General features: G+C 40.6%; 2 protein-coding genes across 2 annotated transcripts; both read right to left on the bottom strand.

Annotated features, from left to right (window-relative positions):
* Positions 1-28,732: 28,732 nt before the first annotated feature.
* MAL2 (mal, T cell differentiation protein 2) lies at positions 28,733-39,546 on the bottom strand. The gene is made up of 4 exons (XM_053981427.1): positions 39,371-39,546; positions 37,074-37,244; positions 32,929-33,087; positions 28,733-30,590 (listed from the first exon to the last, which is right to left on the bottom strand). The coding sequence occupies exons 1-4, from the start codon at positions 39,503-39,505 to the stop codon at positions 30,510-30,512; spliced, it is 546 nt and encodes a 181-aa protein (XP_053837402.1). The 5' UTR covers positions 39,506-39,546; the 3' UTR covers positions 28,733-30,509.
* Positions 39,547-52,037: 12,491 nt separating this feature from the next.
* Positions 52,038-71,791, bottom strand: COLEC10 (collectin subfamily member 10). The gene is given in 7 exon segments (XM_053981417.1): positions 52,038-55,328; positions 56,803-56,898; positions 57,849-57,902; positions 59,556-59,610; positions 59,612-59,628; positions 61,050-61,121; positions 71,535-71,791. Coding segments are annotated over 7 exon segments (834 nt in total). The 5' UTR covers positions 71,683-71,791; the 3' UTR covers positions 52,038-54,936.
* Positions 71,792-72,089: the final 298 nt, after the last annotated feature.

Below are 72,089 nucleotides of genomic sequence, written 5' to 3'. Positions count from 1 at the left end.
AGACAATTTGAATTGGATTAATGACAAGCAAGCTAGGAAGATGTAATCTTGCTGAAACTGTTATGCCCACATATAGGACAGCACTGGAAACCAAAGAGAAGGTATCAATATGTTGAGTGAAATCTTCAATACCTGAATAAATTACAGTGATAAAGCAGAGAACTGCAATATTAAACTTGCCATAGATAAGCAGCTGGAAGAGACTTCAGGAAAATAAAAAGCTTCAGGTAAAGATTCAAAGAAATTATGAAAGATTGGAGAAATCATCCAAATGATTGTTCAAAATTCACTGTAAACAGTACAGATTAGCACCAGGAACAACAAATTATCCGAGTCTAGGATAGGAACAACTGGATAGGTGGCTGATGTAAAAAAAAAAAAAAAAAGAATAAAAAGAATAGAGATTAAAAAAGAACATGACCCAAAAGTGTCACAATATTGAGAGAACTTAGATGCACAAATAAGAGTGTGGCCTCCAAGATACAACAACCCAGGTACTCTGTTCACAAGGGGCAGACAGTGTCTGGTTTTGGCTTTGTGTCTGGTCTGGCCTCTGAAGCAATGTATGGGTAACTGGAAGAAGTTTATAGGAGCAAGGATTGATCAGAGGGCTACAAACAAAGATGTATGGGGATAGGAAAACTTATTTGGGATTCATTACCTGGAGACAGACAAGGCTGAGCATGGAGGCAGGTTAACAGCCTTCAAAGTATGTAAGAGTTAGTTCCAAAGTGTAAGGTAGAATCTGTAGTGAATAGGGCAAGAAATGATTACCCTAAATCAGCATGAAAGGTTCTGGCTTAGCATTGATATAAACTTTTTAACAGGAATGATTGTGAAGTATTTGGGCAGATTGCCTGAGTAAACTGTGAAGCTGCAGTCAGTGGTGGTGTTTGGAAACAAGTCATAACAGGTATTTTTCTCCTTTTTTCATTCTTGTGCCCAGACAGACCCTGCCTTCCAGCTTGATCATATTTTTTAAGTTGTAACCACAGAAAGAAATTCTCTGCAATAAATTCTGTAACAGTTGTGGCTGGTTAGATGCAGAAATACAAGAGAAAGCAAAGTGGGGAAATACAGGGAAACCAAATGAGGGTAAATATTAGGCTGTTGCATATTTTTCTAACACTTTTAATGCGCAAAGACCAAAGTAGAGAGGATCTGTAACATCACTGCAGGGAAAGTCCAAGAAAAGAGAAGTTGAGAGAGATATATTTTTTTCTTGGGACTGAGGTGTAAGCCACTGATTGTAAGCAAATATGCTCTGTGGCAGAGAGACTTGAAAACATAAGAGGAATTTATTAAATATTGTACTTTCTGCTTTTTCTCAAGAGGACATGACACTACCTCCAGTACCAAGCCTCCAGCTGTCACACCTGCAGTCACAATGGCTGCCTCTCCCTCAGAACTCAAGCTCTGCTCTCAGCTTTTGCAGTCTCTGCTTCTTTCCCCAGTCTTGGCCAAAGTTAAATAACTTTGTTGTTGCCTGCTGAATAACTTCCTCCTCAATGCTGTAAATCTTACTCAAATGCTGTAGATCTTAGTGTTGGATGAAAGCAAAGATCAAAACCCAAATTCTTTTGAAGAATTTCATGCTAGGCTTGTCTGTACTCTGTATTGTGACAGATGACAGAGCCAATGCCCATTTGAGGGCATATTTATGAGAATTCTCACCACATCAACAGGCTAATTGAATTCAAAGGATGTTTCTGCTCACTGCTTCCTGTGATCCATCCACAAGCAGGAGTGATCAGGACAGGGACTATTTTTGTCTGTGTTTGTACAACTCTGAGAGTACATATATATATAGATTATATATTGTACATCACTAAGAACTTGAAAAGCCCAATACCTCAACTTGATCTCTAAGATAGGGTTTTCTCTCTTGTTTTATATATAATGTATTAAAACCTGTCTTGTGATATAACTAACAGATAAATCTTGTACCCATTTCTATCCTGTCAGACACCTCTCTAGTAACAGCTGTACTTATAGGTGTGCATGAATATTATGAGTAGCAGGTGCTGTTTTCCTGAAAAACCTATTTCTGGAAAGGTGCTGCCTTCAGTGCACAGTAACTTCTGCAGATATGTTTAATTCCACTTTGGTTATAGGACAATGACAAAGAAATCATGGCAGTGAAATAAACATCTTAGTGTTGTAGATAAGTGTAATCAAAGATGCTATATTTGTAGCTGCTTCCATATCACTACTTATTAAATATCAGACATAATCTTGTTTTGGGGATTAGCTTTTAATTTATTGCAATTTATCATTTTTAACCAGTTCTAACGAAAAAACCCAGTGCTAAACATTATATCAATCATTTAATCAAAATCACTCCCTACTATATGTTTATATTTTAGTTCTGGTATTTAATATCTAGATATGCTTAATCTGTAAAGAGAGTGGGACATGGTACATGCAATTTAAGGCCAATGCATGTGAGGTGCTTCTGGTGGGGCCTGGAAACAGCAGGTAATGCACAGGATGCAAACTCAGTTGCAAAGTACTGAAACCAAACTTTGTTTTACCAACTTTCTCTTGACAAGCTGTACAAAGCATAGAAATAATAACTACAGATATTTTCTTTTATCTATGTGACTAATTTTGGTTAGTTTAAACTTGACATCCCTGCTTTTTATTTCAAAGAAAGATCAGAAGATTGAAAGAAAAAATGAGTAAGTCTTGAATTAATATAAAACAATAGTGATTTATACTGTCCTGTGAATAGTTTTTTCCCAGCTCTGATTTTAACATTTTTTCCTGATGTTCTGACTAGCAAAATGCCACTACCAGTTTGAAGAGAGACAAACTCATTCCATTATGACACAGCAGCTATGACAACCTCTTTTATTGTTGCTTAATGGTATGTTCAAGAATGTCAAAACAGCTTCCAAATATTTCTGGTTTTGCTGTCTCAGGGACATGAAAACAGCAGCTTCACTTGTACTGAAATATTATTCAGAACAGCTTAATACTTTGAGAACATTTCTTGGCATCACTGTGCTTGCCCATATTTCTAGTCATAAATTGTCCACTAGTCTTTAAAAAGTTAGACTCTTTTAAGACAGACAAGTAAGCCATACTCAATAAAACAGAAAAACAGAAGTGCTGATTAATTGAATATGGAGACAAAATTCTTGGTGACTATTTAAATCTTCATTTCTCATTCACAAAAAATCAGAGAATTGTCCAGTTCATCATGACCTGTGGTTTCCATTTGAAATGACTGTGTATGATTGCCTGCTTTGATATAAAATGACTTCTGAATATTTTTTGGGGAAGTGGTGCCAAATCACAAAAATCACCATAGTAAATGACATGCTTATCAGCAAACCTCACAGTCAGAGGTAGGAATTTACTGGACACATTAGATGAAATAGAGTTTAAAAAGATTAGGCAAAATTGTTATATGCTTATTTGCACACGTTGGGAAAAAATATAATAAATCATTGGATCATAGAAAAACTCATGTTGGAAGGGAATTTAGGATGTCTCTATGCCAACCTCCTGCTCAAAGCAGGAGGGTCAGAGCAGATTGCTGAAGGCTTTGAGCAAGCCCGGTTGGGGCTGACTCGCCCACCCCCAGGACGGAGTCACACAGCCTCTGGGTCATCTGCTCCAGTGCCTGACTGCCCTCAGGGGGAAATTCCAGAGGAAATTCTGAACCTCTCCTCCTTCAGCTTCTGCCCAGAATCTCTCATCCACCCAGCAGGCACAGCACAGCCTCCTCATGGGCACTGGCTGGGGGCTGCTGTTGTCTCCCCCCAGAGCCTTCCCTTCTCCAGACTGACCCAGCCCAGATCCTTCAGTCCCTCTGCAAGGACGTGCTCCTGCATTTACCATCTCTGTCCCTCAACTGCACTCACTCCAGTGTGCCAATCTCTTGTGTTGGGCTGCCAAAATATACATCTCAAACTCATAAAATTATTTCTGTCTCCATCTTCCCCACTGTAGAAAAGCAGCTCCTGAGGTAACAATCTGGAACTTTCAAAAGGCAAATCAGGTTCCAGGTGGAATACCAGAGGTCTTGATTCTTGGTCTAAGGATTTTCTCTTATTCCCATACTGATGTTTCTTTTCCAGTTTTATACTCACACTGTTTCCCATTCCTCAGACTTGTATCACAAATCAGTTCAGATTGCTGTCTACCAGAAGTGCAAATATGCATTTTCATTTTTCTTTTCTTTAACCTTCACCTCTGTTTGCTGATCCAAATAGAAGTCTTGCTCTGCATCAACTAACCTAGAGAATGGCAAATACAGCAATGGCCAAACCACACTGGTTTGCTTCCAGATGATCTGAGGGCTTTAGGACCTTTATCCTGCTGCCAAAACTCACTTTTCAGTATCCTAATGCTGGCCTGACTTTTGCTGCTTTTATAGGTGGTGGAGGGTAGAAGGAAAGAGAATTAATTTGATCAAAATGTATTTAATCAGAACCACTTGAGGATGTTAAGAAAAAATCGGTAGATGTAACACTATCATGACAGTTTCAACATAAGAGCAATTCAAGTTTTTTCACTTCTTAGGTGCAGTGCCTCCAAAGTGTGCTCACTTCAGAGCACATTCTTCTTGGTGTTTCAAAGTCAGAAAAAATCCCCAAAACAAGTGTAAAGCTGCTAATTGTACTGGCTGCTCTATGCACTGAAGAGCACACTGGGTTTCTGTAGTTGCCCAGGCCAAACCTGACCCTGACCTGCTGAAGTTGCTGGGCACATGCTGCCCAGACTTGCATTTCACAGCCCATGGGAAAGGAGGACGTGGCTTCAATATCCCAACCTCTCATCAGGAAAGGGCAAGCAGATTGTGATGTGCATTGTGGGAATGGTTGCCAAGGAAATCTCTGAAATCAATGGGACTTGAAGGAACCCAAAATTTCATCTGTGGAGGAAGGGGCTGGGTACACCACAAGGCTCTGTCTCACAGCACTGACTGCTCCAGGCCATTTCTAGCCATCTTCATTTGGCCCTTTGGATTACAAAGATCCTCAAGAAAGATTGGCTTTGGCAAGTGGAGATAAAGGCAATACAGTTCTAGTCCACTGATTTCATTGTGGTCTTTTTAAGCTGCACAGGGACATTATTTTCTACTGATCTTATTTCCCAAATAGCCATGTGGAGGAAAAGCTGACTGAGAATAGTGTGGTGCTGGTCTGAGGGGTGAGAGCTGACCACTCTTTGGCAAGCTGAACCTGAACCTTTTCACATTCCTCTATGGCCACCATCATTAATAATTTGTAACTTGCTTTTTTTTTCTTTGAAGCACACCAGAAATATCATGGTGCATGGAAAGCTCAGTGCACGCCCCACAGCTGACTGAGGTAGCTGCAACCCCACTGTCCATAGCTCTAAAGTAAAGAAGTTTCTTTTCTTGAAACGAAGAGTAGTTTAATCTGCAAGGTATTCCTGATTTGGATGCATTTATAGTCATAGAAGTGGAAAAGAAATTATTTTAAAAGAGAAAGGGGAGTATTATTTCATACTGAGGTGCAAATTAGAAAAAGCTTTATATCTCTGCTAAAATTTAGTGATGATAATTGTGGCATGAGCAAGGGAAATGGCTCTTTCTTGTAAAGAGCAATGGAAGAACAACTTCGTGCATATGCCAGCAGTTTACTGATATATTTTTATTAGCATAGTGTTATAAATGCTAAAAACATATATTGTGCTATATAAATATAAATATAAATATAAATATAAATAAATAAATATAATATATATAAAATATATATATATATATAAAATATATTATATATATATATAAATGTAGAAAATATATAAATGCTATAAATATATATTTCCTACCCACCCCGAAATTGTCTATGACTAGAGATTTAAATCTGAACTTTCTTCTATTCACACAGAGGGTGTCAGAGGATCCTGAGCTTGCACTCCCCCACAAATCCCATTTTTATCTGCCACTGCTCTGGAGAGAGCCTGAGATGAAAAGTGTGCTGTGAAGAGGAGATTCAGGACTGCTATTCCCTGGATTTAAATTATGAATAATCATGATCCACATACCACCAACCATGTAGTAGCTTTTTTATTCTCACTAGAACATATGTTTATTCTGTGCCTTCTTATACTTGTGTTTTTTATATTCACATTTTCACTTGACCATACCACTTAGCAAATGATCCATGAACCCAGATGTCCCCAAAGCTGTGGATTGAAAAGAAGCAAGAGAGGGAGATGAGTGACAAAATTGTGTTTGCTTGCAGCTCTGGAGTGAGGCTGTCCTGGACTTCTGGTGTGGAGGAAGAGTGTGGGCACTTTGGTTTCCACGTCCTACAAGTGAGGTAGAGGTACAGACATGTGTACCCAGGTCTCATCCTGGCACGGAACAGAGTCATGGCCAGGTTGAACATAAGGCCTCCCATGTGAGTTGGAGTCCTGAGAATCTGAGAGCAGGAACCCTTGCCACCTGAGCTGAGATGATGTCTAGAGTTAGGAAATAAAGGGTATGTGATAGGCTGCAGAAAAATAATTTTCAGGTTCTATTTTGGGTGCATGCTCATCTCAGCTCTCAGTGAGGCACTGGAAGAGCAAGAGCATATTCTGAGCCTAGGAGACCTTTGCTTAAATCTAATCCAGAGACAGATCAGAACACTGTGCCCTTGACTCTGCTTCATGCACCTTTGGTGAGTATGGTTCTCAAGTGAGAAAATGAATGAACTTTGGAAGAAATGTCAGCAATCCTTGGGGAATACATGCCTAATAGTATATAAGAGGTTAGTGTTATTTGTATTTCAACAGTCTTTGATGGATTTCCCTTAGTTAGGTTAAGAAGTGAATATAGGTATTTCCCAGTTCCTTTTACCTGATTCCAGTGCCTTGTGGGTTATATAAAAGATAGGAGTACTATGTTCCAGGTCAGTAGCCAAATACTGCTCTGGTTCTAGTTATATTCCTCCATATTCTATCAGCAGGAAAATTTATCCCAGAAACTTGACAGAAAGAACTTGCTTAGTGTCTGGTATGCATCTTTCTTATCTCTTTTTTTTTTTTTTTTTTTTTGAAGAATGATATGCTATAGAGTGACACCACTTTGAACATGTTTTCCCATCACTGCTCTTCCAGCTCTAAAAACTGCTTTTGTTTGGATATTGTTATTATCTGCTAGACACTGATAGGAATGTGGAGTCACTCACTGAGAAAGGGAAACATGGTTCTCATTCAGAAGGAATGCAGCTTCAGCCATGCAGTTTACAGCTCAGTTGTATTTGAAGTTGAGCCGTGGGATCTTGTGGCAGTAAAAAATCATTGTGATTTATAGGAAAATATCACTCTGGCTGTCTCCTCTATAAAATCTTTTTACTACTCTTGTTGAATATAAATCAGAATAATTTGTCCAACAATATCATAGTTTTGGCAAAATGTTGCAAAGACAAAAAATAATCATGTTTGAATTGTCTTGGCTTTATTCTACAGAGAGATATTACTGGAATTTATTGCTTTGCCAAGATCAATATCCTTGTCCTTAAAAATAGATGTGTGCAACTGTATGTCTAAATTGATATCCAAACTAATTTAAGGATGTTCACCATAAAGTTTACCTTCAAATTGCAATCACAGTAGATGTAACTGCTTGAAATGAAGGTGACAGGATTTCAAAATCCCACTCTGACCATATTTGTAGCACTAGACTTCAAAGCCTTTGGGGTATTTTTTCTCTTTTCCAGGGTGAAATCTGATGTGTCTCAGCATATTTTGACTCTTACCAAACTTCACCCAGAAATTCTAGTAGGAGATCAGCCTCCCTTCCCACACTGTATATTAATTCAATTTCTAAAGAAAAATATTTATGTTGCAAGAAATAAATGATCAATTAATTGTTTGTCAGTCCAGTTTCTGCCTCTGCAGTGAAGCCAGTAGGGGAATGGACAAGAGTTAAAGGAAGGTGAAGGAGGCCAGGAGACAATAAGAGAGGTGATGAGAATTTAAGGCTAGACCTGAGCCACCTCTTTCAAAGCCAGTGCTAGCCAGGGCTTGCTGGCCAGCAGCATTTTAGCCATGTGTGGTTCATGGGTGTGTAACCATTGTGGATTCCTGAATTAGGCTGAGAACATACTCAGGCTACAGGCACTGCAGGGACAGTATCTCCAGTTTGCCCTGAAACCCAAGCAAAGGCCCAGCTCTGGCTCATTCCTGAGTGGAGCAGAAAGATTCATGGAGGCCCAGGGACACCTCTCACTGTTAGATGTTTGTGGAGTCCTCTGTGGATGGTAGATCTTGACCAAATTAACATAGTGGGGGGAAAGGGTTAAGTTCCCTTGCACCATACAAGAGACTGGGTTAGACAGAGATTGTAACCCTCCTTTCTGGCCTTTATGAATTTATGAGTTCACAAATCCTTCCCTGTACTAAAAAGACCTCTACTGCTGGTAGATGAGCATCTGTGCATGTCTTCTGTTTGAAATTAGCTGTAGAGCAGCTGGAACAGGCAGCACTCTCCTGACCCATAAATTATTCGGCGTACCCAGTTCAGAGTGGTGCCCTGGCCAGAGGTACCAGCCAGAGGTGCACAAACCACAGAAGAGCTTGGGCACGCAGTAAAGGGCAGAAGAGACTCATCTGTCCTATGCAGCCAAGTCCTTTTTTTTCTTAGAAGTCCACATCTCAAATAATATTGAGCAGTATTGAACAGGGGTATAGAGGGCAAAATAATCCACTCCTTGTTTCTGTATCAATGTAAAAAAATTTCTAAAATTGAAATATAAGGAGTAGCCCAAGGCTGGGCAGAACTCATTCTAAGGCTTTGTTCTTTGGTGGAAAATGTGTCATCTAGGCCAAACTAGCTGAAATAGTGATCCACAGGTAGCTCACAAATGAAGCAAAAAAGTTTTCTATATCAAGTAATAAATAAAAATGGACTGCAAGATGATTTAATCAGAAATGGGTACTGACTGTATAAGCCAGAGCTGATATGGACTTCAGCATATAATATATTTTAAAATACAAAGAAACAGCATATAATATATTTAATGTTCAGAAATGTGAATATATATTAGTAAAAAGCCTTGATGTACTTTCGTTCCCTTCTATTTTCTGTGTATGAAAAATGCAGATATAGCTCTGTGAAGAGTCACTATAGCATTCCTGAAGTATACTGGTCCATTTTGACCACTCAGCTGAGTATTCAGGATTAAGTGATACAGATTTCTGACCTCTGAATTAGAGGTATATTTTGTAATAATATTATATGTAATTGTGTTATATTATTATATTATATGTAATATGTATTATATTTCTGCCTCAGTCTTCCTATTTGTGCAGTGGAGGTAAAGCTATATACATTCTTTCTTCAAGGAAGCCCTGGTAGGATAAAAATATTTATTTAGGATTTTAAAAATGGAAAATATGATACAGGCACAAATTGAATTTATTTAAAATGTGCATTTCTTGCCTTACAAGCACAGTGAAAGTTGTTTCCCTTTGCCTCTATTATGAGAAGATTGCAACAGCCCAGAACATTCAGGAAAGCAATCACAGATGTTGACTACACCCACATATTTCTGAAGCTTTTGGTGATAAGCACACAGTCTGCCTACCACAGGAATAAGCATGTACTGGTTCACATAGAAAATGAAGATACAGCAATTTAAATCAAGTGCTGATGAATTGTGTCTATCCCCCTCTAGCTATTTTCTGCAATATTAAAAAAAAAATCATTATTTTTACTTCTTCCTATACAAAACAATAGGCTTTCATTTCTCTTTCTTCTATTATGCCAATGAGTCAAAGATGTCAATGTGATATCTTTCACAGTCACTTCAGTAGGATCAGATATCAAAAATCAAAGTGAGAAAGAAGCTGGAATAAAACTCATATTGAAATTTGAGTGTTACAGGGACGTTTAAGTGTTAAAACTACAAAAAACATGGAGGTTTATAGCTAGCTACTGTATTTTTCTGTGCACACAGTTTGTTAGCCAATACTTCTGGCAGAAGGAGAAGTAGGAATATGGAAAACTATTCTAATATGGAGAAATATAGAGGCTTCAGCAATCTATAAACTCTATTCAGGTTTTCTATGTCTCATTAATCCAGATTAAACAGAAGCAGTGTAAATAGATATAAACGAAAATATGTGCACATATGTAAATATTACATATGTAAATATGTGTACATATACATATGTAAGCATTCGTAGCTCCTGGAAGCCCAGGCTTGTTTCAAGACAGGCTAGCTTAGGTATAATGTTAACATAGGCATGAGAGGAACTGTTCCAAAATAACCTTCATCTGACCTTTTGGACCTAGGTAGATGTAACCGGAAAATCCATTTATAGCAGTCATTGGGAAAGGGAGGAACTCTAAGCTCTGTAATGTCTGTGAGTTCAAAATCTCAGAACACTCTCCAAAACTAAAGAAACAAGACTGGTGCGGGCACCTGTACATTTGTTATTTTATCTCAATATGTACATTTCTTTTGCTAGTCAAAGTAGTAATTTTGCTAAATTAACTTGTTTCTGATATTCCTCTACATTCCTCTACAAAGTTAGACATTGCTTCTGCAAATGGGTCACTCTTGGGATCTCCATCCTCAGAAGGAAGAGAGAGAAGATCTGCATTGCACCAGCAACCACAAAGTAGAGCCAGTGCCTGGTTGTGCTACTTGGAGAAGTTCAAAATATAAGGACTGCAGCTCTATGCCAAACACAGAATTAAAAATGCCCAAGGCAAACACAGGAGCAAAGAGGAGCTCAGGTGGAGCTGTGACTAACTACAAGAACCTTGCACCTGGTTATCCACTGGTAGAATGAGTGTCAAGGAGTTTTCCTAAGAAAGATTTCCCCACTTATTCTCTTCTGTGGGTGACTTTTCTGTCTGCTGTCAGCCATGTGGTGTCACTGCAGGGGGAAATGCATAGAGGAAGAGTGCACCAAAGGCTGATGCACCAAAGGCTGAAAGCAGAGTAAAGAGCCAGGACTGTTCCACTTTACCAAACCAAATGACTTATCTCAGAAAGAACTCTGAAATACTCCTGAGGGCAATTAATGTGGCCTTAAGGCCTCTTTTGCACAACAGAATAGATGTAACCAATGGGTCTGTGGCTACTCACAACCTTAAATGCTTCATATTTAAGGAAATGGTAGCCATAATAGTGAGAATGTAGAATCATAAGATGGTGTCATGGTGTCTGGTATTTGTAGAGTTTTAACAGAATTTGGTTTACTAGAGATGACACCAGGATCTTCCAGCTAACATTGAGTCAGATATGAAGACACAGATCAAATAGGGACCTATTTCTGCCCAAAGTGCTTAGAAGGAAGAGAAACCATTGTAATCCCCTGCCTCTGTCCAGGTTTAGAAATGGCTGATAAATATCTGTGAGCACCATATATTTTTTGCTTGACCTTCTGGTGGGCCACATAATTGCATTGCTTTTAGCTGTCCTGGCATTCCTTACAGGCGTGGGTAGGGAACACATAGGCTCTGCCATTAAAAATAGCCGTATGAGAAAGAAAACAGCATTTTGGAATCTGAACTGAAAGAAAAATACATGGATTTTGCCATAAGTTGACATAATTTGTGTGTCTTATTAATCTTCACAAAACAAGTTCCACAAATAGATTCACAACATGACTCTGCTGGTAGAGGGAGTCTGACATATAGCTGATAAGCATCCAATCTAGAGACCTGTGCTTTCAGTGCTTTCTTAATTACAGACTCAGTTTTTCATGCCTCCAATTAGATGAGCTGCAGCTGGGAGGAGTTCTCCCAGTGCTGAGGTCACGTCAGAGGGGAGACCATGACTTCAGCTGTACCTGCAGAAACCCCCCATGCACAGCCACACCTACGTCTGCTTTTCACTGCACACAGAATGGAATTGCAAAACACGTTACCTGCTGTGTTCAGAGGCCAGACACGAAAACAGGAGGCAGATTCTGCAAAGATGAAGACAGAAAACTGTAAATCCGGGTTCTGTCTTAAGGCAGGCTATGACATGGCCCATAACTTTATTTTCCCTGAGGATCTCAAACCAGGAACCATTTCATCAAGCTCTTATGGGTACATAGCAAGCTTATTCAGCTGTTGACCTTCCTTCATGGCCCAAAACCCTGGAAACAGGATTGAGACCATACCTGCTGTCACAGATCTTTTATCATCAAAGCAGGAGCTGAGAGGACTGAGAGGACTGGTTGTACCTCCCCTGCTCTCTCATTCATTGTGTACTGCTAGAATCTGGAGACACAGTACAGGCAAGTGTCTGTGTAATTTATCCTCCTTTATGTCCCTGCAGACTCAAAAGGAGCAGTCATTATATAATCCCCTGTTAAAATGCCATCTTAGAGATATTTGTTGAGAGTTCTCATGTGCTGCTGTGTCACTTGATTTAATTCTACCACCAATTCAAATGGAGTGTTGGGCTGCTTTCCTGTCTCTGTTTGAATTTTAAATCCTCTCTGGATCCTGCTGAAATAATCTCTGCCAGAGACAACTTATCACTAGGTATTACTGAAATGCTCCCAAGGAGCACATTTATTTCTTTCTTATTCTTGGCCTAGACCAGGTCACAAGAAATGGGAGGAATTTTAAAGAAAATTCACATAGGTGGATGCCAAAATACTCCTCCTTTTGCCCCAAAATCTCATCTTCCCTAGGTTTAGGGGTGCAAGCCAAGCATGGCTTGCTTTACCTGTATCCATGGTCTGTTTTCCAGAAAACATGAAGTGATGTGCTTTGTGTAGGTAAGATCATCTCCCTATTTGGGAACAGAACCGGGAGAGTTTTCAGGTGATGTGGAAGGCTGAATTGACTCTCCAGTCTCCCAAACATCCTGGTTAAAAGCAGATGGTTGTTACTGGAAATTTGCTTGATTAAGATGTTGGCACTAGGCTTCTGCAGACTTGAGGTTTTACATAGATTTAGCTATAGCTATAGCTATAAAATGAGTGTTATACCTGCTGCGTTTTTAAAGCCCTTCACATAACGACTTCCATTTTCCCGTCTCCTCTGCAAGTTAATGGTCAGGAAATCTGTGCAATACCTGAATTTAAGCACTTTTTTGTAGGCAGCTCTCCCAGTGGCTTTTAGCCAGCTCTGACCATTCAGCAGCCCTTCCTCTAGGGCAGGACCCCAGGGACAGCTGGCAATGGCTCCACCACAGCTTATTTCCCCTTCCAGCCACATCAAGCATCTGGCTTACAGTGTGGAGCTTGTGTACCTAGTGCTTAACCACATCCAGGATAAAGTGTTAAATATTTGTGATACATAGAGAATGAATATAAATGTAGGCAAGGAAGGACTGTTAGCAAACCTTCCTTTAGACTAGTGGAAAGAAAAGGGTAAGAGCAAGTGGGAGATTTTCCTAGAGCTGGTATCACAAAGCCAGCAAGTGTTTGACATAAATTAGTAATAAAGGACTCATTATAGATGCTGGAGACATTTAAAAAAAATGAATGTGGTAGATTCCAGTGTTTCAATTTTTTTAGAGTTAAATCCTGCAGGAATGCTTAGAGTTTTATCTCCTTCAGTATTTTAGCAGGATATACTATATGTGCAATGAACAAAGGTTTGTATTCCTTGTAAGGAGGTATTGAATTTTTTGAAAAAAAATATTCTCAGGAAAATAACTATGTGGTTTTATGAAAAACATGTTTTTCTTTACATGTAGTAAACCAGATTCATTAGAAGCAGTTGACATTACCTATTTTTCCCACTATATTTTTCAGTTCTTGAGACTCCAGATTTTGGCTATCAAAGGGCAGGAAAATGTGCCAAACTTCCACTGTTAAGGACAGCAGCTGGTCAAGTCCCCCTGCCTGGAGCAGTTGAGAAGCTCCAGTCCAAGTGTCTGATCCTTGCCCAGGGAGTTGCTGCCCCTTCCAGAACTCCATGGAAAGCAGTAGGAAACTCTGTGGTTGTAAAGGTTTGTCATCACTTCTGATCTTAGACTTGAATTTCAGATAATCTAAACCTGTGTCAGACTGCTGTTTAGGAAATTAGCATTATCTCCATAAGAAACTGAAAACAGTGATGCATACACCCTATTCAAAATGGCAGGGGAAAAGGAATTGCTAACTATTTTAAAGAAAAGTAATCATAAAAATATAGTAAGTAACCATAAAAATAGTCTTGATTTTTTTTCATGGTGTTCCTGTTCTTCCCCAATAAATAAACTAAGCCTTAATGCATATGTAATAGATTTTACTAGAATGCAAGTGTGCTTGGAAAAAGTATAAACCATTTACTGAAGGAAACTTGAACTTCCTGTGAAATGGAAACAATTTGAGAGCAAAATATTAAGATCATTCTTTTATTATATTAGTTGGCCCTAAACTACTTATTTATGGACAGTCAGAAAAGATGGGAAAGGTCTTAGACATATCCCAGCCACAGTATGTATATTTCCATTATTGATGCAAAACCCCAAGGTATTTTAAAGAGGATTGGTGCCTTCAGCTCACCTTCTGCTTTTAATAAAAATACAATTTTCATAGAAAAACTAATAATGGCTTCCTGTCATTCCTCCAGATTTGGATTTTGCTGTAGACTTTGGTATTAGAGTGGGCACAAGGTACAAGGTAAGGCTTCCTAATGATTGCTTTTATGCCTAGCCATATATATATGTATATACACACACACATAGAAAGTACCATATCCTCTTTAAAGGTTAAGAGAACATTCTACGAGTTATTGATGTGGTGGAGATACACTACATGCATTGTGTATATTCTCCAGGCCTATGAAAGTCATGGAAAGTTCCAGGCCTATGAAAAGGCTGTGGTGTTCCTTGGGGGGAACTGGATCAGGCTCTATATGATTAAAGAAATCGATTAAATATTTCCGTTGCCCTAACTCACTGGATGTCAGCAATACAGAGAATATTATTGAGTGATTTTCTTTGGTAAATTTCACTTCTTCATTGGACAGCTAACACAAAGCTTCTGAGTGTTGCAGTTACTGCAAGAGATTAAATGCTTATATCTGAAAAAAAAATCATCTGATAAAAATTCTGGAGAAAAATATTATCATCAGTGACAAAATCTGAACTTGACCAGAAAAAGGGAGGAAAATCCCTCAATTGTATAGATTTGGAAAAACTAAGATAAATACCCCTTGAAAAATATTCAAAGGACAATTAATAAGTTGAAAATAAGGTGAGTTGCAAAGCACTCTATGGGAGATAGCAGCACTTAGGAGTGGATGATTTCCATTACCATCTACACCCAAAGGTGCATCCAACAGCCCCTGGACTCTGCCGAGAGGAACTTACAGTGATGCATTTCGAGACAGTAGAAATATAATTGGTGTGTTGGAGACAGGCAGCCACTGGGACAGTCACTGGGACACTGAAAGTAAAGGGAAAAAGAGAGGAAGAGGTACAGGCTTTTGAGTCCAGCACTTGATGGAGGGCAAATTTTGGTGGGGGATAGTTTGCTGCTGTTCTTTATTTCAGCTGTGAGTTTAGTGAAAGGAAGCTTTTTTAAAAAACCCTATTGCAAATAAATACAACTTTTTTTTCTGAGTGCATACTTGAACCTTATTAACCATTTCTCATTCTAAGGGAAATGACCCTTGGTGGGTTCAAATATTGGCTAAGCACTCAGATTTTAAAAAAAAAACATTGTGTAAACTGCTTAGGAACATGAATAGGGTGGAGGATGAAACCTTACTGAAAAATAAACTGTAAATTATAGCCTCTTGTCATTAACCTATTTTCCTTGATGATTTTCTTCATCAAATCCACTAAAGGCAATAGCAAATGCCAAGGACTTCATCTGAGGTTATTGGACACTGTGTCCTGCTGCCACTTCTCTTGGAAGCCACTTGGTGTGGCTTCTCTGCCACATTACCCATGTATAAGACATCTGGCACTTTTCTCACCATCCCTCTAGAATATTGCTCTTGACCAAATAGCAAATCCTGGCCCTGTTCCACTTCCAGGTCAGACTCAGCCAGTAAGGGGGACACCCACGTGTGCTGTGATGATGCGGTGGGAGAGGTACCGCTCCTCTGCAGAATGGGCTCAGTTTGTGTGAAACTGCTCTGGTGTGTGAGCATATGGTCTCTGTAAGTCTTAAGTCTTGTCAGCCGAGCTAAGGAGCCATGAAATACAAGGTCATTTCAGCAAAAGCCGAATGGGGATGGAATAACGCTGGAACTGGGAGTTGGTTTTGTTCTGACTTGTGTGTAGAGCTGTTGGTCTAAGCCCCAGCATGAGCACTTGGCAAGGAAATTGTACAGAAATTACTTGCCAGAGGCTTGCAGTTTATGCCTGTATACATTTCTGTGGTGAAATTTCACACCTGCTGGCCAAGCCAACCTGTATGTGGCACTTCATGGGAAGGCTACTTCACAAAGGTGTGCCTGTAGCCTTCCTGAGACTCCAGTGCTGGAGCCTTTTCCATTGGCATCCCAGCTCTGCTTTCAATTCTGGGACATTCACTGCCTTGGAGCATCCCAGAGGCAAATTCATAATCAAAAATGTCTTTTTGGTATTCCACAGCAATGTGGTTTTGCATGGGTTTCCATCATAGCAGAAGTTGTGGTTTAACCCCAGGCAGCAGCCAAGCCCCAGACAGCCGCTCCTCACCCCCACCAGCAAGACTGGGTGGAGCCTTGGAAGGGTAAAAGCCAGAACATTCGTGGGTTGACATAAGTACAGTATAATAGGGAGAGCAAAAAAACCAGGTATACAAGCAAAGGAAAAGAAGGAATTCATTCACCCCTTCCCATGGGCAGGCAGGTGTTCAGCCATTCCCAGGGAAGCAGGTCTCCATCCTACATAACAGTGACTTGAGAAGACAAATGGCCTGACTCTGAAAATACCCCCTTCCTTCTTCTTGCCCCAGCTTTATGTTCTAAGTAGAATGCCATAAATTATGGAATAGCCCTCAGGTCAGTTGGGATCAGCTGTCCTGGCTTTGTGCCCTCCCAGCTGTGCTTGTGCACCCCCAGCCTCCTCTCTGGTGGAGTGAGGAGTAAAAAAGGCTTTGGATCTGTGTAAGCAATGCTCAGCAATAACAAAACCATCTCTGCAATATCAACCCAATGTTCTGCACAAATCCAAAACACAGCCCCATACCAGCCACTGTGAGGAAAATTAGCCCAGCCAAAAGCAGCACATAAGTGCTGAGCCTTAGAGCAGAAAAATTGTTAAGAAGCTCCCTTTGGAAATATATTTTTCTAATTCTCTTTTATTCTCATGGCTTCTGATTAAGCTAGATGAGGAGATGCTTTGGAAAAGCCAGAATGTATTAATGATTTGCATGTCTCTTTTCTGTCCCTAACAATGAAAATTTTCCCTTGAAATACCTAAAGGCTGACTGTACAAGGTGAATTTTGCTCAAACAAAAATCACAAAAGGATTGCTGCTGGGATTTGCACAAGAGCAATGAGGTTTCAGGGGGTAGAGCACAGCATTCTATGAAGAGAGCTTCTTCTCATCCCCATGAGGACCTGCAGCTGTAGGGGAACACATAGACATCCTCCAAGATAGTCCTTTGGGATTTCACAGTCTGACTCCTAGTGAAACAACAAATAGAGTCCTTCTGCAGAGCAAAAGGCAGGTCAGTATGTAGAACAGTAAGTCTTTACTAATGCAGTAAGGCGAATAAATAGTTTGCGCCTTGCTTAATAGTGCAAGACTTCTCACAGGAAGTCTTCCAACTCACTGCAGTCAGCTTCTGAGTTGTGGTCTTGTTTGCCTTGGAAGAATTGTTCCCAACAATGGCTGTCTGCAGGCACATCCCACGGATTGTCCCACGTGGTGATGTAATTCTCTGACAGTGAGTTCTGCAACTTCTTGAGGGAGTAATTTGCCTTATTTAGCACTGGTCTCTGCTCCAGGTCTTCCAGTGTAGCACAAAACGATATGAAATTCAAAAGCTAGACCAGATGCCAAAAGGAAGAGCAAAATAGGGTATTTCCTACTAAGCTGCACCTCAGCATCACTGCTGGGTGTGGGGACCAATGCCCTGTACAGAGCAATCTATGCAGAGTCCTTGCAGAGGCACGGGGTGATGAGGCTGAAGCATTGTGGTGATTGCAGCACCCTGTGCTGTGGGAACTACCCTTGAGATTAAAGTGAAATACTGCACAGGACTGTTCAAATTAAGAGCAGAAAGGGAAGCACAGGTAGCATGTACTGCCTTTTAGACATTTGATGGATGCTTCCTCATCTTTTGCACCCCTTTCCAGTGTATTTTGTCACATGGTACCTTTAAAACAAGTGACAATTAGCTATGGGCACCACAGTGTCTCCTGGCCATGCACTGGGACTCTTCACCTGTCTTCTCATTCTGAATCCAGTTAGGAGACTCCAGTTTAGGCACTGACCATCCATATTTATGTATGGCAAGAGTGGTCATAATTTTGGCCTCTGTGGAGTTGGCCCTTCATGACTTAAAAAGACAAGGGGATTTTTAGCCTTTCGTATCCTATACATGGTTTTAAAAATGAGCTCATGTGGCATGTTGCTACAGCTGATTGACTACATCTTCTTGTCAAAGGCATTTCCTTGTCTTTTCTGTTCCTCTGTGGATAAAAGTTGTAAAGGACTACTTGAAAGCTGAACTACATTCTGCTCACCAAGTGGCAGCACAGCTTTCTTTCAGCATCCTAGAAAAAAGCAGCAGTAAATCTCAAGCCAAGCGTCATATGAGGTAAGAGAATCTATCTGACATAATTTCTTTCTTAGAAACTTTCAGTGTTGAAAGTCTTTAGACTTTGGCCTGTCACCAAAATCCACAATCCCTACCACAAAATTAGAAGATATTTAAAAAAGAGGTCCCTTTCCAGGAATGACACAAACAGAAATGAATACAGTGAGAGGGAAAAATCCCACACTGTTCAGGATAGATTAGACAGAATTAGACCCTTTTTAAACTTATGGAGCATTAGGGGTTTGATCTTAAAGAAATTATTATTTTCCAATTAAAATTCTCAGACCTGAGTTATGCTCTTCCCACAACTTATTATATGCCAGAAGTTTTATTTTTCATATTTTTGCCTGGTTTCTTTGATATTGAACAAGATGAAACCAGAAGTCTGAAGAGGAGAAAAAAACTAAGACACTTATCTCTAAAGAAAGTCCTTTTCCCCTTTCTGCACGTAGCAAAATTTATTAATTTACCAAAATTGCTATAAATTTTTACCTAGACAAATTCTAGCAATGTTGACCATCATTTTGTTTGGTTGAATTCTACCATATGGTTTTAGGCTACTGAATATAAAAGAATCTGCTCCTGCAAAAAAACATGGTGCAGCTTCAGTTCACATTTCCAGCTTATTTGCTTGTGGTTTTCACAGAGAGAGCTGTTTTTCTATTCTTTGGTGAGGTTTATTAAACTGTGGGCAGAACATCAAAGGGGAGTGCTGGATTGAGCTGTAGAGTGAGCCACAAGGGACACACTAGTAACTGGAACAGTCTAGATTTTTTCAAATGTTAAAGAAAGGAAATATTTTAAATCCTTTTTTTCCTTTCTGCTGGATGTGCTGCTCAGTACACCCTGCCCTTGTCTTGAGAGAGAGAGAGCTGCCAGCTCTCTTCAGGACAGGTACCCTCCATGGGGCCAGCAGCCCAGGATGGGACATGCAGTAGCATCCCTGGGCTGGCAGCAACAACCAGAGTGGGGATGTCCAAAATTGCCATTGGAAGCAGACTCACCTGAGACTATATTTGGGGACAGATGCCAGCACACTGTGGGCTGTCAGAAGAGTGGAAAATCCATCCAGGCTGATAGTGGCTATGGGTACTAGTAATGACATAAGAGTCCAAGGATTTGACCATCTTCTACAGCTATTAAGATTTTAACCTGTAGCCTGTCAGGGATATTCTATAGCTCTTTGGTAATGGATGACAAGGATATGATGGGAACATGATTATCACCTGAAGTTTACTGATGGCTGTCACCATGTGAACACAACACCCCTTTATTCACTGTGATACAAACTCAGCACATGTGCATATGCTTGATGAGAGTGTGGTGTCTAAGGATCTCTTTGGCAGTGGGAGAGGTGAGTTTAAACCCCTTAGGTGAATGGACAATAAAAAGACCAGTCACTCAGGAGAGCTTTCATCACAGGAGGGTTATATGAAAAGGTGCAAAGGAAAGGACTTCCTCTTAGATCTTGTTTTTGGTGAAATTCTTCCCCCTCTAGCTACAGGCTTTGTTTATGTGTGTTACCAGCACAATAGCATGAGTTAGAAGGTCACTTGTCTCCCTTTGGACTTACATGACATTATTGCTAAAGCCAGCAGGCTGGAAAATAGAAAGCTTTCCAGGTCTGCCTCGCCTCCTGTTGAAAGACAATCCAGGAAGTCTCTGCTGAGTTATAACCCAGAGATATATGGCATCCTGTGGTTACTTGCTACCCTTTAACGGATATTTGTTATTGTGAACCTCTGAAGTTTGTCCTCTCCACCTGCCCCTATATGCTCATATCTCTCTCAGAGAGACATTGGTCTTATTGTCAGTTTTCCTCACCATCCTGGTGATTGCTAGGTAAAGAAAAACAAAGCATAAAAGTTCAAAAGGAACCTTATTAAAGACCAGGTTGGATGCTCAGCTGATGTGAGCTGGCACAGCTGAACAAGCCAAGACAGCTGCTCCACAGCAGCAGAAGAGCTCCTCAGCTTCAGATCCCCAGGAAGGTGGCACATATGCTCAGGGAAAAGGGGTACTTTAAAGTGGCAAATACTTCCCTCAGTCTGAAAAGCAAACCTCAGTCTCACTTCAGAAAAATGGCATTTAGATTGTAATTGAGAAAATTTGGTCATAAAAATACAAGCATTTTCCAGTGATGATCATATAGCTGGAATTTTGTCAAAAAAAGACAATGTTTCTTCAGTGTCAAGAGGGCTTCTTGGTGTGAAGGCTTTAAAGATGCTATGGCCAGAGTAGGAAGCATTGCCTATCATTAAAGAAACATAATACTTTCCTTTGAAAGGCTTTTTGAATTGCTTATGATTTCCCAGATTTTAAATCAATTCTCCATGCTGCTTGCTTATTTTCTGCTGAACTATCTGGGAAAGGTTTCATCAAAAGTCATTCAATCCTTTCAGAAAGAGTAACTGGGAAAAACTGCTTTGCCTATAGTGAGAAAATAATCCTGAATCCATATTGCCAAGCAGCTGGATGTTAACAAGGGAAAGGCAGGTACCTGACCACCTCTGAGGCCCCTCACCCAACACACAGAACTGTGGCATGTCCAGCAGCAGAGTGTAACTCCTTGATTACCTGAAGTCCCACAGCCCTGCTCAAGTCATTTGGAGCATGACATCCCTGTCTTGTGTCTTAACACAAGTGATGAGTTAGTTAAAGCCTGAAAACAGGGCAGATTAAAACATGACACAAGGACTGTGAGAAGAGGCGGGGATGAAACATCAGCAAGGCATGTGGGACCCAAAAACACTACACAGAGGAGACTGAGACTTTATTAAAAGAAAATAACAGAGATGGAGGAGAGGGGATGGCTGAACCAAGTGGGATGAGGAAGTGTGAGTTCATGTGTTTGCAAGCATGAGCATGTGTGTAAAGACAGCCCAGCCCTTGCAGAATCATAGAAGAAAGTAATGAACTGGGGAGAAAAAACAGGCCAGGAAGTATCTAGGAGATAACATGGAAATTTCATTAATCTTTTTTTTCAGTTACTTCATACATATAATTAGTTTTGACAAATAGCTTTGAGCTTGTCACTGTTGCAAAATGTTTTTGGAGAGAGTCTGAGGAGCAGTAAAGTAAGGTAGAACCTCCTCAGCTGACTTGGACATCTTTATTTTACTATTTACTGCTCCCAAAACTGTGTATAAGAGCATGACCTGATTTTACCTCTTGTTCTCCCATTGCCTTGTGAAGGACCAGGAGCGAACACTGTTATTCATTTGTACCAAAGCAAGCAGGACTGTTTATGTTAGGATATGCAAGTTCCACCTTTTCCAAGAAACTTTAATTTACCTGCCTTGATTTTCAACTATCAGCTGGCCAATGACCTCCGCATTTTGGTGATGGAGCAAGGACCGAGTGCAGGGGAGGCTGTATCTCACAGGGGAACCTTGCCAAGGGGAAGAAGTCTCAAGTTGCATATAAGACACAGCCTGTTGATCACATAATGAGCTCCTCACCCACTGCTCTGTTTCCAATAGTGGCAAAAAGAAATGTTGTTTGGGAAGACCATGTGAGGCTGGTTCTGTCCTTTTCCCTAATAAGCAGCATTCGTAACTGTTGTATTAGGCATAGTAGAGGCTATGCTCCTGCCTTATCCTTTTAGCAGAAAGACACATTTATTTGTCTAATCCCTTTTTAAACATGCTAACACTGCCTCCACAAGCTCCTGTGCTGGCAAGCTCCAGAGATTCACTACTCACTGTGTCAGCAAATATTTTCTTTTATTTCTTTTAAACCTATCTTTTGGTAGTTGCCTCAAATGTCCCCTAGATCCCATACAGGGTCCTTGTAAACAAAAGTTACATGTTTGGTTTAACGAACATGTTCATCATTTGGTAAATCATCATTACCTCACTCCACTGTCTCCTTCACTCCTGAGTGTAGTCCCAGTGTTTTCAGTCTTCATAAGGCAGCAGCTTCAACACCTCAGCTATTTTTGCTGCCCTTTACAAGAATGCACCACAGGGCTTTTTGGAGTTTTGGTTGGTTGGTTTTTATGTAGCAGTAACATTACACCCTCTCTCCCATTCCTAACAACTTTCTTATGAGTTCCAACATTTTATTGGAGTTTGTTTGCCATTGCATACTGAGCTTATGATTTCAGAGAACCATCAGTAATGGCTCAGAGGTCTTTTTCCTAATAACTCTCAGTTCCAGGTCTAATGTGGATAATTTTTTCCTAGATGCATTGCCCCAGATTTATCTATATTAAAGTTCATCTGCCACCTTTGAGCCAACTCAGTTTGGTGATGTCTTCATGGCCTGCCCAGAACTTGACTATCTAAAAAGAATCAGCCCCAAACAATGCAATGACAGTGACTCCATGGTATGAGCTCGTTCAGTTGTCATTTTATATTAGTTGACCTGTTTAACTTTTATAACTCCTTAGGAAAAAGAAAACTCTCCAAAACCTCCTTAAGGCTTGAAGGCTAGTTTCTATTTCTCAAACCTAGTGGAGCTACATGGATTTCAACCACAAATGATTTGTAGAAGGCAATAAATCCAGTTGTGTCCTGCAGGGAGAAGAGTGAAGAATACTGTCTGCAGCTACTTCTTACCATCACAAAAAGGGACTTTGCATTGTATTTGTGTCCTGGGATTGTTCTTGATAAATATGAAGTTTGTAATACAACCATAACAGAAGTATGAAGTCATGTACAATGCTAAGTTGTTGCTATGTCTCCTTATAATAAAAAGATGAAAAAGCAAGCCTGGTTCTTTCAGATGAATCACCTAAGTTACAGTGAGTAGTCCTAATTGCAGTCCTGGGAGCTTTGTTCGCTCAGGATGAGCCTGGCAGGCGCTCCGCGGTGATGCTGGCAGAGCTGTCCCCACGGGCGGCTCCCGGCGCTGCGGCTCCATCTGCCGGCAGCGCCGCCCGGGCACCGGCAGCGGCTTCTCCCCTTCGGGGGTCTCCTCTTCGCAAAGACTTACGGGAAACTCACAATGAATGGAGCTCTTCTCCTGCTATCCTTTCAGCCAGCCTGTAACTTGATTATAAGGTAGAAGCTTTTCCTCTCAGGAGCTTTATGTGACATTGTACCTCATATACCCTGCCCAGCACTGCTGACCCTAAACCATTCACAAGCTGTAAGTCAAGAATTCCAAAATAATGAGATTCTACAAGTGCTGGATTTTTATCTTGAAATCTTCACACTTTCTAAGCCTGCCATGGCCACAAAGGCTATTTGTCCCTTAAGAGCAGCAGCAACATATCCCAGCAGCAATTCACCCTAGCAGCAGGATCCTTAGTAGAAATACCAAATGACATAAGGCCAAGGAATTCCTAATTCCATTTGTTTCAAAGGTCAGCTCTACTTAGTGCTGAGGGGAAATTCTGCTCTTACTTCCATTAGTGAAATTCCTCACTGGCAACTAGACCTCAAAAAAGTTGCATTTGTGTAAGTAAAAGAACAATTTGGCTTCTTGTTCACCATTAAATTTCTCTCTGAGGTAACTCTGTCTTTTTCTAAGAATATTTGCTCCAGCTAAGACTCAGACTAGTTGTTTGAAAATGTCATTATTTTTATTTTAATTCATTTATTTTATTGATTTTTATTTTAGGTCGGTGGATAGATCTTGGACTTGGCCCAGGAACAGCTGTCACTGCTGTGGGTAGGTCAGGTGTATCTCAGATTAATCTGTACAAGTCCTCATATTTTCTGTCCTGCAGCTCATTCTAGGTCCATGGTGATTGTAGCCAAGGAATGAAGGTAGAAGAAAACTATTCCTGCCCTTCTCTCACCTCCTAGAGCTGGTAACATGTTGGAAAAGGGACCTGCAAACAAATCTCTTTCTCCTCTGCTCCTGAATTCTGAATTAAAGTATCTGGTGATGATTCACCTTGCCTCTTATTCCAACAACCCAAAGCTCTAAGCTGGCCCTACAGGTTCCCCAGGGCTTTAGATCCCAGGCCAAGGTATTAACAGTTTGAAAAACAGGTATATTCAGGAGCAAAGTGCTGGATTTCATGCCAGACTTTATAGAGGAAGCAATTGTAGTCAAGTACTGAGCTCTTAGGCACCTTTTCTATCCGGTAGACCTCCCACCCCATTTCCCCTTTTGCCGTAACTTTGTATTTTATCTTGGTGGAAACACCTCAAGACTGTCTATGCCCACGAGTGCTACTGAAGAGTGAATCATACTCCAATACACCACATTAGTTTTTTGAGCTGCCCAGCCTGTCTAGATCATGCCGCAGCTCTCTTTCTGCTTTCAAAAAATGGGTAAGAGGCAGGGAAAAGAGAAGATGCTGGTTTAGGTCTTACAGAGGATAGGGATGCACCCTAGCTGGGGTGTTCATCTGGACCCAGGAGTCTGGAAATACTTCCAGGCCATAAAGTTTTTGAGTAGTAAGACCTGTGATATCATTAATTACATTATTAAGTTATGCTAAAGTGTGTTTTGTACTTTCAAAGTAAAAATGGAAAAAGACGGCTGTGATCCCCGTGTGGGACAAAACATGAGTCAGCAAATCTTCCACACTTCTATTTTATATTGAAATAAACCACTTTTTGCCTCATTAGTTTGTTTGGTAAAGCTTATTGAACCCAAACCACCTGTAACAAAGGGATGTTAAAAGCCAGTCATTGGTGGGCACTGCAAGCAGAACTGCTCAAGCAGGCAATCAGATCACTGGGAAGTCCCAGCACCTCTGTACAGGGCAACACACTGTGGGAGGTCCCAGCTCTGCAGCAGGAGCGCAGAACCTCTAAGATCTCTTCCAAAGCCAAACTATTCTATGATGCTTTTGAAGTTATGCAGAGCTTTCCTCAGGTTTGTTCTGAGCTGCTGTTTCTTGTGTCACAGCACTGGTCCAATGACAGAAACCACACCTTGCTGAGACAACCAGGAAAAGGTGTTTTGGATGAGATTAAAATCTGTAGTAGGTCTTTTAAGATTACTAATAATGTTGCAACCATAATCAAACCCCGTAGAGTTCAATCCTTAAGAGCCTTTGTGTAGCCAGGCACAGTAACTCTGGACATAAGAATATGAATATACTGTCCACACTCTCCAGAATCTTTACTGACATTTGCAATTATCCCATGGCAAGAAGATGTTAAAACCACTCCTAGACACAACCTAGTTTGATCATTGTGTTCCCTTGAAAGGTAACGTGACAGGTTAATTGCCAAAACTTAGCTCAGGTTTCTGAACTGAAAGGTGCTGTGTCCTGGCAGGCTCCAGGCAGGTAGTATTTTGCTGGCACCAAAAATTTAAGGCTCAAACATATCATACAGCAGGAAGCATCAGAAACCTACAGATTCCTGAGATCCTCTCTTAAGATGCAGAGGGTAGATCAGCACCTCAAACAGGAACTCCATGTCTACTTACAATTGGATAACCAAAATTTGTTATAACACCCAGAAACTATGATGTTTGATCTAGGAATGATGATTTGGCATTTGAAACCTCCCTTTGACTCAAAATCCTCCACAAACAGTCATTCTACCTTTTAACCCCATGTAACTAACTGCCAGAGTAACACCACCATGACTGAGACAGGAGCGAGGTCAGGTCACACACAACCCCCACTACAGTGCTTGCATCCAGCCCACAGTGGGCAGCAGTAAAGGCTGCTGGGCAAGGCACAAAGAAACTCTCACTTGACAAACCAGGTTTCCTCTTCCTGCTCCAAAAATCTCCTGAGAGAGGCCTCTGGCAAGCAAATTGTTCTTCAGTGACTCTGCATGCAGGTTTTCCACCTGAGAAATGGGAACAGCACTTACCTTCTTTACAGGAGCACCTTGAGGTAGATTCTGACCTGGTCAGGTTATAAGGATGTTTAGATAAACACCAAAATTGAGCAAAAGAAGGTGGGAGACAAGAGAACAATCATGCTGAATTCAGCTTTGTAAAAAATAATTAAATACTTTCCATTTCTGTTTACTAATTTTAGTACGTAAGATTTGATTTTTCTTCTGTTTTTATTTTTTTTTTCAATTTCTTTCTGGTTTTCTTTATGTCTAAACAAAGACTACTGTGTTGTGACCAATTGTACAAATACAGCTAAGAAAAGACAACATGCTCTCACTTTCAAGTTTTTCTTTTTGTAAGACTGAAAAGAGCAATATTCTATTTGCATCTCAGTCTGAGAACTAATGGTTCACTGTTATCTTTGGACAAAAACCTGGGAAGCCTTTCTGTGCAAGTTGGCTCCTCCTGGCAGAGGAGTATGAAATGCATCAGGATGCTTTTGTTCAAAGACCAATTTCACAGTGTTTAGATAAAAATGGAACAAACAAGCTTTAAAGCTTTAAGCTCTCTTATTTTTTGAAATTCAGATGGTGAAATTATAAATGTCAAAATTTTTTACGGTTATAAAACAAATGCAAAACTACAACAATTAGAGCAAGTGCAACAGGAGTCAGCAGTGTCATCTGGTTCTGGAAGTGAAAGCGACAACACAAGTCTAGTGATTATCCAGTGGTTTTTCTTTTATTTTTACGAAGGGCACAGGTTTGTGTAGTCACTGGTTCTGCCTCTATCTTTTAAAAGCTGTGCTTTACAGCTGTGTTTTAAGGAAACACTTTACAGTAGCATAACTTTACTCACATCAGGAGTTATAACGAGTACACCCAGCCAGAGAAATCATGAGAAGCTGAACAGATTAATCCCGTGCAGATCAATAATCCTGCAGGACCTGTGTCACTTTGGATCATTTCCAGACATTTAGCAAGGCAGAAGCAGAGTCAGGACTTCAATGCTGTGCATATTTTCTGCCAAAATTCTAACAAAATTTCAGCTTTCTAACATGTGCACTTTCACTTCTCTTTAGAGAGAGAATAATTGCAATAACTGTTGCTTATCTCTGCACCCTCTGGAGGAAAGTCTCCTTTGAGGCTCCTTCTCTTTATTTACCAGCAGCTACCACACAGTGCTATCCAAAACACCATGAAATACTTTCTAAGAATAGGGACCTGCATGGTACCTTAGTGCTGCACTGCAGCTTCACATCAAGAAAAGATGTTTGATGAAAACACTATTAAGCATCTGTGGTCTTGTTCCTTTCACCTTAAATGAATGGAGATAAATTATCTCCCTATATCCCCCCCATGCCTTCCATTCTTAGGTGAGGTCTAAGCTTGTGTCCTTGAAGGTCATAGGCTTGGAGGAATTTTTTTACAAGGAAGAAAGATTTTTTAGAACCAGCTTGCACATTTTCCCTGGAATATCTATCAAAAGGATTACATATTTTACCCATATCAATATTTGCACACATCCAGCACGCACATACCATTTCTAAGTCACACCCACTTTTTTAGCTCCTAGTATAAAGCAATAAAAAATTAACTATTGACTTTTTTCCCTTTTTTTTTTTTGAAAGAACATAACTGCATATTCCGGTTTGACTGTCCATAGATCTTCCTCAAAGTACAGCAAAACTCTGTCCTTAGTAACACAAAAATTCTATTCTTTCACTCCATTTTAGCTGTGAAAGTTGTTCTTCATTACTGTCGTTTTTACCTTTATCTCTTCTCTGTCCTTTGTTTGTCTTTGATACTTAAGAGGGAAATTTCAGTCTTTCCTCACTATGCAAACAGTTTCCAGGCTACGCTAACCGCACTCTGCTATCTGGACTTCCATGAGGAGATTAAGAGACTTGAATAGCACTCACCAATCAAGGGTTTTACACCTCAGGTTTGAACTTGGAGGTTAAATAGAAATACCAACTAAGCTTGGATAGCTCTTTAATTGATTCCATGTGAAGGATTCATACTCTGTAGGTTTAAGTATGAAAAACATTAAGATCTGCCCTCCCTGATCTCAGCTGGCTGCAGAGACTGCAGCTGTGCAATGCACAGTCTGTGGTGTGCAGGGCACAGCCAGGTTGCAGGACACAGGAGAAACCAAAGCAAAGATCAGCATCTGTTTGAAACGTTGTAATGTTGAAACATTGACTTTACTCTTCTCACCAATATCCACACAGTGTAACATGGCAAAGTACCTGTGACACTAATTAAGAATATGTGAAATCAGCCCCTGTGCACCTGTGCCTTCTCATGGAATCTAGCCTCAATTTTGTATGTCTAGTATCAGGTGAGTCAGAGTACCAAGGTAGTTTTTTTGATACTTTCCAAAGACAAAATTAATAACCAGACTAGTGCCATAAATATATTAAGTAACTTTAATGCTGCTTAGCATAAGTCTTTGTTATATACTTTCATCCATATACTCCAGTGTAAATGTATTTTGTACAATACGTAGTATTTTTATAAGTATATGACTCTAGATAAAATGTTCACAAAAAGTTTCAATGCAATGAGAGAATTAGGGGAAAAAAATCAGGCAGAGTACAAAATCTTAGAAAAAAGATATATGACAACATCCCATTGTAGTAATTCAGGACGACCAAGTGGTTCCATAGACAAAAGGGTGCCACTCACTGCTGTGCCACCCACAAGAACCTGCCCTGGGTCAACAGGGCACTACTGAGGGTGGCTGCCCCTCAGAGATCCTTGTACCTGACAAGTTTGATAAAGTAACCTCCATGGCAGACACCCTTGTTGGCTCAAGGAGAGTGAGTAGGCCTGGGAATGAAGGAAATCCTGTCTTCCCTTACGCAACCACTGCTGGTCTCTGCAGAATAATCAGGTGCACTGGCAAGCTGTAGTGAACAAGTTGTTTTACAAATGACAGGGAGCCTTTATTGTCCCAGATTATCTTTTTGGCACTATTCACAAAAGCAAAAATCATTTACTAGCAAAATAACAAAAAGCTTCATTCACCATGTGCAAAACGACATGAGTCTCAGGGAGCAGAGCACAATGCTATAGTTTAGTTTTGCTAAATCAATTTCCTGTATATAACATTGCATGTCATCATACACCAGGATATTCAAGAGAGGCTCAATTAAACCTCATTAGTGCGAAAAGCAAACTCCATAGTGCGCAGACTGTTTTGCATCCCACTGCTTTCAGCAAGATGTTGTATAGGCATCTGTCCAAATAAGAACACCTTTACAACACTGCAGCTTTAGAATGCAACAAATAACACACTGCAAGAATTGAGGTCAGACATTATTCACTATTTGGTAACATTCCATTCAAATGATACTGACTCACATAATGCAGCACTTGAAGTAGCAAGAACAAAGCTGTACTCCAACAAAGTTAAACAGTGCAAAAATACCTGTTAAACAAAAATATACCATGTATATACACACAAAACACAAATGCACTGTTTTGTTTTGTAGTTAAATAGATCTGATTAAGCTGAATTCCTAAAACTAATAAACGACTGATTGGAAGTCCCAGTTTTCATCTAGTATGGAACACAGTAAGCTTTAAGGCTCAGGTGACCCTAACCAGAAATAGCTAGAGAGAGTATAAAAAGATTTCACTGATGTGTTTTTTAAAATATTTTCTCTGTACATCAAAGTTAATAACATATATATACTAAGTTGGAATTTCAAAGTCAGCTTGGGCTCTGATCATGCACAGAACACCCATGACTCTACCAGGAGCCTCAAGACTCTACCTGTGTGGAGTGCACTGTAACACTGCAAAGCGCTTAATCCTAAGGCTTAACAAGGGGGGAGCTTTTTAGCTGCCTATGCAGTTAACACCTTGGCTTAGTTTCCATTTTCTTCCTCTTCTGGTGTAGCATTGGAGTTCTGTTGTCTGCTAATAACATACCTCTTTACCTCTAAACTCTCTAATACCTTACTCTCTAATACCTTGCAATGTACACTGTAAAAGAAATTATCAGAAAGGGCAGAGATGGAAACTTTTTTTCCTGTTGAAGAAATCCTGGTTAGGGGTTACTTGCATTTAAAGCAGATTTTGAACAGAAAAAAAAAAGTCTTTTTAGAATTAAATTACAGTAAAACAGACAAGTAGCACATAATTTGATCTGAAGTGGAATACGTGGGCATTAACCTCTCTTCAGCTGTTATTTAGCCTCCATCTCCTTAATGCCAGGGCTGTGCTGCAACCATAACAAATAGCTGTTGCAAAGGCAAAAATCTAGAGGAGGAGCAGAGAAAAGAAAAAAGAAGAAAAAAGTAAATCACACATATTGTTCTACAATATTTTTCTATTCTAAATGAATACAGGAACAGAAGTGATTCAAAAAGGTACCTCCCCCAATCAAAATGCTTAATAAGGTAAAGATAGGTTTGGGATCCTCTGAAGTTTTCTTGGGAGCTTCTCTGTAATAACCACATTTTACTACTACCTCCTGTTACTACTTTTCACTTGCTTGCTTCAGCAGACATTTAGAAATAGAATATGAAATAGAAAGTAAATATGGGTATGTACACTGTGTATTTCAGTTGTCTTATCTAGAACTGATCAAACATCAATCTCAGATGTTTCCAACAATGCCTTTACCCCAGCAAACATCAAAGAAGACATCTCTCTAAACAGCATAAATATTTTACTTGCAGAAACACAGAAACAACTCCCATCTGGCCTCCTTGACCAGACATCCAGCCATTAGAACAACTTGCCAGGCAATGCCAGGGAAGTTGCTCCTGCTTAAGAACTGAATTGGACAGATTTGAACTGAAGGTCATGCCACAATGAAAGTGAATATGTAATGTACACTGGACGGAAGAAATGAGAAACTGAATTTCTGAAAAAAAAAACATTTCTCATATTTTCCTGTGATAACAATGAATTCTGTCTCTTTTAATATACCAATTCAATCATCCTTTGCTTTACATGCAAGTGTTAATTTTATTAATTAAAGTTTTGAATAAATGCTGCAACACAGAACCATCACCTGTTGAAATGAACATATATATATTTCTAATCATGATACATAAATGTCATCTTAAAAGACAGAATGCTAGCAACCTTTTTTCTTTTTGTCATGTGGCTGACAAGACTCTTTTAATGATGCATTTTAAAGATCCAAATTTTTTTTTCTGTATGTTTTGACTTCCTAAATATATACTTCTGCAAAAAATTCAAAGACTACATTTATCTCATTCACTGCTTTCCAGCTACTCTTAATTAAGATACTGGAGCAAGTTAGAAAAGAATCTTCTCCTCCTGTATCTTGACAGGGATTTGAGGGGCTTGAAGAACTGAATTCTCCCTTAAAAAATTAGTATGGAAGAACCACTAGAATCATTTCTTGGAGTGCCCAGTATTCTACTGCCAGACAAAATGACTGCAGTGACCATATATTCAGTGGGATCTGAACACACTAAACTAGGACTGAAGAGGTACACTTAGGGGTAGAATTTAAGATACTTGCTTAGTATAAAGAATCCCCCTTAGTTCAGGCACAGCTGGAATACCACCTCTCCTTGTTCCAGATGTGCTCGAGTGTGTTATTGGCAGGTGGGTGATGTGAGGAACTCTGGCTCTGGGACACTGACATGCCCACTTCACCTCTTCAGGGCCTGGCTTGCCAAAGGTAAAGGCTTCTCCTTTCTGTTCTGCTCTTGCAGACAGAGTGTGAACCTTATACCTCTAGTCCATCTGGTTTTTATCTTAAGGTGTACTGAAAGTGCTTACTGTGCAAAAGTTATGGTGCACAGAGTTTTAAGGACAACAGATAACCACAGAGGGTTTAGAAGCTTAATAAATATATACAGTTCTCTGGTATGAAAATCTCTGGTTAAAAAATTAAGAGCAGCTGTTTCAGTTTTTAAAATTAAGCCTGACACACCTCTACTCATTCCTGAAGAGTCCAGCCAGGATAAAAACTAAAGTCTGATACATTTTCTGATTCAGCTATGCACACCCACATCACCAAAAACATTGATTCAGTGATGATGTAACGACAGTGAGAAAAATGCAGTCTGGGCTTGGGTTACCAAGAAAAGCACTATAATAATTGCAATAAGAGTCAGCAGGGTCCTGATGCAGTAAGTACATATATGAGTCTCACAAAGATGTAGTCCTAATTTTTTTATCTCCATGGCATGTTCAGAATTATCTAAATGGTATAAAAAAAGCAACTGAAATTTTGAGCACAGGTGTAAATTTCAGACCTTATCCTTTGATAAAAGCTCAGTTGTTCTTTTTCTTCTAATAACCAAAACTGTTTTTAGAAAACACCTTGTCTAAAAATCATAAGCTGTAGTGATCATATATTTAAAACACTACAGTGAAGAGTATGAACTCTATACTATACTGAAGAGTAAGTTGCTATCCCATAAGCATTAGCTTATACCAATATTTTTTGCATGTTTCTGGTTAGACACTACTTGCTGCTGTCAAAGGCAATTCTTCCTCTCACAGCTCCTCTTTCTATTCCAGTTTGCTGTTAAATTTCCAAGTTGAATGGTTGGCTACAAGTGCTTGCTACAGACTTCTGTTCCCCTGATACAAATACATGAATACATACCGAGGCTGCTATGCTTATGTTGTATTCACGACCACTTAGAATCGTCTCCTGTGTGGTGGAGTTGAATTTGCGGGGAAAGTAATGCAGAGATGTAGTTGCTGCTTGCAGTAGAAATGCTCCAAAATAAAAGACAAAAGTAGCCCCATGGAAAATAAAATCCTAAAAAGCAAATAACAGAATCAGTCTGGGCTCCAATACACATCTAATTCTTCTCATCTCAGTATAAATGAAATCCAACACTGAAACATGAAACAAGAACTGATAGCACTAACTTGAGATAAGCAGTGTTAAATCCATCTGACAGCTTAACCTGGACATGTTTTCACAGTTTCTTGCAATTATAAGCAACTCACTAGCATTATTAGTGATAAAGGGTAGTCCTCCCTCTCCCCAAATCTTATATTCTTTCAAATTAAGAAGTACATGCTCATCTTTATATACACATGCTGACATTTTAGACCACCTTAAAGTTAGTGGAGTTTACAGAAATCTCCCTTCAGACAGATAAAAAAAAAGGTAAGTACAGGCCAACTTGATCACAATTCAAGCAGTACAATACAGTCTTGCAGTCCCATAAGTCCCTTCTGAGCTATAATCAAAGCTTCAAAAATCTTCCCTCCAGGCTTAAATTTTGCTTCTCTAAATGCCCAGAAACAACTCAGCTTTGACCCAACTGAAATGTTCAATGTCCCAACAAAATGAGATTCAAGAATTGAGGTATTTCTACAACTGTCTCTGACTTGGCTTTACCCAATAGTCAGTAACCCGACAGTTATTCATGATATTGTGGAATAAAATGTCCAAGACTTGTGTGGACAGGTTTTAGGATTTACTTCAAATATACTTCTCTCCTAGCCCTCTCCAGGCAATTCCCTCCTCTATGATGAATGCTAACTGAATGTAAGGTTTAAACACCTAACTTTAATTTCTGGGTTCTATTACTGACACACATAAAAAAGGTCTGGTGTCTTTGCAGGCCCTAGTTCAGAGCCCAGTGTTCCAGCAGCAAGATCTAAGGCATGTTCCAGTGCAGTCTAAAATGTCTAAAGTATTCTTCCAACATCTCCTTCTATTACTCAGTCTGAAAAGCTGACATTTGCATTGCACTCAATATTTGATCCATACAACATATACTTTGTGGCTATACCCGTGAAATTCTGCAAAAGCCACAGATACAATTTTTAAAATATATGCAAGTACATGTATGCTTTATGATACCTATGATACGCAGTCTAACTCCAGTACCAATGAGTTCTTTATCACCTTTAACTTCACTTGAGTGCAGTGAACCATCAGTATGCCTAGAGTGAGAACCCAGGATACTTTATGTGTCTCCAGCAGACAGCACTTGCCTGCACTAGAAATTACTGTGCAACATCCTTACCTCCTGCCTGCCTGAGAGCAGTGAGAATGTGCTGCACTACATTGTCCAGAGAAATGCATTTTCTAGTGTGAGATTTTCTTTTAATTGAAAGAATCTTCTTTTCAAACTCATTACTTGTTCCATATTTGATTGCAGCTAAAGCTACTTAAAGCACACCCTAGTCAGTTTTGATAAGTTATGATATAAGCTGCTACTACAGTTCCCCATTCCACTTAGATCAGGACTGACTGCATACAGGAGAGATATTTTTCAGGAGAGACTCTTTCATCTCCTTCATTCTCCCAACCCTCTAATTTCCTTCTCCTGGCAGCACTTATAGTGAAGCTCTGTAGTATCAGTAAGGTTTTACATTTACATGGTTATGGTTTCTGTGACCAAAATTCCCAAGACCTTATGAGGGATCTCTTTTTGGGTTTTATTAATTGTTATCATAGTGCCTTAACTCTCCCTTGCTCCCACACTTGTATAATCATCGAAACCTCACACAACATGCATGGAAAACACTATCAGAGCAGCATGATAATTTAGTTCACATCTCATTTTGTAAATGAGTGTGTTGTGAATCAGGCTGTAAAGGGCAGTACTTGTCATACCATCTGGTTTAACACACTGATGTACTGAGCAATGGAGCTCCATAAGGTCCATCTTTTCCAGTGTGTACCATCTTATTTTTTAAATATCTCTATTAGTATGAGCAGATATATTTACAGTGTAAGGCATTACTAAATCCAGGACTGCATTTATAGTAACAAAAATAGTTTTAGTGTTTCCAGTAATTAATTATTTATTTATAACAGAAGGTAAAAAAATCCCAACTTGTCAAGTGTTGCTAAAGAGTTTAATGTCAACAAGTTACAAAACATTTGGGTACCTGAAAATAGTGGTAAAGTGTCTTCTCTTATTTTTGTTGACAGGTGGAAGGGGCTGGGTTTCAGCTACCAAGTTAGAGATAAAATAATTCCCTCTGCCTTTATTTAAGATGTTGACTGAGTTATGACAGCTTTTTTGATAAAGTTACAGATGCAGTTTTTATAGAAGTCATGTATCCATTTCCTGATACACAAAATTTTCCAGCAATTTGTTATATACAAGGGACAAAATTAACTTTATAACAAACTGCCAGCATTAAGTAGCCAATGCGTAACACACATACACAATTGTTATAAGATGAAATTTGTATAGCATTTTCAATCTATAAAAGGCTTTGTCCTTACCCAGCAACTCTTAAATAGATGCATGATTGTAAACTGGCAAACAGTTTCAATGAAACCCAGGACACTATTAATTTACTTTAGTTATACTCAAGGGCTTTGTTGCATCATAATTTGTGAGGATGTTGCAGCATAAATCCCTGTAAAGGTCTATGATTGTAACTGATTATTAGCCTAATTACTGCCTGTATTGTGCTGGAAAGCTGATGCAGTATGTATGTTTATTCACTATCAAAGTGCTGAAGTTTGTTTCTTCATAGAATCCAGTCTGTTAGCACTGATGGGCTTTGATTTATCAGAGCTCCAAACTCATAGGCTTTATGATTTGCTTGAAAGAACTTTTATTTTAAGGGCCTATCCATAAATTACCTGAACAGATAAACAGCCACAGTTCCTGAAACTGAAGCATGCAATTCCAGCTATGATCAAGGGAAGTGTCAAGAGGAAAACTAAGCTGCCCAGGAGCAAAGTGAAGGTGATCAGCAGTTACAGGCAGACATACTTCAGTGGTTTAGATGTTGCAGTCCTTTTGGAAGATTATTTTTTTTGAAAATTAAAAATTCTGATCACAGTTACACCACCTCTTACTATTCACTTCCAGTTGTAAAAGAGAGTGTGATATAATCTCATGCTTAACTACTTGAGTACTAAAAACTCTAAGTAAAAAATAGTTAATGACAACAAAGGAGCATGTAAATTACTAGTCAATAATCTGATGTATCCAAAAACTAATGTGGTTGGCAAAAACTAATACAAAAAACTTCCTTTGTTAACAGGAAGCTATAGTCTTTGAGAACTACTGGCACAAACCATAACAATCAATTACAGCAAGATTCAGGCTCTGCCTTCAAAATTAAAGGCTCAGCAAAGAATACTTATATCTGTAGTCTCACCAAGCTCCCTCTAAGAAAGATGAAGACATTAAGTCTCCTAATAAGATGTTAAGATATATCATAGTGCAGGTTATGATGTCTTTTACCACCTAAGGCCTAACAGCCACTCACCACTGCTACCCTGGCTTTGAGGAATTGACCCAAAAATCACCAGTAGACTTTCTTAGGAACTAGGTGCTGAAGTCCAGTCTGTGCTATCTCAGACAACCACATCACACAGCATGTTCACAAATGCAGCCTTTCCTTTATAATATTTGATATATCTTTCTACATCTCATTATTCACGAGGTGTTACTACCACTTCTCTAATAGTCAAAAAGTATTTTCTGATTCCCAGTGCACAATAATTCCTGGCCATTTAAACCAATTTCTTGTCACGCCTTGTTAAGTTAGTCGTCTTCCTGCTGCTCAAACATTTTATGTGCTCAGAGAGGACAAGTGTACTCCTTCAAACAGCTTCAAAAGCTCCTTTAGCCTCCATCATAAAACAGTTTCCTCTGCCACCTCTGTAATCCCATTCTTTCTTTCTCCAGTTTTGAATTCCTGTTAGAAAAACTTTGTGCTAAAGCAGAAAGCCAGGTGTTAAGACTTAGGATCAACACTTCTCATTAAATAATTTTCAATTTATAAAATCCTTAAATAAAGGAAAAATCTTACCGCCTGGTTCCAGTTGACAGCAATTCTATTTGCATAACCGAAGAGGAACACAGAGAGGAAGACAATGGAGAAGAACCATGCTGTCACTGCCACAAACATTACCCATCCCTGCAGCAGTGGCAGTGGAATTTGGGTAGAGGCGACCAAAATCCAGACTATTGTTCCAAAAAGCTGCAAGGAAAGGAATAGAGAGAATAAACTGGACAACTTTTACTCAGTCCTTTCTGCCTAAGAACTGATATCACACATTACATGTCAGATGACTCTTAGGAATCAAGAGGAAACACTTCAAAAGTACTCAGAGAGCCCAAGTCCTCCTCTTAGAAATGATAGGAACTAAGTGGTGAAAAGACAAAGCCACTCTGAAATTCCTAAAAGCTCTTAAAATAGTCTTGAAAATGGGATTTACAAACCCAGGTGACTTGTGTGCTGCTGCTGAAAATTTTACCCTTACTGTAATTTTGAGCAAAATATAAGAAAGGTGAAAACACAGTTCACACACATACACACACACAAATCTCTCTCTATATACGCAAATTAGTACGAAAAGGATGTACTTCTACTACTTTGGATTCAATCTCATACTGGTTTGCTTTGTAGTCCTAATCAGATGAGATACAGAAAGGAGTTAAAAAGACACCCATTTTTTCAATGTGTTTGTAATACCAAGCTGAAAGAGGACAGAAAGCATTAAAGCAAAAAAACTAGAATACAGAATAAGGTGAGTTGTAAACTATGCTGTAAAGACTAGAAAAATATAGAGCTTTCCAGAATCATCATAACTTGGAGAAGAATTCAGCAGTGCCAATTTTCATTTCAGCAGATTCCTCACAGCAAATGAGTGGTAGGGACACTGTGCTAGGGATGGCCTGATGGAGAATTTACGTACTCTAAAGCTTCCCTGGCTTAATCAACTCTAGGCCGAAGGAACACTACTATTTCTTCCTGCAAATCCCACCTCTTAATAAAAAAGCATAAATAGATGACAATTATGATTCACTCCAAGTATGTTTGTTTATGACAGAAAGATTGAACTTCATAATCCAACCTGCTGAACAGTGTCAATGAAAACACATTTCCAAGCGCAAGTTACTTCTTTCCTGTTTGAATTCTACAGATTTACAAACCAGGAATTCAGAGGTTACATATTCAGAGAGCTTTCTTTTGTATCACGGTTGGATAAGAGATACCTTTCAAAAGATGCCTGCTAGAAAATTAGTTGGTTCCTCTCTGGCGTTACACTGCAGCAGCACACATGTAAAGATGCATTGCTACTCTCAGTTCAAAGCTCCCATGGGTTTATGTATTACTGTTCAAGTTGTTCTCTAGGATTCCTTTTTTAGCTGTGAAGAACCAAACTTTCTCTACTTTCATAAGACTGCAGGTGCAAGTCTGTTACTTGGTGACCAGAGAGTGATGGGCAGTGAGGAAGCAAAAGGGATAGCAGAAAGTGTCTGTTAAACAAAAAACAGAGACACATGAAATGTTTTCAGTATTTTCAACGTGCAGACTTGCAGGGTTCCTTAAAAATAAATTTCAAACTGTACTGTAGAGACTGCTAATCTCAGCACCCACTGTTGTGCTACTTCCCTCACACTACACCTGTCCTCTACAGCTTGCCTGTCAGATGTACAATTGGTTGGCCAACTGAATTAACCTTTTGTCCCTACTGCCTCTGGGCCTGATTTAGTGCCCAGACTTGTGTTTCGAGTTTCGACTTGCTCCTTGCTCAGGTACAATTTTACAGCTTGTGAGGTGGGATCCAGCCCACAAGATGGGACCCAAGCAGTATTCTGCTCTGACCATAAGAAAATAAAAAAAAATTAATAAAGTCAGATGAGTTCTACCAAGCTTTTTTGTTTTTCATCTCCCACTAATCAGTGGCACTACAGAGCGTCATATCCAACCTCAGCTCAAAGGTCCTCAGCCCTGTGTACACCAGCAAGGTCTAGCACACACATGACATTGAACACACTTGTAGGAGTTTGCAGAGGACGCGTAACACGCGCGCAGACAGAACCTGGTGTAACTCTCCGTGGTGCCTTTTTGAGTCGGGGGAAGAGCGTGGCTCAAATCCCTCGACAGCTCAAACAGCCCCGCGAAACCCATCTGTGTGCGGGGCCGCCCGCGCCGCGGCCCCGGCCCGAGGGGAGCGAACCGGGCGGCCGGAGGCGCGGGGCCGCTGCCGCAGAGCCCCGGCCCGGCCGCGGCCCCCACACCTGCCCCGCTCACAAAATGGCAGGTGAGCAGCGCGGGCAGGCCCGCGGCCGCTCCCCACCCCGGCCCCTCGCACTCACGATCTCCAGGAAGATGACGGCCCCCGAGAAGGTGCGCAGGATCTCCAGGCCGGAGGGCAGCGTGACCCGCGGAGGCGGGAAGTAGGGAGCGGGGTTGGGAGGCGGCGGCATGGACGAGGCTCCTCTGGGCAACATGTTGCTGCGGCGGCGGCTGCTGTGCCGAGCGCGGCCAGGTGGGCGAGGAGGCGGTGGCGAGGGCGGGCGCAGGTGCGGGCGGGCCGGTCCGCGCCTCCCCCTGCCCGGCCCGGCGCCGGCACCGCCCCGCAGCCGCCGCGCCTCGCCCGGGGCTGGGCGCGGCCCCGCCGTGCCGGGCAGCGGAGCTGGAGCTGGAGCCGGAGCTGGAGCCGGAGCCGGAGCCGGAGCCGGGCCGTGTCCGGCCGCTGCCTCTCGGCTTCCCCAGCAGCGCGGCGCTCCGCATTCACGAGTCCTGAATCAGGCCAGCCGGACTCGGGGCGTGATTTCCTAATGCTGGTTTGCAAAAGGTTGTTATTTACCTTCTGGTTACGGATATTCGGGCTTCGAAATTGAGTGGTTGCACTTTTTGTTTTATTTAAAGGCGCCTACTACGTTATCCATTCAAAATATTGAAAACATTTCATATGTATCTTCTTTTTGCTCAGTCTGGCTCAACTGTGCACCACTGCTTAAAAGTAGTAGAAAATGTTTGTAAAACTTCGGGGTAGAGAAACATTCATCAGACCACTTATAATCCATTTATTTTCTTCTGCTTCTTTGTACAAGCATCTTCTCCAGATGAAGGATATGCCATCCAGCAGCACTTTGCTTATTTCTCCTGTTGTGCCTTAGGCTGAGATGTCCTGCCTCTGGAATGACCAAGACTGAGTTTCACCCAGTGTTGTCCCATTCAGTGTTTATCCTCCGCACATACAGCTGCGATTTTCGAGATAACATTTTAAGAAGGTTTCATGCAAGTGTGTATACTGCTCTGGAAGTTGAACTAGCTTGGGTATGAAGACTATATTCCTTTTTTTTTTTTTTTTGATGCATGATGTTTCTCGGATATGCTTTTGTGATGACAAGAAATGCCACATCCTGAGATGCCTGTCTTCCCTACCCCAATCCAAGACCTAGGTGGAGAGCAGTTGGCTCCACAAAACAGGACTCATCTGTGTTTCTGCCATACCATTCTGTACATAAGTAGATTTGTGATGCTTTTGAAATGCATTAATAACTGCTTGGCTTTGAAATCATGGCTTCCAGAGGAGGAAGAAGCAAAAGCTTGCATTCTTTCTTGTGCTCTGTCTTCGTCCCTATGGCTCTTGTAGCTGGGTGCCTCTTGAACTCTTAAGTAGGAGATGTGGGATTGAATCCCCATTAGGCTGAAGAAGGCACTAAGCCCAGCCTCCCCTCTTTTCTGAGTGCTTTACCCCATCACCTATCCAATGATATAATATTTTTTTCCTCTAGACCTATTTTAAAAGTGAACCTTGTGTCCCATCCTTTTATCTGTAGGAAAAGACGTAAGGCTCTGGAAGTGCATGCCTACAGGACCTGGTTTGGGTGTGTTTTGGAAAGGAATGGGTTCATACTTGTGCCTAAGTGATTAGGTGTAGGACGTTTGCTCTTGGGATTGTGAACTGGAGACCATATGTCAAATTAATGTTACAGTGTGGCCCTAAATCTGTTAAAACAGCCCTGCAGAGGTAGAAGTCTGAGAGGGTGGAAAACAGGGTTGGTTTATGATTCAGAACAAGAATTGTGATTGTCCTTATCTTACACAAAGGAAGTACAAATAATACTTGGTCATAAACATTTCCAGTGTTATTATCCAGCTGCATAGTTAATCTGTGTGAACTCCAGCAGTACTGGATTTTACTAATGATTACATACCATGTGCAGTCACTTTTTCTTGCTTGTAAATCCCATTTCTTTTTACTTGCGCATTCCTTATAACACTTATTTTATTGAAATTTAGTCAGTTTTAACAAAAAAATCCAAATTTCACTTTCACAACTAGTTATAGATCTACTGAGTAGATTTTTGGCTGTGTTTTTCCCTGAAGCCTAATTCTGTGCTTTTTCCTAAAGCCTTAAATTAAAGTGGCTGTTTAAATTATTTTTGCTGTGTTCAGGCAAGATGTGCTACAGTGCCATGTGGGATTGCTTTTATACTGATTCACGTACTGTTTGACTCTTTAAAGAACTGGATTTTTTAAGAGATTACTGTGAGGATTGCATTTTTAAGTTTCCATGCAAAAGCACATGTTTGTGTTCAACTGCTTTTTAATAGCATTTTTGTGTAACTAATTGCATCTTGGCATGTTACAAGGTGAACTAATGATGCAGCTTCCAGTCCACCAAAGTCAACAAGTAGGCAGAAGTATATTGTGTAGAAGTATAGTGTGTTGGAAAGTCTGTCTATACAACCACAAGGACTAAAAACTGCTGTTAAATGGCTGTAAAAAGCTCTATTCCCTTCATGTTCTTATGCTTATGGCAGACTAATGTAAAGGAGGAATTGTCACAGAACTACTAAACCAGTTGCTATCAATTTTAGATTATGAAAAATAATTGATTATTTAATTCCACATGTAATGATTTGCATATTATATGTGGAAATTAAAATTTATTTTTTGTTATGCTTTAATTCTTCTCCTCCAGGTGACCAACCATTAGAAAAATGCAGTAACTTATGGAAATCTATAGTCAGCGATAATAAAAGATAAATCAGTATTTTTGAAAAAATGTGTACATCATACTGGATATGAAAATTACACAGCAGTCCTATGCAACAAGATTCAGACTACCTTTTGTGAGGTATGGCACGATACTTCTGGAAGAACTGAATATTACTAAGGATACTAGAATAACAGGTGAAAGTAATGTCAGTTTCAGAATTCATGGTCCTTAACACCATATCTGAGTATGTTATCAGAAGCACTTCAGGAAGAGATGTTATCTCGTGTCCTATGTTACAGTGTGCACCAGGGTGGTCTGCCAAAGTGGTCAAAGAGATGGAAAATACAAACCAAATCATTGATAGTAACCCTATTTTCCTGTGGCTCTGTTTATGCACAAGCAGATTTCCCCAAGCCAGAGTGGAGCTAAGCAAGGTTTTCCAGACAGGATCTGCTTCTTTCTTCCAGTTACTTTCTTGCTCTGGAGAAAGTTGCCCCCTATAGTCATCTGTGTTTCTTTTAGATTTGCAAAGCTGCTGTTTCTTAAGATGGAATACAAACTCTCCTAATCCTATAGTTAGTTACATATCAAAAATAGAAAGCCTGGAGCTGATCATGCAACACAGGCTTTTTGTTATGGATGAAATAATTTAACATGCTCCTGGATATTGCATGCAGGATTCTTATCTCACACTGGTACAAACTCTGGGGTCATTCCCCTTTAGCCAGTGAAATTAAATTGGCATAAAACTGGTTTGCATAAGATGAATGATAAGGAAAGCCTGTAGCATCATTTGTTGTAGTGTATTTACTCAGTGGTAACAGAACTTCAGGGTCATGGTTGGACCTATGCATATTATGAATTAGTATGCAAATACCACCACATTGTTGAGGTTTCTTGGGAGGCAGTGCAACAGTTTTAATTTTTTTTAACAAGCAGGGCCAACTTGTGAATGCATGCTGCCCCTTCTTGCAGCATTACACTAAGGGAAAAACAACTGTTGAAATTTCTCACTTCATCCAGTTAAACTGAGCATGGGATGTGTGCTGAGGAGAGGAAGTGAAGATAAATGTGCCACCTGTTTGGTCCATCAGTGCCAGGGATGGCTGGTTACCAAACCAGTCCCTGGAGCAGCTTCAAGCAGTGTCAGAGCTGCTCTCAGCAGCATTTTCTGGCTGGCCCATAAGGCTATGGTGGTACTTTGGACATGGCCTCTTTCTGCAGAAGTGTCTTCTGTGCCCAGAGCTGTGGGGTGAAAAGCATTGGCCTGTCTGCTTTGGCTCTCAGGGTACCCTTTGAAGCAGGGAATCCTTTGCTGGCTGGTTAGGGGTGCTTGAGGATCCCTTCACACAGGCACCATGCAGCTGGAGGCTGGCACAGAGCCAGGGACCTTCCTGCAGTAAACTGGTGTTAGGGAGGTCAGGCTGAGGTTCCTCACCTGTTCTCATAACATTGTTTCCATGTTCCTAAGCTTACCAGCACTTCATTTGTGACTTTATGGCGCTACTGTTCTCTAGCAATGCAGTATAAAAGCCAAGGGCCAATTTTCCTTTGATTTACTTTAAGAAATTCCTTTTAGATGTGGGAGGGTGCTGCAAAGGTAAAAATGCAGAATCTCATCATAGCATAGAGGAAGATCCTGACCTGAGATGGTGCAGGAGTCAAGGTGGGTAGAGAGGGACATGGCAGAGCAAAGCCAAGTTACCTAATGGGAAAATGTCTCAAGAAGTCAGTGTTCTGTTCTTGGCACAGGTGAGCCAGCAGGAAAAATGGTTTCCATGGATTGTCCTCAGAAGAGAGTGTGAAAGTCTCAGAGGTACAAACTGGGAGCATGATATTGTTGGAGATGAGGGATGAGTAAATAGCATTGGTTGTTTAGGACAGAATTGCCCAGGGAAAACAGTGGATAGACTGCACAGCAGCAATAATTTTTTTTTCATGTCCCCTTCCAGCTTCATGGTATAAAAGAGGAGCAGTTCAGCTGGTTGCAGGGGGACTGAAGGAGGATGTGCCAAGGGGCTGAAGGAGGATGTGCCAAGTGCTGCCTTTGCAGATGCAGCCCAGACCCGTGCCATTGGTACTGCTGGTAGCACAGGCCTCTGCTCACTCTGTCAGCACTCAAGACTTGATGTAATAAACTTTGCTCATAATGTGTTGGCTTCTGATCTTACCAGTAGGGCAGCAGTAGGTATCCATTGTTTTCATGAACTATCAGTGCTTTCAGGAAGTCACTTTTTTCCTCAGTTGCAGTTTGTTTGCCTTTTGGGGACTGTTTGTTTTATTGAGCAAAATCCTGGCTAAAAGTCCAATAGAAGGCAAAGGATAACTAGGCAAAAGACAATGGTGTCTTTATTTTGTGATGACTAAATTCAGGAAGGAGAAGCATGGAGACATTAAAATATGATTGTATAAAAAAACACTGTAATGGTTTGAAATGGCATAAAAATGCTGCTGCAAAAGGACTGAGTTTATAGATTTCAAAGCACTCTGACTTTATTTATTTGTAATAAAAAGGATTTATTTGTGTTACAACATATACACATAATTAGAACTTACCTGATGACTGGTAGTAGGGTGGTGAAGAGCCCTTTGTATGTAAGTATAGGCATCATTAAGGGAATCATAAGTAACTTCTATATTGTTAGTTAGTTTCAGTTTGCTTAAAACAGCAGGGTCTTATTCTAATTAAATCTGTTGTTACTTACAGTAACTACTGGAGTTCTAAGGCTGAGGGAGCTCTTCAGCTACTGAATCACTGGCAGACCTATAATCCTTTTACTGACTATGCATCATTTCAAAACTGTCTCCAAGCATCCAAGTGCCTCTGGTGTTCACAAAATTAATTAATTTCAGTACTAACAGAACAGTTTAAAAATAAACACAAAACTTATGAGTCAGATACACTGCCACATTCTAGTTTCTTTATGGAATGTACAGTACATGGACATTTTTACTCTTTTAAATGATAGATGGAAAACCATTATTGGGATTTTTCTTTACGATAAGAAATGCTGATACAGCTTCTAGAAACCTTTGGGTGGTCTGAGCCAGGCTTCTGCACCTTTAGACACTCTGTTGCTGTTCCCATATTAATTAAAGGGGAAAATGAAATTATCAATTATTTGTTTGTACTAAAAGAATATTGATTTAATTATAAAATTCAAATTGTTCATAAAGAGTTGTTTTACTGTTCTTATGTATAGGTGATTTTAGTGATATTGGTACCTGGAGGTAATTTTCTTGAGTGACGTTTACAACATTTTATATCCTGGAGGACTCCAAGGGTCTCAATTGACATGAATGATTCAAGATATATCAGCACTGGTCTCTCTTGGTTTTGGTTTTTTTTTTACTTAGAGTAAGCACAAATACAGGCTCTCTAACCTTGAACTTTAGATTTTGAGTTTGCCCATCCTCTGCAATGGTAAACTTCTGTAGGACAGTCAGGTATTTTCAGGAGCTGGATGCCCCTTACAGAACATGAACCTTCCTTCTAATGCTTGATTTTCTTATGTCAGATTGAGAAGTGCTGCCTGCTTATGTGCTCAGATCCTCCAAAAGCCAGTCCTGATAGTGATGGCAAGTTCCAAACAGTAACCCTTTCTGAGCCATCAAGTCCTGAAGCTACATCAGAAATTAACATAACACATGAGAACAATATCTTTATTTGAGGGAATTACTGTGAATATATTTCCAAAGGCCTATCTCAGCTATTTAGTTCCTATTGAACCTCACCTCAGATTCTTTCACAATGTTTTTGTAAGTATAAGTATTTGATCAAGTAGGTTTTGATTCACAGGAAAGCAAACAGGTTTGGGGTTTTTTTTCTTTTCTTTCTTTCATAAATCTAAACCAGTTAAACTGCATTCCTGTTGGCCTGACGTCCTTCATGAAGAAATAAGTGTTACACACAGTATGTATGCAATTTCTGGATAGAAAACAATCTGTGGTTCTACTGGTAGGTTTAGCTTACACATCATCAAGGAAGGTGAGGTGGTTTGTGCTATCCTCATGTTGAGTCAAACTCTGCTAAGATGTGGTACAGACTATGAAAAATAAGTTTAAAACTACCTCACTTTCCCTCCACGATTTTTAGTGTGACAGCCACGTGAATATTTTATTTCATTCACAGCTGTTGATGATTTCTTGTATTCAAGAAATGTGTCTGCCTTTGCGCTTTGTTTCCTGACATCTTTCAGGATGGACGTGCTTGTGCACATGCTTCATCTATGTAGAGAGTGTTTTCATCCACTACAGTGAATAACTCCTGACAGTGGACTTGCACATTGTTCTCAGATGTGCTGGATGAGGGGAGAGAAAGGGATGGTGAATTGGCTACCAGGTAAGTTTTATAATTTATTTACAAGGCAGTAATTAAAGAATAAAACCAAACAAATTTTAAGTAGACTACCTACACCTTTAAACAAAGTTATTTTTCTACCCTGGAATTTTGAATGGGACCTTAGGTTCACATATCCTTCGGAGTGTTTACAGTCTGTAGCAGTGCATTTCAAAAACTTGAATAGCCTTGCCTTTTGCTGCCTACCAGTAGTTTTGTGGTGCTATTTAAGTAGCTTAAATTTTAATCCACAGGTATTTGGAAGAAGGATGAATCAGTGGTCAAAAAACACAGCTCATTAATTTTACATAATAGCAAAACTATAAATAGGTCAGCATTCTGTGCATTACTTTACTAATAGGCTAGTACAATTGCTGTGTAGTTAGTGTTTATGGGGTACTTTGAAGATGTAATTTGTTGTACAGGACTAATATGTTCATACATCTCTACATCTAGCTATACTCAAAAAGAAATGCTTAACCTCACATGAAGTCTTTTTGGGTTTCTGGTGCACATTGAAAGAAAGTAGGGTGGGATTCAGCTGATCAAGTGCCTGTGTGTATCTGGCTAGACCCTCCACTACAAACAGGAAAGCAATGGCATCGTTTGATGAACAATTTGTTTTGCATTTTAGTATGTATTTGGATATAGATCATAGGAATCGCTTGTGTCTGCTTTGTCCTTGGTTTTGCAGAAAATGTATTTCTGCTTCTTCAGGTCCTGAGAAAGTTCTCTCTCTCCTGCAAACATGGACTTGCAGAAAGCTCTGGTATTTCTGAGCTATTGAATTGAAATTTCTTGTTGGACCTACTGACAATGTTTTAGATTTTCTCTGATGAACTTTAAAAGCTTTTTGAGACCTAGAAATTAGCTCACAGTGGGAAATAAATCCATCAGCTCACATGGTAAGCATCTGCTAACTCTGTATTCACATTTTTCTGCAATGTTTCACTTAATCTTCTACTGACTAACTGATATCATTGTGACTCCTTCCACCCTCCACATAGTAGAGTGTTCCATGCAGTCTGTGAATGTTGTGGGAAAGTGGTATAAGGATTTCTATTGTATGAAGTTGGGAAAATTAGCATCTCTTGCTAGACAATTTACTTCTGAGAAGTTAACAAGACAGCAAAACTTGCAGCATCTAGTAAGAGAAAAAAAAATGAACAGGGGGTTCATCACTGAAATCTGCTTTCAAAAAATATTATTTACACTTTTTAGAACTCTTTAGGTTTGAACTGTGTCTACATCAATGAAACCAAAGTAATGATAGACATCCGGCTACTTTTTGAAAATTATGTTTGTTTTGCAAAACATGTAAGTAAAGAAAAGTGTGACAAAAAAGAGGACATATAATGAAATACCATCATTTGAGGTTGTGGCTCTGCAGATGCATACATGATGTACCGCCTCATACTAATGAGAAGCTACAGTTCCTTGACTCCCCCAGCATCTGCAGGTCTGCACTTGATTAAGCACAGGAGCTCAGTGGGATTTAAGCACAGATATGGCACTAGGGATGCTGAGGTACAGCACTAAGGGCCTTAGGGATTCAGAACTCAAAATGCAGACGTTCACACACACTGCCCAGGTACTGACAGCTCTGTGTGGTCAGCCACTGTGCTTCAGTCGGCTGCTGCTGCTGTCTGCAGAAAGGAGTGATGTGACTTCCTGGTCCCACCCACCTAAAAATCAATTGAAACTTTTCCACCCTATGTTGAAAGATCTGCATGGAGCAACCTTTCCAGGCCAGGAGTGGGTGGGGCCCGAAGCTTTAGCTGGGCACACTGCACACAGCAGGTAGGTAAAAATTCTTTTGCAATTTGCTGTTCTCCCTTGCTACAAAAGTATAAAAGAAACACAGATTAAGCTACTACTTTGATCTTGCTCATTCTTTTTTCCCCATGTTGAGTAGTTTATGGCTTTAATAAATAAGAAAAGAAGGAGGGAAAAAAAAAGAAATAGTAATTTATGGCTTCTGTACACATGAAAACCTATTAAATCAAGACAATCTAGAGCAATGCTTTCCAAATAACCATGTCAATCCCTCTCTCTGACACATTTACTGTTTTTGTCATCACACATGGTGTCAAATTGCATCTCAATAACCATTTCAGCCAGCTGAACTACAGTTGCAATGTACTTTTTAAGACTGTATGTAAAACTACATAGCGATGCCTACATATTCTTGTGGCTGTGGTCAAATATCTGGCAATCTATTGCTCTAGGTGCTTTTTTTTTAAAAAAAAAAAAAAAGAGTTAGTAAAAGGAGTAAAATAAGTAGAAAGAAATAAATCGATCAGCTGAATGCCCATGTGAGACTGTTTGAAATGCTTGAGGAAAATGTATTCTAATGGGATATGTTGATTCTGTGATCATTTTTATTAGAGTTAGTTTCTAAAACATTGTATTTACCATTGATATCTGTGCCTTATGTATGTTATGAGCCTCAGGAGAACAGGATGATAACGCTTGTGCTGAGTGACATTCCTCAGAATATGGAAGATCATAAAATCCTGGTTGTCCAAGAGCAGGAAGCATGCTGAAATAGTCTTGCTATCTTAGGCAGTGTTCTTGTTTTCACTGCACACCTACAAGTAGCTTTGTCAGGAGGTTGGTGTGGCTGAACAGGGAGCTTGATGGAGCTCCAATGTGAAAAGGTAGTATAGAAGAGATGGAAGCAGGGACAGGCTACAATGGGATAATTTGGAATAATTAGAAATATTACCTGAGTTTGTAGGAGTAGCAGTAGACACTGATAAAATGGAGGTACTCTAATGTTCATTTCCTATCTCTACCACCAAACTATCCCATGCATCATCTGTGCTTAGGGAAAGGGTCCAAAAAGAACTACCAGCAGTGGATGAGTGTTTAGCTGGGGGTTACTTGAGAGAGTTTGACCAGAAAACACCATGGGAGCAGACAGACCACATCCAAGGTGCCAAAAAAAACCCAAGACTAGATGTCTCTGCAAGACCACTCTATCACATCAGAATAGTTATGGAAATCACGGAAGTTTCCTTAATAACTGGTAATAGGTAAATGTTGCACCGTTTCCTCAGGAAGGCCAAAGACAATCCGGGGAGCTATAAACTGATCAGCCCTGCATTGGCCCCTGTGCAACTTAAAGGATTGGATCTTCTTGGAATGCATTTCTGGGCATATGAAAGAGAAGGTGATCAGAAACAATCAGCATGGATCTACCAAATGTAAATCATGTCTGACTGCCTGATTGTATTTAAGATTCTATGACTGGATTTGTGGATGAGGGAAGAGAAGTGGTAATCATTTACCTCAAATTTAGCAAGGCTTTTGACATTGTCTCCAACAAAATTCTTGTACCCCAGTTGGGATGGATGTTATGGTCTGTATTGCTAAAAATTCATTGATTTGGCTCAGAGGAGAATGGCTGAATGAATTGTTCTCTACCCAGACAGCATTTTCCTGTTTACCTAGTAGAATCCACAGGAATCTAGAGACTGGAAAAGTCCTGTTTAACATCTTTACCAGGTGCTTCAAGGAGGTCATAAAATCCACTTTCCTCAGATTTGCAGATGATACCAAATTGGAAGGAACAGTGAATATGCTGTGGGAAGTGCTACCATACAGAAGAACCTAGGCAGGCTGGAGGAATGGGCTAAGAGGAACCTTATGAAATTCAGCAAGGACAAATGCAAAGTTCCTGTCACCTGGGAATGCTGAGCCCTTCCATCAATACATGCTGAGGGTGACTGGCTTTACTGCAAGGGCTCTGCAGTACAAGGGCTCTCTGGAGAGTCCTGGCAGACAGCACACGGCCTGTGCATCAGGAGTGTGCCCTGTCAGCAAAGAAGGTAATGGCATCCTGATTGTGCTGGAGAGAGCACAGCCAGGAGCTTGTGGGAAGGGATTATGCTCCTGCTCAGCACCTGTCAGACCACATCTAGGCACTGTGTCCTTTTGAGACCCTCCAGGAAAGGCAATGAGAAATTGGAGCCAAGTTTAGCTGAGACTCCCCAGAATGGCTGGAGTCAGAGCCATGTGAGGAGGAGATAAAGGAACTAGATTTATGCAGCCTGGAGAAGAGGTGGCTTCAGGTGAACCTGAGAGCAGCCTGCCAGCACCTATGAGGGTATCTTCAAGAAGACAAAGCCAGTGGTAAGTTAAGTAGTGGAAGGACAAGAAACAGCAAGCATAAATTGAAACAAGAACATTCAGCCTGGGAATAATGGAAAGAAAAACATGTGAAAAAGTTATACTGGGATTGGGTAAAATGGTTTAGGTGTCATACATTAACGGACCGTAAATCGTGAATAGTCAGGCACCATTTCCTATGTTCCTGGCTCCATACACCTAATGTATGAAAGATACTTTACCCACCACAGTGAATTTCCATTGGCTAGCAGTGGAAACCTTAGATGTAGCCCAAATTCTTAATTATAGCAAGCATATTTCTTCTGTAAAACATGGCAATAATATTTCAGTTAGTTAAGGCTCAAGTCTGTGTCCACAAGGCATGGGGCAGGCACCTGCCTGCCAGGTTTCCTCTGTGGTATGGGCTTTTTTATTTGGCCTGGCCTAGGAGTTCAGCTTCTTGGCAGAATTTATTAACTGGGACTAGTGCTGCAGGAATGGGCTGCACAAGCACCTACTCACACTTATTCCTGGCTGGCTGGAACATTGGATATCTCCTGTGCTCCTCTGCTGTCCCTCTTCTCTAGTTAGCAAAGGAACTGCAATCCCAAGTCTGCTTGTTTCAGCTGGCATAGCTCTCCCCAGTGTTCCAATAATACATAGTGGGTAAAAGGCTTGGGTTTGTTTATTTTTTTTTTTTTTCTATTTAAGTAATGATGAAGCTGGTGTGGTAGTAGAGTATGAGGATGGAAGAACTGGGCAGTCCCAGCCTTTCCATTGTAGAAATCCAGCGCAAGTTCCTCACTCACTTCATCATTCAGCCATGGAGCCAGAGGCTGTGATAGTCATTCCTTCCTGTACATGGAGCATAGTCCAGGATTACTCATAATTCATAGTCACCAAAAAAAACCCTAAAGTTTCAATTTAGACATGTATTTCCTGATTTTGAATGTCTTGGAGAGCAGCTGGTCTAATCTAAGGCAGAGCTTGATCCTGCAGCAAAGTATTGCTCCACTTTCACCTTCTCCCAGCTCTGAGTTTTCTCCTAAAGAACAGGAAAATGGTCCATCTGTGATGGATGTAGCATTAAGGACACCTCTAAATTTTGTCAGCCAGTGGTCTCAGTATGGCCCAAGAGTTTCAGAATATGGACCTCCAGTTGGGTAAGCATGTTTTGGTGGTTTCTTGGGTCAGAAGTAAAGAGGAAGTGTGGAGAAGTGATTGTGCCTACCCACAGGGATATTACTATGCCACTTCTGCATGATTGGTAGGAACTGACTTGCTATGAATGAGGCCAGCAGCCTTGGACTTGAACTTCTAAAAGCATTATTTTTTTCTCAAGAAGCTTTTTCTTGAATTAATCATTAATTCTTTATCATTACTCATTAATGCTTCTAAAACCAAAGTGTTCAGCTTAATGAGTTTATTACAGTGGATCCTAAAAAGTGTAATTTTGCCTAGTTTTGAGGAAAATAAATTCCCAGAGAGGGAACAATTCAGGCTGAGTTACATCATGCAAAGTGAACTTGCTTGCCCAAATATTCTCATAGCATAGAAGGGGAGCAATGAAAAGAAATGTGGTCCTACCCCTTTATTCACAGGTCTAAATAGTTTCCTGGAGGGTGTGTAGCAACACAGATAATTTACTGCTGGTAGCAACAGGAGATTTCCTGGAGGAACAAGTGTCAGAGAAACCAGATTACAAGAGTGGTTCTGAGTCACCGAGTCACCTGGGATGCTCCTGTGTTGGTCAATGCTGAGAGGTGAACTTAGAGTCAAACAAGCAGGCAAATGGTTCGGAGAATTTTCCTGTTCAGGGTGAGGTTGAGGACATATGATTGTTTTGTTGCCTTTGCAGAAGGGAGACTTGGAGCTGATCCTCCACATGATGGCAGCTGATGGCAGGTCCAGCTCTTTGTATACCCAGAGGAGGACTGTGTGCACCTGGTGCTCGTGACCTGCAGGGAATGTTGCTGTGTGGTGCTGAGCATCTAGCATTCTCCTTAGCTTCCAGATATCTTTCCTTAATTTTTAGTGTTAGGTGGAAAGGAAAACCTACAGACTTGCATTGTAATGACCCTCAGGTTTCTCTTCAACTCCTTGCTGTGAGGAAAGGCAAACCATGACTAAGCACTTGCTGTGTCTGAAGAAAAAAAGCTCTGTCAGTATTCTCAAAGATATGAAAATGTGATTCTTTGTGGGCATTCTGACATGGACATCTAAGTAGCTAGGCAGTGACAGCAGAGCCTTCATGTTCAGTGCTCATCATTTTTAGTGAGTCCCTCTGAACTGCATGACTAAGTTGTTCAACCACACCTGGAATCTGGGTTCTTGGGGATGAAACCTGTTCTGTAGTTTCTTCCTGTGTTACAAAGGCATGGGTGATTTTAACATTAAACATCAAACATCACTGGTTTCTGAAGTAGGGAGTTAATATGTTCCTAGAATCACTTGTTAAACCAGCAATGCACATGGTATAGCTTATATTACATGTACCTGTTGATAGCCTACAGGAGTGGTGTTGCTTCCTTTACACTGTTCTCTTTGTGCTAGACTTCTGTATGCTTATCACAGATTTTGGGGACTTCAGACACTAGAACTACTGCATCTGTTTTTAGGTTGCCTACAAGCTGTGCAGGCTTGTGTGCCTATGTACAATTAATTCCTCATATTTCAGGCCAGCCTGATGGCCTGGAAACAGAGATAAGTGAGATCTCTCTGCGTAGAATCATAGAATGGTTTGGGTAGGAAGGAGCCTTAAATATCATCTAGTTCAAACCCCCATACTGTGAGCAGGGCCTCTTTCCACTAGACCAGGTTGCTCAGTGCTCCATCCAGCCTGGCCTTGAACACTTCCAGGGACGGGGCATTCACAATTTCTCTGGGCTCACCATCCTCACAGTATGGAATTTATTTCTAATAACTAACCTAAATCTACTCTCCTTCAGTTAAACTCATTCCCCCTTGTTCTGTCACTACATGTCCTTGTAAGAAGTCTCTCTCCATCTTTCTTGTAGGCTCCCTTCAGGTACTGGAAGGCTGCAATTAGGTCACCCCAAAGCCTTTTTTTTTTCCCAGGCTGAACAAAACCAAATCTCTCAGCCTTTCCTCACAGGAGAAGTGCTTCTTCCTGCTAATCATCTTGGTGGCCTCCTCTAGACTTGCTCCAACAGGTCCATCGCCTTTCTCTGACCTTAGAGCTGACAGAGCACTGCAGGTAGGGCCTCACCAGAGCAAAGTAGAGGGACAGAATCACAGGGCTTTGGATGCAGCCCAGGACTGGTTTGGCTTTCTGGTCTGTGAGTGCACATTGCTGGTTCATGTCCAGCCTCCCATCCACCAGCATCCCCAAATCCTGCTGGGCAGGGCTGCTCTCAATCTGTTCATCTGTCACCTGGACTGATTCCAAGGGTTGCCCCAGCTCAAATGCAGCGCATTGCACTTGGTCTTGTTAAACCTCATAATGTTCCCATGGGCCACTTCCCTCATGGCATCCAGATCCCTCTGAATGGCATCCCATCCTTCAGGTGTGTCAACTGCACCACCCAGCTTGGTTCCATCTGTAAATATGCTGAGGGTGCACTTCATGCCCTTGTCTATATCATTAATGAAAATATTAAATAGTGCTGGTCCCACTGCAGAACCCTGAGGGACATCCCTTGTCACTAATGTCCATTGGGACTCTGAGCCATTGACCCTCTGGATCATCCATCCCTCTGGATGCGACCATCTAACCAATTGTTTATCCACCTAACAGTCCACCCATTGAATCCATCTCTCCAATTTAAAAAGAATTTTATTGTAGGGGACCGTGTCAAAAGCTTTACAGAAGACCAGATAAGTGCCTATCAGGCAATATAATTGCACAGACAAATAAAGGAGAGTATAACAACTTCTAAGTTTGAAGTTCGTCCTACTTTGCATGCAAGATTTAACCAAATTACCTCCAGAGATACCTTCCACCTCAAATTATGATTCTAACAAAAGAAGGATTTTTTCCAAGAGATGCTTAAAACCTTTACTCTGAGCTGACTCTGAAGTCATAAGGGAAATTACTGGGACTCCCTGTGCAAGTCAGAGATTAATGAAGGTCATGTTCTTTCTATCTGTGGACTTTGCAAACCACATCAGTACTTTATATACCAATCATCTTACTATTTCTGGAACTGGTGAAATTATATTCACTTCAGCATGCTCTAAATTTCCCCCCAAAATTACACATAGAAATACCAACCCTAAAATGCATGTAGAAATGAAATAAAGATTCACAACTGGCTGGATGCCCCCTGCAGACCTGTGCTGACTTTACAGTCAATGATGACTAAACAGTAGTTACTCTTGCTTAGCCAAGTGATGTGAAGGCTGGATTGAGCCCTGACCCTGGTTTCCTATCCCTGATTTGCTCTCTCTACCATAAATGAATGAGGATGAGTTATTGTATGTACAGCAGGTGCCAGGCACATTCTCTGGCACTTCTATTTCTTCTTCTTGAGGAATTCACAGACGAAGTAGATGGTGACTTGGCACTCAGAGTCGTTCCACTCTCCTGTGCTGAGCATTTCCACACAGTCCTCGTGACCAGCTGGGTCATGTGGCTCCCCTTGCTTCCAGTTACTGTAGTTCTGCAGTGGGCTGTTGTCTGCGTACACAAACTGTCCTTCTCTTTCCATGTCATTCAGCCCAATGAAGGCGCGGAACAGGCCGCTGCTGGAGATGTAGTCAGCAATCAAGGCATTGGTTGCCTCATCTTTAGGCATGGCCAGTGATCCTCCTCTGTCCCTGCAGTGGATCAAGGCTTCTCTGTAATTCTTCTCTTCTTTCACAATGTAATAGAATTTCTCATCTGTCTCCCTGATACCTGCTATAACTTTGAAGAAGAAAAATTGCTTAATGGCATGTCAACAGATGCAGAAGGTTATTCTATTCCAATATGACAATGAGATGATTTTTACATTAGAATTAATAAAAGGGAAGGAGGAAAAGTATTCCCACTACTGTATTTATGATGAATGATAAGGACATGATCAGAGATTGATGTGACTAATGGGTTTGTCAAGCACTTAGCGCACATTAGGACAAGAACTATGCAGTCCTGATTGGCGTGTCTCCTGTGACAGTTGAGTTTTGTTTCCTGGATGTCTAGTATTAATCAACTTAAGGCATGCTAAATTGTCAAATGGCAATGTCTAATTCTGGATCACCCTATTGCTTTGTATGTTCTTGAATATAGATTGTGAAAGAGAGCCCAGGGGTAGAAACACAGGGGTATAGATAGCTTTTCAGGCCCTTTCCATGTAGATGAAAATGAATGTGACTGCTAAGATAAGACATTTTAGATATGGCCTGATATTCAGAGCTGCTGTAGCACTGTGGCATTGACTTGAAAGAAAACTGTGGTTGCTCAGCAACTTTAAATGCAGACCTCTCAACCAGTGAGTTTATAGCCTAGTGAATTAAGTAGTGCCAAGGAGCATGCCTGGGTTGCTGGAAATTGATTGTCTCTGCTAATGGATTGCTGGAGTGGTCCTGAGCAGAGTTTGGCCCAGAAAAATTAACACTCTCACAAACAATTCAAGAGTTACCCCAGGCACAGCTTAGAATGTAGTAGAGGGAAACTCTTTGATAATACATCATTCAGTTTCATAATATTTTTTAAATAGATGGCTGTTGTTCTGTGCTGGATGCCCACAGTGACAAAGAACAGTCTCAAATTCATTTAATTTACTGATACAACACTAGTCCTGGAAGCAGTGGTAGAGCTGTCTCAAAATCACTTTTATGCCAGGAATCTCCCTTCCTTTCAGTGGGGCAATTTGCACTGCCCACCTAACAGCACTGCCTGCAAACGTGCCTTCTTATAACCCATATCCTCGAGTGCTGGTCCCTCATTACAGGAGAATTGTGCATGCACTGAGGGGAACACTAAGAGTACTGAGTCTGCAGCCTTCCTGGGCAGCAGAAAGATCAAGAGGTTCTTATTGCTCTTCCTGCCTCTCTGAAGCCAACTGGCACAAACTTCTGCCTTATATTGCCTGATTGGCCACCAAACCTGAGCAGAATGACAGTGCAGAGGTGGTTAGCAAATCATTCTTTTGCTTTTCATGATGTGTTCTCTTGTGCTGTTGATAACTTCTGTATTTTTTTTGCTTTAGTCATCTGGTCCTTTTATCCTTATATATGTAAGACTGTCTCTTCTTTTAGGTTTTCAGAGTGACTGAAACAGAGGACCCTTTCTCTGGGTCATCTGTGGAGACTTCCATAGAACAACAATGATAGAAGAATAGCAATGATAACTGTTATTGGAGTCAAACAAATCCCATCAAATACATAAGGATCCTTACCATTCTTCACAAACTTGATGGATGTGTTAAGACGAGCAACATTGATATTCAGTTGTCCAACAAATCTGCGGTACCTTCCACAGTCACAGACCGTGCCTGATGCAACACAAAGGATAGAGGATTTACCTATTTAGAAGCATTTGGGTGTGTGTGTGCATGGAGAGTCACCTGTAGCCCTTCTGAAGACCTGGGCTCCACTTATGGAGAGCCAGTCTCACCTTACCCCACTGGCTACACTTCTGTTGATCAAAGTGTTTAATGTTTTGACTCTGTACATTCCCTTGCTAACTGGCTTAAGCAAGTTAATACCAACCCAAATAATTAATATCTTTCAAGCACTGAAGTCTCAGTTAATCTTTTTTTTTTTAAACTGGAATTTGGCTTGCTAGAGGTTTTGTTTGTTCTTTTATTTTTCTCAGAAACAAAATAAGTTGCTGATGGTTTCCCATTAAGCACCAAATGGTCATTTTATATGCAATCTCTTAAAAATAAACACAAGTATACAAGTTCAAGGTGGGTAGCCATTCAAGGTTACTAGGTTTCTAGTTCAGAATCAAATTTTCCTCCTGTAAGCAAATGCATTGCATTAATTTGACAACAGATTATCTTTCTGTCTAAAATCACTTACTTTTTCATCCCAATGCACCTATTAGAAAACTGTTAAAGGGCTTAATTCCTTTGATACTAAGAAACTTTCTTCTAGTATCCAGTTTAAATGCATACGGCTGGCCTGTGTGTTAGTTTTCATGATACCAAATATTGCCCATGAACTTGGGTGGCTTCATATTTTGTGTATGCTGGTGTATTCATAGGAATCAGTCATCTCCCTACACTCTCCTTTGTTTTGTTGAACAAAAACATTTTCAGTTTCTTCCTTACATTTCATCTATTCTCCTTGGGCCTCAATTACATTTCATCTATTCTACTTGGGCATTTCAATCTATTTTCCTTGGGCCTCAACATTTCATGGAATTCCATACAAACCAACCCTGAAATCAAAGATCCATCAGATTTGACCATTCAGCACAGAAGGATGCATAGCATACCTGCTTTTCCTTTTTTTCCTGAAACCCCTGGTAAGCCTTTGGCTCCTTTGTCACCTGAATAAAGAGGGAAATATATTCTCAGATCTCAGACAGTGCATATATCAGGGAAGCATATTCAAAAACCTGTTTAATAATATATTAACAGTGTGCTTTTGATAGGAAGCTCTGATGGACTGTACTGGAAGACATGCCAAGTTAAACAAACCACAATTAATTCTGGTGCATGGAAATGAGAACCCTTTAATAGCTAACTCACTGATAACACAGGCATCTTGTGTGCTGCTGGTTCCTGGTACCACTTACTTTAAATATAAACTGCAAAATGATCCTGAGAGGCTGAAAGCACTCAAGAAATCTTGAAAAGGTGAAGTCAGGGTTCTCTCAGGGGCTGCAGGACAGAGCCCTTCCCCAGGTTCAGTAGCTCCATGGTGAGATGAGGCAGCAGATGTGCTCTAAGCCACTGAATTAATGAATGCAAGAGATTGCATGTGTGGGCACCTACATGGAGGGAGGTCATTAAGGAGCAGCATTTCAGTTCAGTTTATGGAAATGTGATTTATTTGCATCCAACTGCTTTCCCTCTCTTTTGTAAATTATAAAAATGATAAAAATACTTCTCCAAATGCTCTGCTACTGTATAACTGGAGGTGACATGTTCTTTAAAAAATCTCAATTGTGATTTGGATCAGGAACAGCTGGACTTTATCTGAAATTCATGTCAGCTCTTTTATGAATAAAACCTTCAGAGGTCAAAACATAATAATACTTTCTCTGCCTCATTGATGACTGTGTTTTTATGTACTTTTTACTTTATATGGTTATGTTTTTTTAAAGAATCTAGATGTTATCTGTCATTTTAATTAGCAGTGCTTGACACTTGCAAGCTGGAATTCAGGCTTGCTTCATTAAGAACTCCAATGTTTAGTCATAGATTTAAACACTGACTTTTGCTTCCACAAATAAAGAAAATGAGAAAAAAACTGTAAGAGAAATAAACTGTGCATTCAGGTTGAGAGCTTGATTTAAAGGCTCAGAATATTGGTTTACTTTCAGATAAAGAAAAGCAACTTGTGAGATTGTTAATTTTTGTCTCTTTTGGGGATTTAAGACATTTTAGGAGATAACTCTGAGTTTTCAGTTTTCTAGGTACTTCTGAAAATTAATCCCTCAGGTCAAAATATTTTCTTCTTGTCTGATACTGATGCTGACGTGACCCACAGCACTGCAGGTGACAAGGTGTGGCATCCTCAGCAGCAGCAGGACATTGACTTAGGCCTTCAGCATCCAAATCAAAGGCACAAACTTGTCTCAGAGTGTTCAGAGGATTTACTTCACAGGAACTGGATTTCTCCCATTCTCTTTTACCACAAAATCATAGAATAGTTTGGGGTGAAAGTGACCTTTAAAGGTCATCTAGTCAAGCCCCCATGCAATGAGCAGAATCACTTTCAACTAGATCCACCAAAGAGGATTGATGTCATAAGTCATAAAAGAAATTATTTTAGCCAAATTAGTTGGATATATTGCATGAAGAAAATAAAACTAGAGTACTTCAGTTCACTCTCATCACCAATCTTTATGCATAACTTTATTTGGAGAGCATTGGTCGTACCATTATCTAATGTTGCTCCATATCTGGAGGTCTCATAAAGCACATATTTACCTTGAGGGGAAAAACCCCAAGAATGTTCCCAGACCAGAGCTTACCCTTTCCACCAATTGGGCCAATTTTACCAAGCATTCCCTGGTCACCAACATCGCCCCACCAGTCCTTTGTTTCCTAAGAGAAGAAACGAAGAGGAAATGAGTATGGATGGTTGCTGTAATTTCTTTTCTGAGGCACTATTTAGGTCTCTACTGCTGCTGTTTTTCCTGAGTGTGGCCAGTCTCCTGTGTAACAAAAGTGAAGTGAGCACAGCCCTGAGGATATTTGGAAGAGTACAGCCAGATCTCTGCTCCTTTAGGGTACGACAGTAGGACATTGCACAGAACCTTAATAAAATTGCCTGTTCGAACATCGTATTGTCTTAGAGAAAATAGAAACTAAAACTGCTAGTGATGTACTTTACAGTCAAACCCGGCTGATGTCTTTTAGTTTTCTCTACCCCAGGCAAAACACTTTCCTAAGTCCTTACGGCTTTGCTGGGGAGTCCCTTCTCAAAGCAGGACTGCAAATAGGGAGCTACTTAATTTTGCTGTATGTGTTTTCCCAGTCTTCGAGAGCATCAAAAAATCAGGTGTCCTTTTTAATTGATTAATAAATAGTGTTAGTTCTGAAATAGCTGTCTAATGATGACAGGCCAATCTAGGGAATCTCAGTTTGCAAAAGGACTTTAACATCAATAGGATGCTTTGTAAATGATATGATTCCCTGAATTCCTTGTATCTTAGCTGATGTTAATTTTAAGGTAAGAATTGAAATCATTAGAATGCATTTAAAAACAGAAGTTGTTTTTTTATTACAATAATAATAACAGAGTGATTTTAAAGTTTCTATATAAAAGTAAAAACTTTACTGATTAGTCTGAAGCTATAGTCAAGGGAAGGATATATATATATATATACTATATATATACAAGATGCATATCTTGGATATGCATTGTCATTTAAACTCTAAAGATAAATTAAGCTTTCAAATTAGAATATGCAAACAAGGCTGATACGGTCACATCTGGTGCCTCCAAATGATATGCCCAGGTCACACTGTGGATATGGGACATATTTAATTGAGCCAAGTCCTGAAACATCTGCAACTACTTGTTCTCATTCTTGGATGCTGTTTGATTAGAGGAACTTTTTATTTGTGTGTGTATGGCTTTGTTTTGCTTTGTCTGCAGATAATACAGACAACTGAAACCAAATTTTATTGAGCACCCTGATGTATTGCTAGGCAATTAATGCTCAAAATTCAATTTCAACTAAAGGCTAATTTCAGTAAGAGTAATTTTTCTGATTATGTATATGATCTAGGTTTTCTGAATCACACTCATGACAGCCATATATATTTGTCTTAAGTATCAGTAGCAATTGAACCAAGCTGTCTTAAGTATTGTTATGTTTACCAATTAATGTTTGACGGGATTGTGAAATCCACTGGTAGAAACAGGAATGAAAAGCATTAAACACCAATTATATGCATCAGTACAGTTGTGTATAATGATACTGATATCCCAGCAATAGCCAAAAAGCCATCATAAATACCTTTTGGTCCTTTTGGTCCAACCTTTCCTTGTTTGCCTAGTTCTCCTCTATCTCCTTTTTCACCTTCATCCCCTTCCAAAAAAAAACAGTAAAACATCTTGGTCATTTCTCTCAGTGCAGTAAGTATAACTATTCATACAGAAAGAAAAGTTCATGGGTTTTGTTTTGTTTTGTTTTTTTCCCCTACTGACTTCTTTTTATTTCACATTGAAGGCACAGTAGCCATGGGATAAATTTTCAGAAAAGAGATCAGGAATCTGACCATCATTATGAAAAATTAAAACTTTCCCTTTCAGAGAGACTGTTGCAACATGAAGATTATACGACAGCAATTCCTACTCCTACACTTTAAGCATTATTAGCTATAAAGCAGATAAATAAACGAATCTTTTGGTATTGGGAAACTTGAGCACACAGGGGCAAACTGCCAAGGGAGGCAACAGGTGTTTATTAATTGTTCCTAGTGATGCCATTCCTAATGACTCTGTGTTCAGGGTATGCAGATGCGTTCGGAATGAGAGGGGGAATGCAAATATGTTGAAATAGATCTTGACATAGGCCTTGGCACTTAATATGACACAATTCTTGCCTTCATTTTTTGACCGATGGCATTTGTATGTTAATACAAGAAACTTGTTTTGCAATTACTCCAATGCTTGATTTTGAAAGGTCATACACAGAGTATCTGTAAGAGGCAAAATCATTGCAGTTGTTATGGTAAGTGCAGAGATTTCCTCTAAATGCAATTGAGACCCTATTACACAGGTTCCTGTATAGTTCTCTGTTGGAAGACAGTCTCTCACTGTGCAGCGTATAGTGTAAAGGGTGCAAGGCAGCAATGAGTCAGAAGGAAATGTTACTTCCTTCCACAAGTAGCCTACAATGCTGGGCAGGCAAAGCAGGCAGGCGGGAAGGAGGGAAGGAAGGAAGGAGGGAAGGAAGGAAGGAGGGAAGAAGGAAGGAGGGGAAGGAAGTGGAAGGAGGGAAGGAAGGAAGGAGGGAAGGAAGGAAGGAGGGAAGAAGGAAGGAGGGAAGGAAGGAAGGAGGGAAGGAAGGAAGGAGGGAAGGAAGGAAGGAGGGAAGGGACACACAACTCGCCTGCACCAAAGGGCCATCACTGAACATGGGCAGCCTTCCAGAGCCTCTCCCATTGTTCCCTGCCCGTGCTGGCAATGAGCCTTGCTGTGCAGTGGGAAGCAGTGCCACAGCCTCTTGGCTCAGCCAGGATCTCACGTGGTAGTGGCAGCCAGTTGTGTCTGTGCCTGCTGCCCAGAAGGGGAGAAGGCTGTCGTTCCGTGTATGGAGAGCCAAGAGAGGGAAGTGTGTCTGGATGTCAGCCAGAGAGGTGAGGACAGAACAGCAGTATGTGACAAGACCAATAACCTGTTCTCACCAAGGGTGGTGCCTGCAGCCCCAGCAGAAATTGTTCAGGGAACTGAGGTGTACTGAGGGTGACTATGACCCAGCCAGCCACTTCCAGTCTCTCATAGCAATGGTTTCAATGCTTACCTGAGCCAAGCACTGCATCCCTTCCCCTCATGAACAGCCACTAGTGATTCTTCCCTCCACCAATTAACGTTGTGCCTTTTAAACCAATTTATACCTTTGGCCCTTATAATAAATATCCTGTGGCAAATAGCTCAATGATTTTTTTAATGGTCTGGGGAGAAAGTACCTTCCCATGGTTGCTTTAAGGCTGATCATTACATTGGTCTCATTTTTTCTGAAAAATACTGCCCATTCATTCCTGATTCTCCTCTCCTCTCCTCTCCTCTCCTCTCCTCTCCTCTCCTCTCCTCTCCTCTCCTCTCCTCTCCTCTCCTCTCCTCTCCTCTCCTCTCCTCTCCTCTCCTCTCCTCTCCTCTCCTCTCCTCTCCTCTCCTCTCCTCTCCTCTCCTCTCCTCTCCTCTCCTCTCCTCTCCTCTCCTCTCCTCTCCTCTCCTCTCCTCTCCTCTCCTCTCCTCTCCTCTCCTCTCCCCTCTCCCCCTCCACCTCCCCTTCCCTCTCCCTCTGCCTCTCTTTCTAATTTCTGAAACAAATAAAAATAGAACCCAGGAAAGAAAGTCAATATCCAAGTCGAGTAGCTGTGATTACTTTCTAAAGATGTTTTATTCCTGTCTCAGTTTCAACATTCTGAACCACTGAAAGATCCAATGACTTTTCCTGAGGGACTTTGGAACAAGATTTTCCCACCTAGGGCTGCTGGAGTTGAAGCTACGTTGTCCTGTATGGACCATCAGCCTGAGAGCTGACAGGGGAGAGGAGTGAAAGGTGTGGCACAGTTTGTTCTGGAGATTTCCAGAGGTCAGGGAGTGCCTCGACTTTTATTAAAACCTGATGTGATCCAAATTTTTGCTTAAGACCTCTAAAAATCTAAGGGAGAGGGAAATAAGTTAAGTTCCCTCACCTGTTTCATCTTGGTGTAAAGAAGCCTGCCACATTCTCTCTTACTTTTCATATCCAGGAAAATGGGAAGAACAGTAATTTTTAAGAGAGGGTAATCCTGCTTTTCTCCCCAGCTGTCAACTGAGAATAGGTAGGCCATTACAAAACAAAGGTAGAAACAGACAGTATTAGTTAGTGATACCATTTTATTGTTAATTCAAGACTAGATTAAGCCCAGTACCTGCTCATATGGTACACGCTATGTCCTCCTTTAGCTGCCGTGTGCTGCGATCTCAAATTTTGGCACGAAATGTGAACTCTTGGGTTGTGCCTCCCTCTTGTGGTCTTGCTGTGATTTGAAACCAGGTAGGAGAGCCTGTGAGAGGTTGGCTGACTGTTTTGGGCAGGGTTTGAGTTGGTTTTATTTCTAGTTTACCATAAGTATCCCTCCCTTTCCTCTAAGACTTCATGTGGACTAGCCATCCCACTGCACTAGCCACCTGTTTTTTTTAATCTTCCAGGACAAAAATCTGTCCTGCTAGTACTCCAGACTGGGTTTTTGAGTTCTGTAGTAGTGTGCTCTGTGCAACACAAATTTTTTGATCCCTGACCTCAAATGCTTGTTTTCTCTACCTAGAGGTTAACCTCTCCTTTGTGCTGCTTTGCACTTGGGGCAGTGTCAGGTTAAATTTTAACCTAATTAGCAGATTGTCACTTTAAAACTGTGGTCTCAGGGATGTCAGATAATATACTGCACTGGCATTTGAAGCATGGGTGAAGAAGCACTTGGAGTCATTAACCGAAGTAAGACTATTTCTCAGCCTTGTTATTATTTCCTCAAGCTGATTGGTTTCTTGTGTGTCACAGATATGAAATACCAGATTGCCAAAAGATACACCTGAAGCAGTAAATTACTAGAATCTCCCAGCTTGGGACTGTGCAAGGCAGAAAAGCAGAAGCCATAAGAAGTAAGTAAATTTTGCAGCCATTAGAAAATTTTAATTGTAATTGAGAGGGAACCACAGACCTTCTGTAAACAAGCTCAGGAAAATGCTGAAGATCTAATTACCAGCAGGATTTTTAGGCAGTTGAAAGGGGCTCTGTCTTTTTTGGAGTTTGACTAAAAACCACTAAATAACTAAATGTTGAGAGGTTACCTTTGGTAAGAATTTAATTAGTAAGAATTTACTGATCTTGAAGTGACTTAGATTTCCCTGCTGAATCTTTTGTAGGCAGTTTATCTGGTTTGTATTCTTGAACGTAGGATGTTTTCAAGTTCATAAATATTGTTCACAGGTATTTAATGACTGTCCAAGTTTTGTAATCAAGGGCTGACCATGGCTCTTGGATAACCTGGGTGTAATTCCTGGGGGTTTCAGAGCCCATGTTTATCTGCATCAGGCTGAGACCATGCCTGCAGGCTGTCTGAAGGCTTAAGCTGAGAGGAGACTCTGAACTGGGCTTATGCATGAATACCTCTCAGCACATTTGGAGCTGTCCTAAGAGACCCCCTGGGACCACTTTGTCAGGTGTGCTGGTGTGCCAGGGCCTCAGGTCAGCTCCAGTTCCCATCTCCTGAGCAAAAATACTACAGAAATGTTAATGCTCTCTCATCCTCTCTTTTGCAGGTGTGTCTCCCTCCAGAATCCAGGACATGCCCACCCTTTCAAATAATAGAAACATCACTTATGCTGGGCTACAGCACAGTTGTCCTCCTACACCAGATACTCTAAATTGAAAAAAATCCCACTACCAGCCAAAGAGTCTTTGAAAAGCCCTGGGCCCAAGGACTAATTTGCTTTCCATACAAAGGCTTTGTATGGAATTTGTTACATATGTGACACGGTTCTGCTGAGCTCCATTTTTCATGCTCTTAGTCCCACCTGAGGTGGCAGATGGACCCTCCCCACCTCCAGAGACTGAATGTGAAGAGTATAGGTGATTTCTGCCTCTCCTGGGCATTCTGCCTCTCCTTATCCAAACTAAATGGATAAGGAGATGAGCATAATTCTGAAGCCTTGAGAACCCTAGAGGAACAACTGAATGCCTGCCCTCCTGGAAGAACCCCACAGATAGCCACAGGATTTGCTGTGTAGCTTGGGACACGGAGTGACCCTGAGCAGGAAGAGCCTTTGCAGCACTTGGGCCTGCACAATATCTACCGAGAGGGTTTGTCACTAGAGGGAGTCACAGACTTTAAGAAATAAGAAAACACAGCCCAGTTGGTATTTCCAATGTATGCACACGTCACAGTTATGTCAATGGAAAGACTCAAAATTTCCTCTGATTTCACTTTCAGTGTCTTTTAGGTTCTTAGCAAATTTCCCATAAGAGTGTGCATTCTTGCTTTCATATGCATTTGGCTAGTGAGGAAGGATTTCTTGACATCAGCTGCCTATCTGACGTGATGCTCCCTTCCCTGTCCTTCCTCCTCCCCTCAGTTCCCAGCACTGTCCTGTATGCCTCCCTTCCCTCTGCCTGATGTTGTTCACCCTATTTTGAAGAAATTCATCTCCCTAAACAGAGGACTATCAATGAGGCAGATACACAAATTTACTGAGTGGGCTGAAGCAGCTCAGTGAAGAGCCTGGTTTGGCCAGAGCCCTGTGCTGACAATGCTGAGATGGTGGGTTCAATCCCTAGATGGGCCATTCGTGTAAGAGCTGGATTCAATGATCTTTGTGGGTCCCTTCCAACTCAGAATATTCTGTGAGTCTGTGAAATAGCTGAGCCAGCACAAGGTGAAGCGGGGACCACATGGTCAGAGTGGAAGAAAAAGAAGATGTTTGGCCTCCCTTTTTTGTCAGAAAATCTGAGAGTTGAGTAGTATGTTCAGCTGTAGTGTGAAACTGCACTCATGGTCACTTTCCCAGGTGTCCTGCAGGAACATGCAGGGCTCTTACATATGCAGCATTCTTACATAGATTATCTTTCTTCACCCAGGTTCAAATTACACAATACAAGCCCTTCCCTTGTAAAATAAAAAGAATCTTCAAAAAAAAAAAAAAAAAAAAAATTCTCTGATTGCTTTTCTACTTATAAATGGGACTTCATTAGAAATACCCCCCTCTCTTATTGCATTGCATGAGGCATACCCAAGCCATCAGTAGGCTCAGTGAACCTCTGCTGACTTGTATTATTTGAAAGTGTGGACTTTTGTGCATTAATGGAATATACATTATTTCTTTAATAACACAGAAATAATTTCAATAATTCTTGATTCTCCTTTTACTTGGTCCGCCTGATTTGATTTTCCCAGCCTCTTGCGCTGCCATTCATATATGATCTCAGAGACCCATGAATTATGGTGGCTTCAGTGAGGAATCAGACTGCCATAGGTAAGAAATACAGACCCACTATCTCTTGAATTTATGTATTTAAGTCCCCTGAGCCTTGTAGCTCAGGCTGATAATTTCCAGAAATTTACTGTGTGCTAAAATGAGGAATTCTGGAAGCCATGAAAAACAGAATTATGTATTGAAATTAAAGGACTCTTCAGATCAAAAGTGAGGCACTAAGAGGGAAATTTAGTTATAGATTTGAACAGCTATAGGATGTGGTAAGGCATTTTATATTTTTGGAAGGCAACGTGGATAGCAGCATATCTGGTTTCTGAAAGAGTTTCAGATTTTCCAGGAGTGGAACTGCGTAAGCACAATTAAAGCTGAGAGATGGACAGCTATACTGGTGACCACAGTAAATGCTATTTTGAGGTACCAGCCAATGTCACAGAGTTTATAAGCACCATTTTTCAGAAATAATGATAAGGAAACATTTTACATCTAAACTGCTATGGGAAACTCCTGGTGCTCTTCAGATTTCATCTCGTTCCAGTCTCTCAACCTGGATCTGATTCAAGACGTTCAAAGTTTTTGTGTCTGGATTTCAAAGAAGATGAACTGGGATCAGGGACAAATAGCAAGATCTAGAGCCAGTCTTCTGAAGTGTTGAGATCCCATAAATCCATGTGAAACCAGCTTCTGCAGTGCCAGCCCCTGCTCACATATTTAATGGGAGTTCAGAAGTCAGTTTTGGGTCGTCCTCTGCTTATTTCTACCCTCATGTTGTTGCTTACTGATTTACTCAGAGCAGGTCAACTCCTGTCTCATCTATGTCAACACTTAAAACTTCCTCTGCAGATCAGAGCTTGCAGTCTCCAGGGGAGAGCACGCTGGAGGAAAGGACAGAGCTGGGACACCCCTCAAATGCAGAGGGGGCAGAGCCTGATCCTCCTGATGCTGCCAGGGCCACAACAGCTGGTGCCTTTGCTCTCACTGTGTTAGCTGCTGCCTCCCCGCAGTCTCAGACCCTTTCTCAGCAGCAGCAACAGCCAGCCTGCTTTGCTTCCAGGCTTGGAAGGGTAGAAAGTCAGCAATAGGGCCATGACTGCTTTTGCTAGGCCAATAACCTGGCTGCCCTGTTAAATCCATTGTTTCATTTATGCTTCATTTCTTGGCTCTCTTTGGATTCAAGTCAATGAAGTACAAAATATGGTCATTACTGCCCCAGTTACTCAACTGTGAATCAGTGTTAGCTGATGTAAGATGTAAGTTTTCAGAGTTCCTGTGCCACAACAGCCCAGCTAGGACCAAGTTGTTCCTAATATCTCAGGTCAAACATCAAAAATCACTAGTTACGAACACTGAAAATCTCTACTTGTGAATTTTTTTTTCTTCTTTTCTTTTCTTTTCTTTTCTTTTCTTTTCTTTTCTTTTCTTTTCTTTTCTTTTCTTTTCTTTTCTTTTCTTTTCTTTTCTTTTCTTTTCTTTTCTTTTCTTTTCTTTTCTTTTTTCTTTTTTTTTTTTTTTTTTTTTTTTTTGGGGTGGGGGGAGGGCAGGGGATAAGAGGGGTAGGGGTGTTCCTAGGGAATCCTAGAAAATGCCTCACACATTTCTGTTCTTAACTACCATATAAGCCAGCTGGCTGTGTACCTCAAATCTTTTTTCAGGAAGGCGGTACAAGACAGCCATTGCAGTGGGCTCTTTTCATTGAAAATAATCCCCTCTCTTTAAGAAGAGACCTGAGTGTTGCTTAGAAAAGGAAATGGAGAAGAGTGCCAACATCTGCCTCTTTTTAATTTTCCATTTTTTCTGGAGTGCCCATTTGGCAAATTTCTTTGCATAATTCTTGGCAAACAAGCTTCAGGTTTCATTTGCTTATCCCAGTGAGGGGAATCAGCAGCTGGGGGGGACAGCAGCACCTGGTGAGCACCATGTGAGCCACCAGAGGTGGGGCTGGAACCCGCAGAGTTTGCTGCACCGGGCACTGGAGCTCAGACACACTGCTGTCCTTGCAGCACAACCTGCAAACCTGACAGGACATTCACTGCATTCCTCCTCTTCCTGGGAGACTGCAGTCTTCCAGAGTATTTTCTAGCTCTTACTGTTGTACACAATGGCCTCTGGTTTTGCCTCATGCTTTCTGGGATTTGGTGGGGCTGTCATAGGCAGTTTGGAGATTTTTCTGGTAATCAGCCTGCCATTACCCTTTTTTCATCCCACTGCTCTTGTCATACTTCTCTTGTGACATCTCAGATTTGAGCATAACAAAGAGATGTTTTTGAAGGGGAAGAATATGGCATGCACAAAGTAACTTGGACAAGTTACATGTGGATTGTGTAAGTGGCCTATCTTCACAACCGTTCTTGAACAGGTGATTTTCAGGGTGAGCATGTGAAGAGGTTGAGAGCTTGCTCCTGTAGCAACTGTGAATGCCTAGAGGATTGAGTCATGCAGCCTCCACTAGTGCAGACAGTAAAGGGTTATAAATTCTGAACTTTCCAAACCCCTCCACTTCTCCCTCAGTGCTCTCCTCTGCACTGTACTGTGATGGAAACAGCAGTATCTATCTCTGCTGCATAGGACCAGGGTCCATCCACTGGTAGCACACAGATCTAGACTATAGGATCTAGACTATAGGAGAATTTATGCCTTGCACTGGGATAGGCAAGGTGGGACACTGTAGGAAGTCTTACAGCTATTGAAGACCTTTTAATTCCTTGCATTTCTGGTTGCTTTGGCCCATTGACACTTCCATGTTCTCATGGAAGGAGGAAGTTGCCCCAAGAGGAATCTAGCCTGTGGTGGTAGAAACAGCTGGTCAACATAGTGTGTGAGATCAGCACCTCTGTCTTCTGCAAGCACCACCATGTTTTACCATAGCTGAGATGCCGAGCAGGTGGAGGTGAGGGGGTAAAACTTGTTCAGGATGAGTCAAAACCCATTTCTAAGAGAACAGTGGACAAAGGGACATGAGAGATGTAGCACAGGGTATAAAAAATACAGCAGCAAAAGTCAGAGGCTTGTCCATTATCACACTTAGAGTTTAAACAGCAAAGTTCTGCCTGTGGTTGTGGTCATAAGCTTGGGATCATGTGCTCTGAGTCATAGACATAAGATGGATGAAGGAAAACTGACAGCAGGACAGACTTTCTTCAGGCATATTAGGTAAGCATGTTTCATCCTTGGCTACAAGGGATGTCTGAGAAGTAACAGAGTAGTTCATACACTCAGCCTGCTTGGTCTTTAATTGCCCAGATGACTGGAAGTTAAAACAACCAGCGCCGTTAAGGACTACTTGTAACTGTCCTGGGTTAGCTCAGCTCTGGTAGGAACTGAAATTAATCGTATAGGATCATATCACATAGTCTCCAAAATGTATTTGACGACCTGCAGTGGATATGAGCTAGTAATTTGGAGGTGATTTATACTCAATACTCCTTCTACCAGTCATAGATCTTGGCGATGGTGATCTAAAGCAGTAGATTTAGCTGTGCCAATAAACTGCTGGTCTCATCTTGATGTCAGCCAGGAAGCATAGGACTGGTAATGATTAAATCCTGATTTTCTCAGTACTCCACTTACAAAGAACAATGATATCTACCCTTTAAATGCTCCCTATACAAGGTAGACCACAGAAGCCATCTGGCATCCCAGCTACTCTGTGTTGTCACGAGACTCCCTCATTAGCCTTGTGACTTGTTAAACACAATTCTGTCAAACTTTGTTCTCCAGCCTGCCGTTACTTAGATACTAACTAAACCAACACCCACTAGCTCCCTTGGGGATCATTACATCTCTCTGCATATATCTGTGGCAGCAAATATTTAAGCTTGGATTGTAATCATAAAGAAATTAATTTTCTGATTAAAAATGGTCCTTTAAGCAACATGCATTTGAATAATCCATCATAAAAACAAATGAATCTATAGCAGTGCTCTTGACTTGATAATATTTTTCTGCTTTAAATTTAAATCAGCTGCATATTTTCCTCTCAGTCTGTAGCCTATAGAAAAATAGAATGAATTACTAAAAAGAAAGCCATAGTTTGAAACTGCAATAGCCATGGTGTGGAATATATATTTTAGATCTGTCACTGCAAGATAGATTTGTATGTCATGGACCTAATAAGATACCCTTCAGGCAATTCCACTGACTTTTTGAGTTCTGTAGTAGTGTGCTCTGTGTCTTACAGAAAAAGTAAGTTAATGCAGAAAATTTGGTTTCAGATATTTGCAAAGTGTTTTGAAGATTAAAGAGCTGTACATGTCAGAGTTGATCTAGTTCTTGTTGAAATTTGTAGCAAAGGTCCTGTTTAATTCAACAGGAGCTATTGGATCAGGTCTGATGAATATAGCAGAGATGTATTTACAAATAAACATTTGAAAATAATGGTAGTTTGGTCATTTTAAATATTGTACATCTCTCCCTACCTGTAGATGCAAAGCAGACCGTTAACAGTTCACAATAGGTACTTTTGAACAAGTCCCTCAGTTTGTATCTGTTAGCTGTTTTCATTGTGTGATGAGCACAAGAATTAACAGAAGATTTGTGTAGCTGAAGAAAGATGCAAAAAGACACCTCTAACTTATATGAAAATATGTGACACTGTTCCGGAAACTAAAGAAATGAAAATTTAAATCTCCTTTCTTCATTTCCCCTCATTGCAGTTACAGTTACAGTTTACTAGATGTTTCTAAGATCTGCAATATTTCACATCTTTCATGCCCAGCCCATGCCACAAGCCCTCCATGTCCCTATTGATAAAAAATCAGCCTTTATCAATACCAGTCTCAGCATTAGCAACCTGATAATTCCTCACCTTTTGGTCCAGGTAAAATTGTGTGTGTTGAGCAGACATCTGTTGTAGGTCGATTATCAACATCAAAACCAAAAATCTGAATTTGCAAGATAAAAAACACTACAAGGGTCCCATACTTTGTTAGCTGTTGTTCTTTCTTGCTGCTCATCCTTGCAGTTTCTCAGGAAATGCCTTTCGTTGTTACAGTCTTAAGAAATGCAGCTGACTCAAAAATAAATGCTTCACTAACTGGAGCAGTGGAAAGCTTGAGAGCTACATGCAAGAACAGCTAAATAAAGTGAAGAAAGGAGTTTGACAATGCTGTAGTTATTTCTGTCCTGCACATTATCCAGGATATTTATTTAACACTGACAGCTGTTTATTCCAATTTATCTCTTATCTGAGTGAGACATTTAGCTGCTTTTGCCATGGAAAATTTCTCCAACATATGGGAATATCTCTCTTGTAATTTTTTTGCCTCTCGGCACTGATTCTTCATGCCCAGCATTTCACTTACTCAAGGGACAAAAGATTTTAGTATTGTATCCAAGTGTGTACTAATTAGTTATAGGATAC

The sequence above is a fragment of the Vidua macroura genome, chromosome 1, assembly GCF_024509145.1.
Source record: "Vidua macroura isolate BioBank_ID:100142 chromosome 1, ASM2450914v1, whole genome shotgun sequence".
NCBI classification, from domain to species: domain Eukaryota; kingdom Metazoa; phylum Chordata; class Aves; order Passeriformes; family Viduidae; genus Vidua; species Vidua macroura.
This window is presented reverse-complemented; position numbering and strand designations above follow the sequence as displayed.

Excerpts from the sequence above, each read along its gene's own strand:
- MAL2 (XM_053981427.1), bottom strand. The coding sequence starts at position 39,505 with ATGTTGCCCAGAGGAGCCTCGTCCATGCCGCCGCCTCCCAACCCCGCT. Across the intron at positions 33,088-37,073 it reads CTGTCAACTGGAACCAGGCG|GATTTTATTTTCCATGGGGC; the intron begins GTAAGATTTTTC and ends TTTGCTTTTTAG. Across the intron at positions 30,591-32,928 it reads ACATAAGCATAGCAGCCTCG|ATTTTTGCCTTTGCAACAGC; the intron begins GTATGTATTCAT and ends CTCCTCCTCTAG.